Here is a 72,089-nt window from a genome sequence, read left to right on the forward strand (position 1 = left end):
TCCTCATAGTTCTCCTTATTCTGTCTTCTGAAGTATGTGTAGGACTCAAAACAAGAAAATGTTTTAATCTGCTTTGGTATTACTGTCAATGGTATTTTCAAGTCTTGGGAAGAAAAGTGGAAGATTTGCAAATCAATATAATGTTGTGGTTTAACCCCAGCCTGCAACTAAGCCCCACACAAATGCCCACTCATCCCCCCACAGTGGGATGAAGGAGAGAATCAGGTGGTGAGAAGTGAGAAAAGTGAGAAAATTCAATGAATTGACAGTTTAAATGCAAAAACTTTGCCTGGAAGAAAATCAAGGAATTACTTCACCACTTCCCATCAGCAGACAGGTGTTCAGCTATCTCCAGGAAAGCAGGCTCCCTCACATATAACAATGACTTGGGAAGACAAACACCTTCCAATCCCATCTCCTTCTTCCCCCAGCTTTATGTGCTGAGCATGATGCCATATGGAATGGGATGTCTCTCTGGTAGCTGGCATCACCAGTCCTGGCTGTGTCCCCTCCCAAGTCCTTGTGCACCCTCAGCCTCCTCACTGGGAGGGTGGCCTGAGGAGCAGAAAAGGCCTTGACTCTGTTTAGGCACTGCTCAGCAATAACTAAAACATCCCTGTTATTGCCAGTATTTCCAGCACAAATCCAAAACACAGCCCCATGCCAGCTACTCTGAGGAAAATAACTCTAACCCAGCCAAAATAAACACAAATAAGTTTTACTGGTGACTTGAGGAAAATGTGTTTTCATACCCAGCATAACCACAGACATGAATGCAACTTTAGACTAATTATCTATTTTACCCAGTATTTTAGATCATTGTTTGAAAATGTGGATTTATTAACTGCTACTTGGTTAAACAGCAGTTCAATTCTAAAACTGTTTGATACAGATCATAAAATGATACTTGATAAAGATGAAACAGAGACAGTGATAAGTATCAAAGACATTTGTATTTAGAATTTATGGAAAACAATCGTGTGGAAAATCTCTAGCAATCCAACGTACTCCATGTAAATGGATAATAATTCACTTACATTTTTTTCGTTATGATAAGTCTGTCTTCCTCGTTGTTTTAGTGACATGACACTATAAATATCTAAGAAGGTGTGATATCACTATTTATTATTAAGGATTCATTGTCTGAATAGTAACAACCTCAAAGGATGCCAAGTTTTGTGAAACATATTTAACCTGCAGATGGAATTCCCATTACCAAGAGGTGAGAGGGTGAGTAATCTAGACTAAATGCCTAAATTTAGTGTGATAAAATGTAGATGTTACACCTAAAAAACATGGAGTGCCTAAGATTCTTTTTTGTTCAAATTTTTATAGCAATTAGGTTTCTAACTGTATAATAGTCCAAATCATTTGTACAGTTATAATAAAAAGACAATACACTTTAGGTCTCAGTTCTACTGCCTGTCAAAGGGGATCTGGAACGCATATTTAACTTGTAGAGTGTAAACAACTGTATATACATATTTAGGAGGGGAAAAATGCCAAAATACCAAAATTGCTTATCTGATATTTTGCACAATCTCCACAAACATGCGAATGTTGACAAAACATTGCATAATCACCAGATGTTCTTCCCAAAAATACTTGATAAATATAATAAATTTTTAGTATTATAGAATCATCAAAGTTGGAAGAGACCTTTAAGATCACCCAGTCTGGCTGTCTACCCAGCAGTGCCACCGTGACCCCTGAATCACTAAACCTCATCACTCAGCACCAGATCTAGACACCTCTTGAGCACCTCCAGGGATGGGGACTCCGCCATCTCCCTGGGCAACCTCTTCCAATGCCTGACCACCCTAATAGTGAAAATCTTTATGGGGTTGCTCAGAGGATATTGAATAGATAAGAAATTGATAAGTGCTTAGGAACCCTAACTAATATGCATTAAAAATTACCAGCTGAGCAATACAGTTATGAAAGAGTGAATGTCACTATCCTAGCATTTCTGCCAGTTGTTATGTTTTAAATTTAAAAATAAACAAAAATATAAGTTATTAACTTAAACCAAACATATGGAGCTGCAGTACATATAGTAATAGTCCACAATTCTTTAGATATATACTTATTTTCTCTTACTATGTCTGAAAGCTTTAGACCTTGTATATGGACATGTTACACAGAGAGAACTGAGAGGAATATAAAAATTATTCCAACTCATAAGTTGTCTGATGTTTGTTTACTAAAATCAGGAGTCAGAGTAAATTATTACTCATTCCTGAACAGGTTGACAGTTTCAATTAAATACTTGACTTAAGATGAACTTCTAAAATCCATGATGCTGAACTTTATATCTATCATACATAAAAGGGGAAAAGAAAGATCAATTTACCATAGTTTCTTCAAACCTAAGTAGTTTTTGAACTCAGATATGACTTGATTAAAAAAATGAGCATATTTATAAAAAAAACCCCATAATACCAAATACTAGCATTCTCCCTAAAAAAGAATTCCAGTGCATTTTCATTAAAGATATGCTCACTATTATGAACTATTTATTTTTAAAAATTACTACTTCTGTTTATTAAGTATGAAAAAGACCCAAAGAAATTCCATAAACTGCTTGGAATTTAAGTGAAATGTGTGTTTTCAAATATAATCACACGTTTTCAATTTTTAACTAAAAATAACATGTTGGTAAATTTTAAAAAGACTGATTTATATTTTTTGTCAGTCCCATTTATTAAGTTGAATATAATTCTTAGATAATATCCTCTTTCATATGTAACTTTCACATGTAACATATGTTAAGCAAACCTTACTACTGCACGACTTGTATTGTTTTACTTTATGAAAACACACATCTGCACAGAGAAGTATACATCTACCCATCCATCCACACATCTATCTGCCTATGTATTAAAGAAATTAATTTATCAAGCATGTATCCATCAAAAGTGATGAAAATGCTGCACTAAAGTAAGGAAAAATAATAGGTATGTGTTCTCTGCTCTAATTAATCATTATTATTCATTGGAAAAATATAATTCTCAATCTAAACAATACCAATCAAATACAGGAAAGATAACATCTGATGCAAGTTGTCATAGACCCAGTGAGTTCAAAATAATGCCTCTACTTCCCACGTTTAGCTGTAAGACTTGTGAATCTTTACAAGTATTTTAATATATATGAATATTCATTCACTCTATGCACTTTTTATCTGGTCTTGGGATTTGAGTGCTCACAGATTTGTTATTATTTTGAAGGTTCTGAAATCAAATATCTCAATTTCCTCCGTGATATAGTCTATCTAACCTAAAATACAATAGTATCCATTTCTCTTCGAAACTCTTGTAATTTCCATAGAAGACGTAGATTTTCAGGGCCTTTTCTTTTACAAGTGTTTGATACTAGACTTCTGTAAAAGCTTAGTTTTTGCTGCTTTGCTTGAGTTTCTTTTTAGCCCATCTCTCATTCTGCCACTCTTACATACTTAGCTGGATTTTATCACTTTAGATTCAGGTAAACAAAAGTTAATGAATTTCTGGATGTTGGCATAAAATAACCCCTGATCTGAACTTCTGTTTCACTTAAGTTTTATAATTCTAACAGCCAAGAGAATGTTTCTGATTGTCAGAAGATTCTTCTTCAGAAGACTTATTCAACTTCTGTAGATAAAGATAAGGTTATCTTTGTACTTTCCATAGGTAAAACCAGCTGTAAGAAGCTTCTTGAGGATCAGCACAATTTCTTTTCTGTAGATGTACACAGTTACAGCATGATATAACTCTTCATGTAGGAGTTCAATAATCAGGATAAATAAGTGCAGTATCAACAGCATCCAAATAAGTTTCACACAGAAATTTAGTTGCCATAGCATTAGACTTTTCTGGGTCTTCTGCAGTAAGTGTGAGAGCTCATTAAATTTCTTATATTTTTAAAATAAGTAGGAGAATAGCTTTAGAATCTTGAAGACTTCATGTGTATTTTGTTCCCTTTCTTTCTTAATATGAGGTGACTTTGATTACAGAATCATGGAATTATAGAACATTAAGGCAGTAAAAGACCCTTAACATCATCAGGTTCAATCATGCTACTAACACTGCCTACTCTACCACTAAACCGTGTCCCTGAGTGCCATGTCTGTACCTCCAGGGATCATGACTCAAAGCACCTTATCTCACTTGTGTGCATATGGCATGAGCAGTGAGATATGCACTTAGGTTAAATGAGGGTAATATTAATGAACAATTATGAGAATGAAGTACCCAAGTTAGCTGTTACAGCAGTGAAAGGCCATGAAGTTGCCTTGTACATATATAGCTCATTAAATTTTAGGTAAAAATTAACTCATATTCAAAACTGTCTAAGAGAACTCTGAGATGCAAAATGCTATTTTAAAATATCATTAACCTTTAGTACTTACATAGAATAGGGAGGAAAATATTTGTAATTTTTCAGACTTTTTTTTCTCTCAAATTATATTATCCCTGAGATAAAATAAATACCTCACTGTTTTTTAATTGCATTTTTAGTTGATCTGATGGACTTTTTCAAAGTGTCTTGCAAAAAATAACAATTTTTTGTTTGAGCAATAACATTCTATATGTATGTGAAATTGTATGCATAGATGATAGATATATATATAGATTCTCTGTGGAAAAGGTGCTATTAAAGATAAAATTGGTAGTCTTTCATTTATGTTGCTGAGTGTAGATTTCAAAATCCTTACAAGAACTCAGCAGATGCCACTGAGTTTTACAGAAAAGTCTGTAAACATATCAGCATGAACTGCAGTATGTTCTCCAATTCTAAAAACAAGTTTAGTGTGTGGCATTTCAATGCCTTTTTTCTTTTTATATTTTGTTCTTTCTTGTTCTTCTTCTATTTTCATGTAAATGTACAACTTTAAATCTAAACATATTAAAATTAAAATAATGCAGAATTTCCACTATAATGAAGTTTAAAATCATGTTTGGGGGTTTATAAAAAAAGTGGTATGACAAAATGATACAAGAAATGCTGCTCCATGGGAGTCATGGCAGAGCAACAAATAGAGGACAAAGTTTTGCTTGCAAACTGGTTTTCTAAACTCTTGGGTTTGGTAATGCTACTTGTGCTATAGTATAAAAGTACTTTGTATGCTTTTATAAATGACTATTCCCATAACAGAAAAATAGTAGAGCCACGACTTTCTTTGATGTCTTTACTGCTGTGAAGGAGATTTCCTGAACCAACTCAAAGAGCCAGAAGACCAAGTACATAAGTGTTTCATGACTATAAAAGGAGATGGCATAAGGTGTCCTACTTTTTGACTTTGAAAATCTGTTCCCTGTGCAGCTGATGGCATGGTGACTATTCTGCTACATGGTGACTTTTGAGCTTCTGAAATTTGCTTTTGTTCTCTGCTGGAAGGAAAACAGCACTCTTTGTGGAGCACTACATTAGATTGGTATTCAGGGCAAACACAGGACTTTCAGTGTGAGGTGAGTGCTCTTGCTCCCTTGTATCTGAGGGGTTTTGAATTGTTTTGAATTGAGCAGGCTAAGAACTTGAACCTCAGCCTTCATGTGTTTGTATTTTAGGCATCCAACATGAGAGTCTTGTCACTTCTCTTTTTTCCACTGACACTGTACCTTACCTTAGTGAAACCTTTATCATGGAAAAGTGCATCTCTGGGAAATACACTAGAGATGTTAAAGTTGATAATCAACACAACTCTTCTGGTGAATTCTGGTGTTTGCTTTATTAGAGGAAAAGAAACACTTCTGACTACTTTGGGAGACTCTTCTTGGTTTTCAACCCAAATTCAAACAGAGAAACTATATACTGTAGAGAAAAATGGATTAATAATTTCACACATGTGAAATTATTTCTCTTTAATTGTCTTTAATAAAGTACATTACCCGTTTCTTTCTATTATGTGCAGTAGAATTGCACATGGTCTGATTCTGAAATGATAATTTTTTAATTATCATTTTTAATATATAAATTTATATTTTATATATAAATATAGATAATTTTTTAAATTATAATTTTGTTACATACTTTCTTTATATGCTGGATTTCCTTTGTCACATTTCTTCTGTGGAAAAGCAAAACCTTCAAAAGAAGAAGTATCAGTCTTGCCATTCCGAAGAATATCAATATCATTTTCTGGTTTCTTCTGCATACTTAGACTTTGTCAAATGTATAATGTGCACCTGAAAGCCCTTCTGGTGTTCAATTATTGTTTTACTGCAAGCACAATAAAAAAACTATATTATGCTTTTATTTAGGAAATGAAAAATGAGAACTTGGACACTTAATCATAGTGCACTGAAAAATGTGAATGCTGAGGGGGTTTATCAGTATTTCTGGTGGTTTTTTTTTTTTATTTTTTTTTTTTAAGAGAAACATACAATAGAATCAATATGTCTGTTTAAAGGCAAAGGAGGGCTGCTTTCCCCACTGAGTAAAATAATGCCTAATGCAAGGGCTTGTTCACCCCAATTTTGAAATTCCAGAAAATGAAATGCTAACTCTAGAGGATAATAGCAGAATTCTAAAGAAGAAAATACATTTTACCAACCAACGACAAGAGTACTGCTTCAATTAACTTCCACCAATTAGGTTCATTGTGTTAAATACTCAGAGCTGTTTTTTTTCCTCTGTCTCCTTACCCAATTTACTGCCTTTTGAGTTGTAACACCATATGGTTGTGGAAAGCTACTTTGAGGTAAGGAAATTAAAAAAAAATCTGACCTTGTGCTAAACAAATTTAAGTTGTCTTAAGCCAGTATATAAAAGTACTTATATATAATATTTTAATGTTACTACTCTACAAGTCATAAAAAACAGAGATTGTTTATTTTATGTGTACGATGGGAGATGACAGTACTGCTACACAAAATAATAAAAATACGGAGAGGCAAACTGGATATTTATTCTTGCAGAGTAGGAACAAAGGAGTACTCTCAAAGGAAATGAAGAGCAATTAATGTAAAATTTATAAACTAAAACAGGATTTTTACTTGTTTCTTGTTTTTCACAAAATGTCTCATCAGACTTAGGAATCAATTTGATCAAGTAAACTACTACCAATATCAGTGTTTTTTTGGTTTGGTTTGGTTGTGGTGTTTTTTTTTTTTTTTTTTTTTTTTTTTTTTTTTTTTTTTTTTTTTGTTTGGTTTTTTGGGGGGTTTTTTGTTTTTTTTTAAGTGAGTATTTATAACAGTGCTAAAAATTCTTACATAAGATATGATAAGTTTCTGAGCCTACTTTTTAACCTTAAAACATTAAAAAAGTAGCAATTTTGCTTATAATGAAAAATTCCTGGGTTTTTTCCTTCTAATTTTTTAATATATAAACAGACAACTAAATTAGTTGGCTGTTTTTCTTCTCTAGAATATTTTTTCTTATGGTGTTATAAAAAGGTCTTATTTTCCTCCCCTTTTGAACATTCAGTTTCCAGAAAACCACACAAAAGTTTATTGAAACTATTTTAGGATAATCTGAATTAAATGGGAACACAATGAAACAAAATCAAAAATTTTTATTTTCTTCCATTAAATAAAACTGATCTTTACAAATTCCTATGATTTTAGTAGTGGAAGATACATTGGGAAAACAAATACTTTTATATTACTTAGAGAAACAAAACCAACAGACAGAACAGGCCTATTTCAGCATTTTGCTGTAAAAAATTTAATCCAGACTATATCATCAAGGTTTATAATGGTATGCTTTGTTTCAATTTGTAGATTTTGTAGTTGTTCTGAAAGAAAAACTCTGTAATTAATCATAAAATCAAAAGACTGTTCAACAATATGTTTCATAGTCCAAGTATATTTGGCATATTTAGTGTGATTTGGCTTTTTCGTTTTTCACAAATCACATTGATACACAAAAAAAAGTATTACAATCATGGCATGAGTTTTTAAAAATTCAGTCAACAAATTATTTTCTGCAGTACTTTTTATGTTACAAAAATTTCTTAGACATTCAAAGGAATTACTAACATTTTATGTATTTCTAATAAAAGCTGTAAACATGAGGCATGAGTTCCCTTTTCTTTGCCTGAGTCTCACAAAAGGCTACTCATGGATGTCAGCAAATCACAGGTAAGACTAGTTCATAGAAAAATAGGTTTAGAAGGGACTGTAAGTTTCTCTACAGCCCCTCTCCATATCACAATGTGAATAAAAGATAACTTTTCTTATCATACAGTCATAGAAATCTTCATTTGTGGAGTCATGGCCTTTACAGGCAATTTATTCTAGCAGTTTTTGGAGTAGTAAGCTTAGCTAGGCTCACATACACTTTTATGTGTCGAATCTGAAGTGCTACTCTATTGGCTTACCCATGAAATCTCAGACATAACCAACTCTGAGGGCAGCACTGTGGCAGGGAAATACTATTCAGCTGGTTTCTTGGCTTCCATAGCTGTGAAAACCCTCAGAGATGTTTGCACGTCAGTTTGAAAAATAACCATGATCACAGATATATTTTCAGTATCTACTTTCCTAATTTCTATTTTTTGAGTGCAACTTCTGCTTTTAATTGTACAATCAAAGTAAAATCTCTTTGCTTTAGTAAAGTAAAAACTGTTGGTTGCATTTATATTTTTTCTGGCATTGCCAATGCATTGCCCATGCTTTAGAAATCGTGATTTATTTCACTGTATTATTGAAACAAAATAAAGTGGAAGACAAATCCTTTGATAATAACAGATTTGAGTATTTTATTGATCAAGTATTCCACAAAGTTGAAATTTTGATCAGAGGTCGATAGTAACACATGCCAGAAAAATGGAAGAAATATTTTCTTAGTCATTCTCCAAGGCCTGTTTGGAAAAGGGCAAGCAAAGGGGACACAACTCACATATTTTCATCTCATTACCTTTGTTCCAGCCACAATATTTCTCCCTTCATTTCAACAAATGACATTACTAGAAGCTACAAGATACATTCTATCATATATTCTTGTGTCTGGCAGTGGCTTGAAAACGTGTGAAATGATTACAGGAACAATGATAATTTTCACATTGCCCATCAACTTTTAGATCAGGGGGTTTCTGAGCTGGTGTTTCAATGCAAAATTAAATGATAATCTTTAAATGGCTTTTTTTTTTTAAGTTGTTATATGTAATTACAATAAAGTAAGTTTTATATATGTATTTTTATCCTTTATATTTTGTGGGGTTTTTTTGTCAATCAAGTGTGAATAAAGGTCTCTTCTTTTTTTTTTTTTTTTTTTTTTTTTTAAGTGTCCCCGTTCCTCAGGATATGCTTAGAGAATACATAGGTACTCCCTATTCAATTTTTTCTGGTTGTGTCCCCGATGTTATGTTTATCTTTCATAAATACCTTTCAATCATTTTTTTACAGAACAATGCATCCTAATTTATTTAATCAAAACTTAATCAAAATGTTGATAGTCTGTGTAATCTTTCTCTGCATTTCTTGAATTTACTTTTGGGATAGAAAGGACTATATACAAGCTATTGCTATAAAAAGAACTAAGCCAATGTAGTATAGCTTAATGTTTTGGGTTTTTTTCTTTCTCCTAAAACTTAGTATTTTTTGTTTGCTGCCTTAACTGGTATAGATCACAAAGTTGGTGATTTCAGACAACAGTTCAGGTCTTAGGCATAAGGACAGTAGGTTTAGATTAGATATTAGGAAGAAGTTTTTCACTATGAGGTTGGTGAGGCACTGGAACAGTTTGCCCCATCCTTGGAAATTTTCAAGTCTGGGTTGGGTGGCACTCTCAGTAAACTGGTCTAGGGAAAAGTATGCCTGGCCATGGCTGGGAGGTTGGAAATAGATGATTTTTAAGGTCCCTTCCAACCCTAACATCTCTATGATTCTACTAATCTAAGAGGAGAAATATATATATTTTTGAAGGCAGATTAGGTAAAACCTTCATCATCTTAAATAAAACTGCTTGATTTGGCAACAGAGTGAAATTTTACATTTAGTACAACTGAAGCAGGGTCAGCATCCCACCCTTTGATTGCAATTTAGTGCAATGCAAATTTGCTATGCAAATCTGTGTCTAGCATTGTAAGCATTTCTAGTAGAGGCACGTTTAAAATAGGATGGTTGAGTGGCAGTTTAAAAGACAACTCACCTCTCACCTCTGCTTCCCTGTTGCCTTGCACCTGGGATGTATGTTTGGTGATTTAACAGTTGGATTTAGCTACAGCAGGTCAGGAGATTACTGAGATCATGTGCACACTTGGGACTGGGACCAGGATAATATGAAGAGTGAGAAGTGGCCCTTGTATTACAGCTGTAGTGGGACTCACAGGTACTTGGTTCTTTATTTTCTAGTGATGTGAACACTCTGAGGTCATTATCCAGGAGAAGAGGGGAACTGCTGAGCAGATTTCAGATGCCTCAAGAACTGTGGAAGAAACAGCTTCAGCTGATGAGAAGAAAATGATGAAATTTTACCTTAATGATTCAATTTAAATTTCCTAGTCTTAAACAAGCTCAAAGTGATTTTTTGAAGCTAAAATAAAGTAGGCAGCGTACAGAGATTGGGAAGGTCTGCTTAGAGACTTGATTTTACTAGGTCTCAGACCAGAATCCAACAACTTAATGTTTATTTGGTTTATTTGCAATGTATTTGGTCCTATTTTTCATCTGAATTGATTTTTTCTTTTTACAGTTAAAGAAAAAAAAAAATATAAGTCAATGCTGAAAAGTTCTGCTATCTTTACAGCTAACGAAGGAGTAGAGGCTTCCAAACAAAGTACATATGCTACTGTGACACCCACTTACAAGACTGTTGCCCGCAGATTGAAGGAGGTGATCCTTCACCTCTGGTCAGCACTTGTGAGACACATCTGGAGTGCTGTGTCCAATTCTGAACCCACCAGTATAAGGGAGGCATGAAATGAGAGTCCAAGAGAGTAGAACAAATCCAGCAAACCAGAGCTGAAATATCAAAGGGCTGGAGTACCTGACATAGGAGTGTAGAGCTGGGACTATTCGTCTTGGAGAGAAAAGGGTTCAGGGGAACATTATAAATGTTCTACTATACATTTTTTACACATCCAAATGTGTAAAAATAAATGATGGGAGGAATAAAGAAGACAGAGATAAACTCCCCTCATGGGTGTTCAGTGGCTACAAACTGAAATATAGAAATTCTGATTAAACATAAGAAAAAACCTTTTTCCATAACTGTGGATGAACATTGGAACAGGTTCTCCCAAAAGTCTAAAAGGTCACCATCTCTGTACATTCTCAAAACCCAACCAGACATGATCCTGGGCAACCTGCTGTACGTGACCACAACTTGGGCAAAAGACCTGGCTTAGATGCTCCCCAGAGATGCTCTCCACCCTCAGGCATTCAGTGAGTCTCCTTCCCATTGTAGGACAAGCCCTCAGAAATGCTATTTCAGTTGTGTTTGTTCATGCTGTGTTGAAAATGACTGACTGCTTCAATTCTTGTGAACATGCCAAAATCTCTTGACACTCTTAATGTTTTGCAGCAGTGCTGTCATAGTTTGGGGCTATAACACATGGGGGTTTTGAGATTTTTCATGTTAATATATGACATAGGTGTGACAAACTTGACTGACTCTTTAGAAGGATAGTAAACTAAGCTGGTTTAAAATTATGATGAAATACACTGAATTTATCCTGTATATGAGAAGTGTTGAGCGTTTCTACTCTTCCATAGCCCTTCAAGCATGACATTGCTGATAAATGTGCCGGTGAAAATCCTGAAAAATTTTAGGGTGACAGTTTTCCATTTCAGATTTGGATTTCTGTATGGCCTGAACAAAATTGCTAAATAATGAATCTATGCTAAATACAATATTTTATTTTACTTAAAAATATTATCAATTTAGTGAAAATATGAATTTGCAGATGTAGATTATTCTCTTTTCTTTATAAAATAGATTAGAAACATTATTTCAAAGATGAGAATTTTTTCTTTATTTTTTTTCTTTTTTCCTTTTTCGTACTTGACTTTTTTTAATCAGTAAGAGAAAATACCTATTAAAATTTATGAATACTAAGTGGACAGCCTAGGTAGTTCATATTTGGATAAGTTTATTTATGCAGTGTTTCCTGAGAGTGACATTTATAGCCATCAGCACTTGGATTTCACTTTCAAGCCAAACTGAGTGTCAGTAATTGGTGTACCATACTGCCTTGTAGTCATTTGTAAAGCAGAGCTGGCTAAAAAGCAGCATTACAGTTCCCAGATTTTTTTAAGGGTTTTTGTTCTGAATCAGCCCAAAATGAACAAATAAGAAAAAAATCTAGAAATTTCTGTGAGCTGGAACCTTCCCAAATTATGCAGCTGCTCAGAGAAATGAGCTCTGAACTGATACTGGCAAAAATGCAAAACCTGTCAAACTGCATGCACTGATGGTAAGATGCACAGTGTTGAGCCCCTTCTCATAATTGCCTCGTGTATTTCTAATGTTGTGCCTTGGCCTTTCTCCTTTTCCATGACTTCACATGCCAGAGAGTTAGTTGGTGATGTGTTAATGTGGCAACCAGCTGCTCCTTGCACATGGGTCAAGAGATGGACAAGAAACCAGAGCTTTGAACAACAGCTGGGGCAGTACTTTTCAGGGAAACGCTTATGCTGAAAAAGATCCTTGTAGAAGACATATTTTTTGGTTGCCATGTGTCTTTTAAAAACCGCTCTTATCATGTAACCCCATGTGGCTCTCCAGTTTTGCTACATCACCTGCTATATTCTAATTGCTTTCTCAGCACATCACTTGATACAGCATATCCTCACAAGCTAAGGAAAACAAAATTTAACCAGTTGAAAATACATATTTAGCTGAGGACCTGAGGGAGGTCTCAATTTTAAGTTATTCTCATCTATTGTACTAAACTTTGAAATGAAGGTGGGGATAGTTCCTGGGGCTGAGGTATTCTCACTGTGATAAGCAATAAATTAATATTTTCTGGTCAAATTTTGTTTCCTTAGAAAACATATGAATATCTGCACTACTGAAATTTAAATAGATCCAAAGGAAGAAGATGACCAATAGTGTCAGTGATACATGTAGAAAAATGCCAATATGTCCTGAGGAAAAATCAGTATTGTTCAGAGATTTTGGAACTACAGGGAAAAGGCAAGCGGCATTCACAAGACAGCAAAATCTCACATATATGATATGTACACATCTTGATCCTACAATTAAAATTAATTATGTTATTTTAAGGGTTTTTACTGAAAAACTATTTAGAAAGCCATCTTTAGGAGCACTTTTATTGAGAAAATATTCTGGCTAGGGGAACTAAAATTTAGGAACTCTGAGCCACAAAACTAGAGCCATGACCTAAAAACCACAGTGAACTTATTAATGTAAAAGAAATGGAGTAGAAGTCAAGCCTGGCTTCATGGGAAAAGAAGGAGGAGAAAAACACAATGAAACACATCAGACAGCCTGAGGTAGCCTGGTGGGGTGATCTGAATGAAAGGGGAGAAAAAAATGAGCTTGATATAAAGGGCAGAGGAAGCACAGAAGGAACCAAGGGAAAGAAAGAACAACAAAAGGCATGAAAGCACTTTCCTTTATTCTGTTAAACCATGGTTTATAGATTTTCCTAAAAGCTAGTATTGGCTGTGGAGCTGAAAAATACACAGTAGTTAACTGGCAAATTTAAACATGTAAGAGTCAGAAATTTATCTTCTGTACTGCTCAAGTTTTCTTTTCTACTATACACATTTTAACACACGGTGTGTTTAAAATCCAGTGGGAGAAAGAAACCCACTCCAAATATCCCCACACCCCTTTTGATAGTGGAGGAAACACTAGGAGAGATTGTAAGATGGAATCACAATATATGGAAAAAATCACAATAACCACAGCAATATTGATGAAAGAGAGTGTTTACCCTAAAAAGAATATTCACCACTCAGCAAAGGAAAACAATTCTCAAAGACAGCTCCAGGTGTGGTTTTCCCAGACAAAAACAAAATAGTGACTGGCTACAGGCTAAGCCATGTTGTATGTAGGAAAGCAGAGGCAGTAAGCCAGGGAGGCTCATGGTTTAACTTCCCTCCCCCAACCCCCAGCCCAAACATAATGACAAAACTTGGTGGGACCTGACAGGGCTCTGAAACAGGTCAGAGGAACCTTTCCTGGACCTGATTTTACAGGAGTGGGACTGGAGTACTTGACAGTTCCACAGCAGCTTGGGGTCCTCCTGCAGCTCTGCTGTGGTCATCACAGCTGCAGCTTGGGGTGCACAAGATTGGACTGGGCTCTGCCCCTTGCCCCTCTCTCTTTTCTTTTTGCTCAGAGCAATATCTTGGGCTTGCCAGCACTGTCTTTTAGCATCAAAGCTGGAAAGCTGCAGCTCAGATAAAGGGGAAAGGGACTGCCAGTGGCAGAGAGGGCCTAGCTCCGACCCTGAAACCTGCATACCCTGTCCCTTGAGCCCTGTAAGGCAGTGCCCCTTCTGCTTTCATCTCCATCTTCTTCCTGCTTAAACCATGCCCCTGATGTGATATGAGTAGTATGGAATTAAACAGTGCTAGAAACTCCACCTCTTTTCTCTATAACCATGATATTATCCACCCCTTTTTCTACACCATCAAGGTCATGACCAGATCTTATACCTTTCAACTATATACATGTAAGTATATGTATATATATATACAAAGACATATAATTATACACTAGTACTGGTATCGTTTCAATAGTCACAGGCAATCCACCCAAGATGTTTGTTGAATTAATTTAGTCCATGACTGGTGTAACTGGAGCAGTCCATACTCACTGTCCATGGTATTTATGACATACAATGGCAGTGTTATTTAGGAACCAATATCACATATGCAATTAAACGTTTCAGGCTGTGTCAATCAAAAATCAAATTCCCTTGAGTTATGCACCATGTTTCCCTGTCCCTCTGTGTTACCCCTCAAATGCACCCCAGTCTTTTGAATAAAAAGAGTGCCATGGATGGGTTTGCCCTTGCTTGAGCCAGGACTAATCTTAACTGAATTCCTAAACACTCTTCTAATATGCACCATGGGGACTTTATCTCCTTCTGTGGTGCAAAGGGGTTCTCGTTGGGCAGGTCCAGCTCAATTGGTAGAGCCTCTAGTGTTAACTAACCAGGTGGCCTTCACTAAGTGTAGCTCCCAGTGTCTGAAGATCCCCCCATTGCTTTCAATGTGCTTTCTAACAATCCATTGCACCATTCCACTTTCCCAGTGCCTGGTGAATATGATTTGGAATATGACACAACCAGTCAATACTGTGCTCTCTGGACCAGATATCTATGGGTCTATTTTTGAAATTAGTCACATTGTCTGACTCTGGGTTTTTTTTGGGTGATGGATTTGCTTTTCAAGGCCCAGGATGCTGTTAGAGGTAGTGGTGTGGCACACAGGGTACATCACCAGCCATCCCATAGTTGTCTCCACCGTTGTCAGCATGTAACACTTGCCTTGGCAGGTTTGCAGGACTGTGATGTAATCAGTCTGGCAGGTTTCCCCATATTTATGTTTCGACCATTTTCCCCCATATCGAAGGGGCTTCACACACATGCTTGATTGCAACACAAATTTCTCAATTACGAATAATCTGGGAGATGGCGTTCATGGTCAAATCCATCCCTTGATCATGAGCCCATCTGTATATTGCGTCTCTTCCCTGGTGACCTGAGGTGTCATGGGTCCACCGAGCTAGAAATAACTCGCCCTTGTGTTTCCAGTCCAGATCAATCTGAGAGAATTTAATCTTGGCAGCCTGATCCACCTGTCCATTGTTGCAGTCCTCTTCAGGAACCCAACTCTTGGGCACTGTACATGTTCATCTACATGATGTACTTTCAGACTTCTCTATCCAGGCAGGGAAGTCTTGACACAATTCAACAGCCCAGGTGGCTTTTCCTCTGCTGCCAATTGGCCTTTTTCCATCAGTGTAGCCAAACCCAGAGAGCATTTGCTACCATCCACGAGTCTGTGTAGAGGTAGAGCGTTGGCCATTTTTCTCATTCAGCAATATCTAAAGCCAGCTGGATGGCTTTCAGCTCTGTGACCTGACTGGATCCACCTTGTGCCCCAATAGCTTCTGAGACCTGTCACATAGCACTTTTTAATTTTTTATTTGTCCCTATGATACGGCAGGAAGGGTCAGTGAAGAGAGCATGTTGTTTTTCATTTTCAAGTAGCGGATTATATGGTGGGATCTCCTCAGCATGTGTCACTTGCTCCTCATGCTTTTCTGATGGTAGTACAAAATTTTCATCTTCAGGTCACTTCGTGATGATCTCCAAGAGCCCTGGGTGACTGGGAATTCCTACTTGAGCTCACTGTGTGATCAGTGGGATCCACTTTCTCCACATGGCATGATGGCATAATATGTATAAGGGACTTTCCCTTGACAGTCAAGGTGCGGTGAAGCTTTGCTTTCATGCCAATCACTTCTGAAGCAGCTCAAAATCCTTCATAAGGTGATAAGAACTCTTTTTCAGTTGGGGTTTAAAAGGCCTTTTTATCCCAAACTCCATTGGCTGTCCTCAAGTCTCCCTGGGTACTTTTAGGTAGAGTCTTAAGAAGGACCATTTTCCCCCATTCCAGTGTAAAGGGCCTTCCATCACATCATGTTCTCACTGGCCCAAGGGCTACTGGATGGGCAATCTCCTGTTTCATTTGTTCAAAAGGTTGTTGTTTTTTGAGACCCCACTTGAAATAATTTCTCTTCTGTTTCATAAGGTAGAGAAGGTTTGCAATCTGTCTGTTCTCTGGCATATGCATTCTCCAAAATTCCATGGTGCCTAGGAAAGCTGGTATTTCCTTCTTGCGGTTGGTGGGAACACAGCTGCTATGTTGTCAAACACATCCACTGGAATCTGATGACATTCATCTTGCCATTTTGCTGCTAGAGACTTAATTTTCTGGGCAGATCCCTTAACCTTACTTTGTTTTATGACAGAACAGCTTTCAGGAGGATCTGGATTATCTTTTCTCTTTTCTCAAAGCCTTCCTCTGCTGTGTTCCCCCATACAATTATGTCATCTACATAATGAAAGTGTTCCAGAGCCTCACCCTTTTCCAATGCAGTCTGGAACCATGGCAAAGAGTGGGGCTGTATTTCCATCCCTGGGGCAGTCAGTTTCAGGTACACTGCACCCCGCTCCAAGTAAAGTAAAACTGAGCCTTCACTCTGCTGATAGAAGAATGGAGAAGAATGAATGGTCGATATCCAATGTGACACCACTTTGCTGTCTTGAACTCTGCTTCTTACTGAGGCTCTAGCATTTCCAGCACAGCAGCACTCAGTGATGGCGTTACTTCATTCAGGCCACAATAGTCCACAGTCAATCTCCACTCTCCAACGGACTTAAGCTCTGGCCACATCAGACTATTAAAGGGCGAACGAGCCTTGCTGGCCACTTCCGTGCCCTATAACCATGACAAACTTCAGCTATTAAATATTTATTAATACATCTACCTTGAACTTTTCTGTTCTGATATCATATTTTAAAATTATTTGTTATATGCAATAACTAGTCCCATTTCTGATATGCCAGACTGAAACTCTCACCTTTCAAAATGCAATTTTGCACCTTTAACATTCTTAATGCCTCCCTTATTATCCATTCATCACAGTCTTGACAGAAAGTTTTGGATGAAAGTAGTTTGATAGTAGACTGATGAAATAATTCTACTGATTTTTTTTTTTCCTTTCATATCAGATGTGGCCTATGTTTTATAATCTATTGTTAAAATTCAGAAATGTTATTCCAGAAAGATTTATTAGAGTAAACTCTGAAGATTTTTTTTGTGGTAGGTCTGGGATATACCATGGTGCTCTTAAATAGCGCAGAGACAAAACGCATACTCAAAAAATTGGTAATCTTGTCCTGTTGTTCAGTTATCTGACTTGAACATGTTTCTAACAGGAAATATTTTTTTTCTGCTCTAAAATATTCCTAGGAATTAGAAGTTAATAAACTTCTGAGTGCTTTCTTCAAAATCCCTATCATTCCCTGCTTTTTTTTCCCTGAGGCAGCAAAAAATATCCATGAAGTTAGACCACCTAAAGAACAACAACAAGGCATCTGAGAGGCATCCATAATTTCCAAGTCAGTTGTATGCAATTTAGGATTGTCAAATTTACAGCTCAAATCAGTCCAACAGATATTGGATGCCCAGAATAGTCAAACATGAACAAGATACGCTTTTGAAAATTATTTCTGTATCATACAAAGCTGACAATCTGTTTGCATAATCAGAAATAAGATTTTTGCATTGCCTTATGGAGCTTTATTCTGAAATTGAGTCTAAGTCCACTTGTTACAGATTCAGAGCAATATAAATATAGGACCCTAGTTAAAATCGGAGTAATTAGTTTTATCCTCATGCCTATTGTGCCTTGTAGCTTTGATCCTTGTTAGCTGTTTTGATCCTGGACAAAACATAAGTCTTTGGGTTGAAGGTACACTAAAAACTGATGGAATCCATTCACTTGCAGCTCCTTTAGACTTCTGTAGTAATCATAAGGACATTGGCAATCTGTTATCACTATATTTTCTGCATAGCTGTTTTTAATCAGTACTTAAATGTGTCTTTGGTAAATGGGATTAGCTACTAAAGACAGTTAAAATAATCCACATGAAAAACCCAAATAAACAAACAAAACCCAAGACAAAAACCAAACCCCAACAACAACAAACCCTCAACAAGAACAATGGGATTTATTCTCAATAATGCTTATGTCTACATTCTACAACCTTCACCTCTGTTTGGTTCTTCCCATTGCTCCTGTTTTGGGAAGAAATTACTAAAAGTAGCTAGGTTTTTAAAGCTTATTATATTTTCAAAAAATATCAACAAAATCCTGTTTCTTTTTACATAAGAAGAATCAAACATCTGAGACTATTTCTTTGCTCAGACTCCAAGATGTGTTCTTGCCAGCACTTATCCCAAAGGTCTTTTCTCAGGATATTATTCAAATCCACATGTGCTCATCTCCAGCATGTCTAACAATGTGTGTCCTTTTTTCTTATGTCATTATTTTTACAAACAGGAACATCTTCAGCAGATAGCATTCAGCATTTCAAAGCTAACCACCATTTCCATTCCTTTCCCCTCTGGTTTTAGCCTCAGACAGGCAGTCAGTACTCTCACCAGTTTCAATATATATAAAACCCAGTTTCAAGCATCAAAGAAAGAAAATACATTTATATATGCAGGTTTCTTTCTATGAGGAAAATATTAACAAGAATATATGATAAATAGTCATACATTTAGCAGAACAAGAGGGATAATGTCAAAATAAATAACTGCACTCTTTTATTTAGTTTAAGAGATACAGTAAAGGTAATTGCAGTGAGTTGAGAGACAAATTCCAACCATTTCCTGAAAACACAAATTTTCTTGCACAGATAAGAAACTATAAGAAGAGGAAATGCAGAGTTTTCTTTCTGAAAACAGTCCTCAGGAATAGTTGTAATATAAACTCCCTATCAATTTTACTTAGAAAAAAATTATTAAGGTGGAGCATGGCTAGAAACACATTAAAAAAACAGAGATATTTTATGAAGTTCAGTTGGTAAACAGGTATTAGTCATCTGCTCCTACAGGAACAATCTAACCCTGTTTCTCAATTCACTCCAGTGAGGTATTTTTCTGAACAGTGTTAAACAACCTTTCCTAAATCAAGTTCCACACTTTAGTAGCAACAAATAGAGTAGCAAGAAGAGACAGGAATGGAATCATCCTCTCAATAGCATATAAATTCAGAAATATCTGCTCCTTTAATCTGGTGTTATAGATGATGCAACTTTCAAGTGGACTGTTTAATTCTAGTGCCTAGGTCTAACGTATATATATTGAATAAATTCTGAACATAGTATGGCCACCAGCATCTAACAGATGTCTTTGTTGTGTCTGTTCTCTCTTCAGAATCCTTACTTACTGACATACTTAAAATCACAATATATATAAAAAAATTAAAGGAAATAATAATACTACTAAAATAGTAATAATAATAACAACTATATTATTAATAGTAATAGTAATAGTAATAGTAATAGTAATAGTAATAGTAATAGTAATAGTAATATTATCCACCCTAAAGCAACAATAATAACCCCAAACTAAGCCCTTTACCATCAAAAATTACTGATAGTTCAGGTCTCTATCTGATGCTGTATCCTCTTTTATTTTGTTCAACAATGCATGCGTGGTAACACAGTCTGAACGACCGTAAGAACAGTGATGCACTCAAGAAGACCACCATAATCCTAATAGGGTCTGTATAAATTGAACTTGATCCAAAATTGCACTATAAGAAATTGTTCCTCTGGCCTTAACACTACCTAGTGAAGACTGTCCATCAAGGAGCAAGGAACAGGCAGAATCAAGCTCTTAACTGAGGTCTAAAACACTGGAAAACAGAAGTGAAGCTTCAATTTCAAACAATTCTAATTAGGAAAGAAAAAAAATGTTCTTTTCTTGGTAAATTGAAAACAAATTGCTCTTGATATGATGTCTTTGAATTTTCTTTCTGTATACGTATAAATATGTAGGGTGAACAATGCCATATACACCAGGACTTTCTATTAATTGTAGCTTACAATCAGAGGAGAAGTTGGAGAAAGCACTGCCTTGGAGAGGGAGCTAAACAGAACAAATCCATTTTCCTACCTAATTTTCTTTTGAGACTCTCCACTACTACAGCAACATCTCTGTAGGACCCAGAAGATTTTGTGGTCTTTCTGTTTACTTCTCTCCAAAAGAGTGTCTGAAAGTAGCTTCAGTCCTTGTTCTTGCAACAGGTGAACTGTTTCTTTCACTAGTGATGGGAGTCATCTAAAAATGTCATTGTTATACCATAAGTTTTAACTGTAAAGGTCCTTCCTGCAGAAAAAATAAAAAAAAAAGCTTTTGATAAGGAGGAAGAACAAAGAAGGATTAAAATAGTCCTAGAGGCAAACTCAGTGATTCAGAAGTCAAAGAGAAGGCTGTGACTGGAAACAGGTACATTTTGGAATGCATGTGTGTGTGCATATAGGTATGTGAGAATTCACAGATGTTTAAACATACTCATTTCCTTTGCATGTCCAGTAATAGAAAATGACCTTGCGTCATTGAAAGAGAATTTAATAATTTCTACCCTCAGTGACCTATTCTTTGTCCTGCACATGTGCCACACATACGATTCTATTGTTTCATAGTATTCAGTGCTAGGGGAAAATGCATTCATTACTATTAGTTATTATGCTCAGTCTTTTCTGTTCAAATCACAGATATTATTCACACTATTAATTTAATCATTGCAGGTTTTACTTTATTTTGATCCACACTCTTAATCTGATGGCAGTACCTGCTTTTACAATAAAAATGTGGACATGAGATACAGAACACAGAATCGAGGCAGGCAAAGGAAAATAATAGAGGAAAATTAGGAAACTGTGCCAAGATTCTTAAAATTATAACACACAAAGTTAAGAAATGCCTTGAGACATTCTCAACAAATAGCAATCATATTTCATTTTATTTCATGTCAGCAAGGGAAACCAAGCCTGAAAGTGGAACACATACATTTTGTCAGAAAAACACATCTGATATCTTGACTAAGAACATAAACAAATTTTTCACTATTTAGCAGTTGCTGCTAGACATATAGTAGACACAGTTTCTGTGGTTTACAGATTTGTTTTTTCAAATGAATTGTCTTTAAACAGAATTTTTCACTCTTCTCTACTTCTTTCCTTTACAAATAACTCTGTTTGGATTTCTAGGAACCTAGAAGAGGCTATACCATTTTGTATTTTTTGCAGTAGGTGCTAAAAATTTCGCAACAATCTCTTTTGTTATTATCACACTGCATAAAACCCTGAAAAAAATTAATGAGCATCTGCCTGTTATTTCTGTAGAGTCAATGGCAAACTGAACATCTAGAAAAATATCACTTGAACTGAAAGAAAAAAAAAAATCAGTGTGTGAACTGTGATGAGCCATGATCAGGAGGAATTAAGGCAGTCTGTGACTTACCACCATCACAGAAAATGTTAAGATACAAATTCCTCCTTATGATTCATGTGATAATACAAAAAAAGTGTTCAATTTAACACACACATTTTCTACTTTCTAAAATATAAAAGCCCACAGAAATCCTCTAAAGCCAGGAAAATAAAATACAAGTGCAATGAGCTGTGAAAGGGCTTTTGCAGATGGAAGAAAATTATGCTAAAAATGGTGTTTAGAAATCCAGACTTTAATTTATCATTTCCCATCCAAACACAGGGTTTGGACAGATGTGTTGATGCAGCATTAAGTTTGGCATTTGAAGAAGATAAGTATCTTGTTTATAGTAGTAAGAAAAAAGCAGTTAACAGATAAGAAAATTCTCTTACTGTGGAAGGAATGAGATGTCCTAAAATGGCTCTTATAACAATCAAATTATTATTTACCAGGTGAACCTTTGAAATCATAAATGATCATGTGTCTTAGTGATGGTCATTTCCTATAAAACAAAATGAAAACTAAGACCAAAACAGAAATACTGAATTTTTTTGATGCAAGTAACACCTTATGTGAGAAAAAGGTTAATGATATGCATGGGGAGGTTGAATAAGCTGTTATCAGCAGTTGGTCATGGATAACACCTGTATACATGAAATGTTTATCTTAAGCCAGTGGCAGAAATGACTATAATATAAGAAAATGGGGATTTTTATTTCCTTTGAAGTAATCTGTTTAGACATTTGTGAAAAGTTCACAAGAGTATGTGTTTTAAGTTATTTTGTAGTCAGTATGTCTAAAGTTTAATATATAAAGCTGTTCATAGATTTTTCTTCTTAAATGCTCTTTTGCCCGAAGGTGCAGGTTTTCTTCTCGTTTTTAGGCAAATAACAAAACCTGGAACAGTGATATAAAATATGAGTTTAGGATAGTGTTCACAAGCAGGAACTAAACATCTCTCCCCTAATTCTATTAAATATTTCCTTCAGCCTATTTGATTTTCAGAATTTTTTTCTTTTAGCAATGGAAAAATTGAAACGTCCTGTGGAATTTTTGATAGACCTGATTTCTTTAGTCTTCTCTTTGAGTGGATCTTTCTGAACACAATTTAGTAGATTATGATTTTAAATCTCAAAGGCAAGCGTAGGGAACTTCTGCATAAATAAAATTGAACTAAGAATTTTCTCGTTTTCATATGAAGTTGTCTGAAAGTCTCTGAAGCCTTTACAAGAGCTATATTTAATTCAGTCACTAAGTGCTTATTTGAATGTCTAAAAAGAAGTTATAAATAAGTTTAAGTAGTTTAGTGGTGTACATTTTTCTTAGCAAATATATTTTAAAAAGTGTTTTATTGACTTCAGTAAGTGTGAAATGATTGAAGCTATAATGAACAGTTTATGCTTGAGTGTACAAGGACCCTAGGTATTTATAAATGGCAGGTCTACAGAATACCTATGAATGAAAATGACCCCAGGTAACTGAAGAGTGCCTTTGCAGCAGGTATATACGCAGCCAAATAATGAAATGAAACCCACAGAGGACTCTCAAGATACTTGACATGAAGTAATTTATGATTACTGCTGGAGTAAAGAAAGTGACATTCAGATTTCCTACAAATCTGTTACATGCTACAACAAAAATTGTATCTAAAACAAGGCAATAGAATGCTATCTTTAATGTATAACATATAATATGTACATGGTGTTTTAGATTAGGTATATACTGCAATGAGGGTATTAGGCTGTCTACTAGGTTCATAAGTTTATCTGACACAGAGCAAGGTACCAAATAACACAAACCTTTTTTTCTACTATAAATATTCAGACACACTGATAAGTAGTCATGACTCATTCATGTGATCTGACATTCAATGGATTGTTTTTCAGAGACTGTATTATATATATGTGCTCACCCTGTCAGCCTGCTAGGTAGAATCACTACTATGAGAATGATTGCACTTTCTTTTCAATAACTCAGCATTGTAGCATTGTCCAAAGGCAGAAAAAATCCTCTCCCAAAAAGTAGCTCTGAACAGAATATAGGAACTAAAAAGCCTTCCTTTTAGACTTCACCTACCTAGATTTCTCTACTCTTTTCCCATTATGAGAGTTCTTTCATACTTTCTCTTTTTTAGACTGAACGTAATGCTGATTGTCACTCTCATTGAACTCCTTGCTGTGACTGTGCAGCAGCAGAGATTTCAGGCAGTGATCTCAGCTAAATGAGGACTAATGCCCAGATTCAGGCTAAACAACTCAGGTCAATATGCTGGCAGAAGACCTACAAGTTGAAAGTCTTTGAGCCCACAGAGAACTGCAGGGAATTCCCAGAGAATTAAATAGCTGTATACAGCTGGATCAAGGACACAGCCATGATGAGACAATTCAGCCACTGAGTGTTCTACACTTACATACTTAGTTTCTTTTTTTTTTTTTTTTTTTAAATTGTTTTTCTTTTTCTGCCTTTTTCTCCCCCCAAGTGTTTGGGCTGCCAATATCTCGGGTTTTTTTTCCTAAATGTGATATAAGTGCATGATGCAGAATGTGCCATGAACAGAAACATATGGCCTTTCTAATATAAAAACTGTTGCTGCTCCTTTCAGCATCTTGCAGGGAGCTCTGTTTGCTCAGCACTCCAAGCCCAACTGTTCACAGACTGGTCAATGGCAAATGATTCCGGGGTCCTTCTAATCTCTTTCAGGGACGCCGAAGTATTCAGTCACCAGATCACTTCTGTGTTTAGGCAGTATGACAAGTAGAAAATGAAGCAAAACCAGGTGAAGCCAATCCAAGCCCATTCCTGCTGACTGGGCAGCCACCCATTACAGAGCAGACACAGGAGTTCAAGTCATCTGGTGCTCTCCATATATTAGACAGGGTTATTTTTATTGTACCTATTTATTATTAACTTTCCACCTGGCATTTATAGGACATTTATGCTCTCTAAGTGCTTGCACTTGCTAATCAGCTATTACAGCTGCCAGGATGCAGCAAGAGCAGGCTGCTTCTGCCAGGGTAGGTGATGGGGTGGCAGGAAGTGGCAGCAGTGGCAGGAAGGTTTGCAGTGATCGTTTAGTTCAGTCAAGAGTCCAGAACATCAGGTAGGCCCATACCAATGAGGCAAGTCTGACACCAAGCTAAAAAGTTACAACATCACCTGCAAGCTGGGCTCTGGGTCAGAGCCAAAGAGGTACAGAACTGAGATACCAGAGAGATATCAATAGTGAGAGCCCAAGGTTAAAAGCCTCTCCCAGATGTAGTGGGTTAAGTCACTGCTGGGATTTCTCAGAGCCAGAGAGAAGCATCATCAAAGTTTTCCCTGAGCCGAAGCAGCTGAACCCTGGGGTGTGTAGGACAGGCACTCAGGGCCTTGAAAACATCTAATGCTTTCAAGAACTGGATATAAGAGAGCATTAAAGCAGATCAAATATAAGTAGGTCAACCATGCTTGGCTCTTTTTTCTTAGTTGTGCATGTGCCTTGTATTTGGCAGGCCACTGAACTTCAGCTTTCCTCTTTCCTTTTTACTCCACTAGCAGCTAAACCTAAACTTGTTTGCTAGCTTACAGTGGTGTTCTTTACACATACTGCTGTCATTGCTGATAAGTCACTTAAGACTCACATCCACGTGTAAAAGTGTTGTTTTCTTCCTTCCGTGAAAAAATGCAAGTCAGTGTTTCTTCAGAAAACAGGAATAGACAGGTAAGTGAAATGAATGGGTACGTGCATGTGCACATGCGTTTGTGGTTATGTGGGCATGTGCATATCTGTTTCCTGTTACTTTGAACTTCTCAGTGAATTCTTATATGTGAGGAATTGAACTTTCATAAGAGTGTAAACTGTGTCAGTGCCACTAAGTTATTGTGCTGACATCACAGTCTTTATCATATACACAAGTTTTACAAATTATAATTAATGGTAGTACTTATTCTTCATTTTGAAGTTATTTGGTGTATGGTTAAGTCTTTCTGAAGAGCCCTCTCACACCTTTTTTTTTTTTTTTTTTTTTTTTTTTTTTTTTTTTTTTTGGCAGGAAAAAAAAACTGTCTTATACTAGATTTCTGTAAAAGAGTTCTCCGTGGTCCATGGGGTCTTCACCTCCATGGGGCCACCTGTTGCCTATTGCAGTGCAGGAAGGCAGCAAGGGCAATGTCTGATGATATGAGCTCATGGTAGAAGAGGTGTGCGAAACTGGGCACTGAAGATTTGCCTGTTCCCTCTTCAACTTCTGATTACATTCCCATATTTAATTTCTTATCAAGGCTAGACACAAACCCCATGATGGAAAAAGAAAGAAGACTGAGTGTAGACAGGATATATTTCCACATCCACAGATTTGAGCAAAGCATCATGTAGTAACAGTCTAATTGGGTGAAGAAACTGATGTATCTTTTGTTTTTACTTTCCCTTAGCTACCAGATTTAAGAGTTGTACTACTTTCCTTTGTTTGTACCTTGCTTGCTTCTTCATTCAGATTGTATTCTGAAATTTAAATGAAAAAAATACTATCAAAGATGCTAAATGCTTCTTTACAACTCAAGTAAAGGTCATAAACTCTGGACTTTTTTTTGGCTAGGGGCTTTCTTTTTTTTTTTAACCTGTTATGTTTGAATATTTAAAAATAAAGGAATCTTTGTATAAATATTGACATAAAGTATATGGGGGGATGCACAGATAAGTATTGTTTCATAATTAGATTAGAAGTTTACAACATAGCCAAATAGTTTACAACATAGCCAAAGAATATCACAGAGGAAAACCTGAGCAAAATAAATTATTCTATAAGAAGATAGACTCAAATTATCAATGGAAATTGGAAGCATCTCTTTAGATAAGGACGGGATTGGAGAACAGAGGAGAAATTTCAAGTGCATGGATTCGAAAAGATACAAAGGCCTAGAACTATACTGAAGTCTGTGGGCCAATGGAAATAGACATAAGAGAGTAAAAAAAACAAGAATGATTTTTGAGAGTTGCTCATTCAAGATGGTCTTCTAAAACAAATGTTGGGGAGAAGCTGAGAAAAGAAAGGGTGAATCTGAAGATTAAATCTCTTTACATCTGTGTGCAGTAAAGACACAAACAGGGGCTCAGGAAAAAATCCGATCTTCATCAGTGTTGTGGACCTTCCTGAGGACTTAACAATGGTTGTTATTTACAGTCTTTGCTTTGCCAAGGGTTCTATCAGTATGTGACTATCTCAAAATGGCCAATTTGAAAAACGTGTGATACTATTTTATAGGACTCAAGGCAGTGAGATAGGGCGAACTTAAATATTATGAATCAGAAATTCTGCTGGTTCTGCACTTAACATCTCATCTACTCTTAGCAATTACAGAACATTCCATTTTAAAAATACTATGTTTCTCTATTATTATGCTAATTATCCTTTTTTCTTGAAGTACCAGGGATAACATACTTGGCCTTATTTTTGTTCTTTGTATAATCTTGTAAGCTAAAATTCTTAGGAATAAATAAATCTATAACCGTACATGAACCTGACCTTTTTAAAGAGCAAGATCTACTACATAGAGGAGCCACTGGGCTAAAATAAGAGCAGCTTCTGACCATAGAGATCCTGAAATATTACAAACCCTATTAAAAAGGAACTGCAATCTAGTTGACATGCTCTATAATTGAAGTGCAGTTATGTATCAGTGGATAAATGAAGCTTAAAAAATAATCAAGCAAAAAATAAATGAGAAAAAAAAATCCGTTTGCATTGCTTGGAAGAGTAAATCTCTGATGATAATAGCTTGTGTTACAGAAGGTCCAAGGTGTCGGGATGAGGAGAATCTGTTGCCTACTAAACATGCCCAGGGAGAGCTTATTTTCCCAAGATGTCTGTCAGAGTTTGAATCTCTGGAGATTGAAATTTTAAATTAAATATTTACCCTGTGTGGTCCTTTCTTTATTACTGCTGACATTGGATAACATGGTACATTAACAATTCCCATGGCAGCAGCAGGAATTTTTGGATGAAGTGATGAAATCCTATGCACTATTGTCAGGTTCCAAACCTAAAAATGCCTCGCAATAGTGTTTCTTTTTAAGAAGGAATGGTTACGTGTAAAAAAGTGACTGAAAGGGAGTCACTGTTATCCTTCATGGTCCTGGGTACACTACAAATTACATATGTAATATAGTACTACACGCATCTCCCAAGTAAAAAAAAAGTAAAAAAAAAAAAAAAAAAAAAAAAAAAAGAAGAAAAGAAAAAAAAGAAAGAATACTGTGGAGGACTTTACTTGATCTCACAAACACAAACTGTAGCCATCATCTAGGGCACAGGAAAAAACAGTTTGAAAGAAGTTTAGCAGATACAAGAATAGTTTGTTAGGTCACAGGGAATTGGATGTTTAGAGAAGTTGCTCGTTTTCCCAAGAGCTAAAGTACGTTGAGACAAAAAAAAAAACCCTTTCTGTGTCTTTTATGAAGACATTTCATGCAGAGATGCAGTATTTACTTACAAGGAAAATAAACAGAGCTTGTTGCTCGCAGCTATAAGGATACTCAAGTGAAAGCAATCCTTCTTTCCCGTAGCAGCACTAAAAATTCCCTTTGACATTGATTGGACATGGCACCTTGCACAGTAAACAATGCTACAATTACTTATCTTTTCTTGAAAAAACAAACCCAATTCCCTATGGTATTTTTAAGGTAACTTTAGGCCCAGCCTGGTTACACGGTAATAACTATTTTGTGGGGCAGTCTTCACTTATCAATATTTGAAGGCTGCAGCAGAGGAAACAACCTGATCATGACAATGTAGACAATTTGGAAAGAATGGGTTTAAGAAAGGGAGATAATGATTTCTTTCCTGGCTTCCAGAAGATTCCAAAAGAATGAAACAAAAGAATTTCACAACCAGTAGAAGATATATCTTCTATAAGATTTTGACATTTTTTGGACAATGCATTAAAGATTAACCTGTCACTGCTGTATGGAACTTCAGAACAAAAGCACATAATTTCTGCTGCTTTACTTACATTGCCTATTAAACTTAGCCATTTCAGTGCTTACTAAAAGCATCATCTGGTGGTGTGGGGATCTAAGTGTTATTCTGTGTTAAGAGCTTAAGTGATGTATCAGCTTCATCTGCACATAATTTTCTTTGAAGCCAAATCTTAAATCCCTGCTGATAGAATCTGAGAGAGAAGTTTAGTCCTTGAAAATATGCGTGGTGAGAAAGGCACAAAGGTGAAAAAAGACATGGCAGAAAATCACAGCATAAAAGAGAGAGGGTCTGTCACAAAGGATAAGGGTGAGTAGTTGAGAGAAGCAGTCAAGCATTGAGAATAATCAGTGAACAGCTGGAAAGGCCAAGAGAGACCCTGGAAGTCAGGGAGCATTAGAGAGAGTTTAAGTGTGTCAAAGCCCAGGATGCTGCTTCTTGGAATTCACAGAAGAAAAAGGTGTGAGTCAAGATTTTCTCAAATGATTTATAGCTTTAGGGTTGTTTTACTCGCCAACGATCTCAGAAATCCAGAATTCCCACTGGTGCATCCTCTGAATTTTTTTGAATTTGGACCTAAGGCTTGTGCCCATCTGTCCTACAGGAACTATTTCAAAAATGCTTCTGGGCCTGCAGACAAATGATAAGTTTTCTGGGTGAGTATAGAGACAGTCACTGCAATTTCAGGGAGTAACACTTGGAGGGTGCTCATACTGAACACCTGTGCTTGCTTGGTGAATAACCTACAGTGAGAAGCACTCCCCAGCTCCCACAAAACACACCCACAGCAGTAAATTGCACAGCACTTAAGTGGGCTTATGTCTTCATGCTGTATCCCAGCACTGGTGAAATTATGTACCCTGCAGGACATTATTTCTGTGATAAGCAGACACAGCTTTTCAGTTTTCCAGGCTTCAGACCCAGTAGGAGCAGGTCCATGGACTTCCCCGGCAGTGTGCTACCCTTGCCAGAGCAAAATGTACTTTCATCAGGACAGCACTAATAAAGTTCCACTATAACACCCACCCTTTCTCTGTTTCTTAATTTAGAAATATGTTTTACTCCCCCTCAACAAGAATTCAATTTTTGTTGGCAATCAGCACTGCTGTACTGCAGAAGTCCTCTAGGAAGCAAAAGATTCAGTAAAAGATGGCATAGCTACTCATAGCATGACTTTCTACCACCAAGCCTTAGGTTTTGAGGTTCATCATTCATAATGAATGAGTTAAGTGAGTCGCATACACTTTTCTCTCTGGAAAGTGAAACCAGAAGATGCTGATAGAATCAACTCAATTTTAGTGACTAGTGGGGAAACTATTTATAAATGCTCTTCTAAGTTTCTCCTTCATAAAATTTCTGGGAAAAAGCCATATTTGCTATAAATGAATCTTATGTTCTTGCAGCTTATTTTGCAACAAACCATTTCTAGCATCAGTTCTGAAATTATGAATATTGCTAACAAATATTTATTCCAGAAAAAGTTACTTTTTTCAATCAGACAGCCACTTATTGTTTTTAATCTATTAAATGCAGGCTGTGGGAATTTTATATCAGCTCATATACTTGTACTTTTTTTTCCTTCTGTTTCATTCTCCAGTTTATAGGACTGTACACTCCTTGAACGGAATCTCCTTATGCCTTTCTACAATTATCATGACTGAAATGTCTGAGCTTGGTTTTAAAAAATCTGAACAATAACTAAAGAATATTTGCAAAAAGCAAAGAGGGAAATAAACCCAGTCTTGCAACATGCTTTATAATATGTTAATTGGTGGCAAATGAAATTTAGTCTGCCCCACTTATTTTCTGAACAAGTTCCTGCTTGTGTCGTAAAATTGTTCTCCCCTTGTCTATTAGAGAAAATAGAATTGCCCTCTCTGGCCCCAGCCTTGCAGACAGCTATATCTTCCACTAACAGTTCCATTAACTTCATTTAAACTGCCTGAGTGAACTGACTTAGTTGGGTATGCAAGTGACTGGGAAATTGAAACCTTTGTCCTTAGTTTCTGGACGATTTTTCTGTCTAGGTTTTTCTTCTCTCCAAACCATCAGTCATTATTGGATCATGCAGTTATTTAACAAAATGGTTTGCATTGCACATTCTCCAGTCTGTCTAATTTGATGCTGACATTGCTAATAATTTCTCATATTGCTAAACTGACTTTTGCTGATAGCTGCAGCCATTCTAGAAATGCAAATTATTTAAAAGCTAAGCTTTATGTAAAAAGAAATAGGAAATAATTTCTTGGCCTTCTGGATAGAGAAAAATTAAGAAAAACATGAAGATAACTTCATAGTACAGTTAAAAATGTTTCGAAGTTGGTATTATCAATAAGCCACATGTTTTTAGACAATATTGTTACAATAAAATTTTGTCTGGTGGTTTCTTGAAATTTGAAGACTGATGAGAGACCTCTACAGGACCGAGGAGTGGATCCCCATAAACCCCATGAATTCTGATATGGCCAAATGCAAGGTTCTGCCTCTGGGCTGGGGCAAGCCCCAGTATCAATACAAGCTGAGTGCTGAATGGATTGAGTGCATCCCTGCAAAGGACTTGGGATACTGGTGGATGAAAATCTGGCCAATATGTGATGCAGCCCCAGACAGCCAACTGTATCCTGGGCTGCACCAAATGAATTGAGACCATCAGATTCAGGGGGTTGACTCTTCCTCTGAATTCAACTGAGGAATCCTCAGTACAAGAATGACACAGACTTGTGAGAGTGGGTCTAGATGAGGGCCATAAAAATTGCCAGGTTATTGGAGTACATTGCCTGTGAGGAAAGCAGAGGTTGTTCAGCCTCCATAAGAGAAGGTTATGGGGAGACCTTACTGTGATCTTTAAATATATATTGGACAGTCATAAGAAGGAATGAGAGTTTTTTTACCAAGGACTGTTGTGACAGGACAAGTAGCAATATTTTTAAATTGAAGGAGGATATATTTATATATATTTAGACAGGAAGAAATTTTTTATGACAAAGTGAGGAACTGGAACAGGCTGCCCAAAGACGTTGTGGATGCCCCATCACTGTGAGTTTTCATAGCCAGGTTGGATGGGACATTGAAAAACCTGGTCTAGTGTAATATGTTCCTGTCCATGACATAGGGATTGGACTACCCATGACCTTTGAAAGTCGCTTCCAACCCAAACTGTTCTGTGATTCTGTCATGTTGCAATTATTGAAATTATTGTACATAATTTATTATTCTCATTAAGATTTACTCAGAATTTCTAGAAAATTTGCTAAGAAGAAACCTCATAAATAGTTATAGTAAAATATATCAGAATCAATCACTGAAGATTTTTTTGAAACAAAGATAATCTACTTACTTTTTACTATTCTCAAAGATATTTAAAGTTATGAATAAGATAACCATTTTCTTTGGCATCTACTTATGTTCTGTCTTCTGTACTCACAGAGCATGTGACCTGCTTTTGAAGGTCCTGTATCCTCCACATGGAGAGCAGCAGCACATTGTTATGGAAAGTTGCAACCAGGAGCACCTGGGAGAATGACCTGTTGCACCTGGAGAGGAGGGGTGGTCACATATTTTTAAATGATTCCTGGAACTACATATCTAGATGTGTTTGGATCAAGGACATACTTTTCTGAACAAAAGCAGACATTTCCATGTATGAACTAGTCTCACAAAACTCCTATTATTTCAGTGAAGAGAGAGACAGAAGAAAAAAAAAATCGAGAGAAAACTCACATTATTCAAAAGAAAAGATTAAACTATTTTTTCACAATGTTTGTCTGTTTGTTTGGTTTTGGTTTTTTTATTAACTGGGAAAGAATTCTAACATGGCTAATTTTGAAATGTGACCTTACAGTATAAAAATATACAGTTAGATGAGAGAAATTTCCTTCATAATGCCTCTGGAGAGAGAGAAAGAGAGAGAGAGAGAGGGAAACAGTATTAGGAAGGTAGAATATTCATAGGAACTTGAGATCTTGGAATGGCAAATTGCCATTGAACTCTTCTTCAAATACCTGATTTGCATCTCTGGTTGTAAAATGGTTGCGTTCAAGAACTACTTGCCCACTTACTTACTGCTGACTTGACCAGGTGTATTGGGTTTATTTTGTTAATAATTAAGCTAAGGAGAATAAAACTTTCTAATTCCAAAAGAGTGTTTCTACAGATTGCAGTGTTGAGAAAGCTGCTCATCAAAAATGCTGTAAATTCAAGAAAATACAGTAATTATTTCTGGTTGTATAAAATATACTGAAAAAGGTAATTAAAAAAGTTAAAAATCAGTGGAATACCATCAGTTAAACTACCTGCGATTTACTCATGGAATGATTAGTTTGAGTTATTCTAATATTGACTAGAGATTTTTTTTTTCAAAAGAATTTGAAAGATTTGGCATGTGGGAACTTGGAATCTAGCAATGCTACTATTAAAAGTCTCAGCAAGCCAGTACTGTCAATTGCTGCTGGTTGTTTTGAGAATACCATTTGGATAACACAATCATAATTTTGTAAAATCCATAATGAGCCTACTCCCTTGCCAAATTTTCAGTTGTCCAGCATTCCAAAAGTTTTCTTATACAATTCTTTCCTGCCAATATGAAACCTATAGACTAGTGGACTGTAAATGTGAATTATAATAAGCAAACTATAAATATGAAATTATATTATACAAATATAATTAATCGAATGTCAAAAGAAAAGGCTTGGTACTATAGTAGTTGTATCAATCCATTGCACAGCATATTTATTAAAACATAAGACCACTTCTAACCTTCTGCCCTCTTCTTTTTAAAAGAAAACATCTAGCTGGAGGCCTGTCACTAGTGGTGTCTCCCAAGATTCAGTACTGGGCCCAGTATTGTTTCAATTATTTCTCAATTACTTGGATGAAGGAGCAGAGGCCTCCTCAGCAAGTTCACTGAAGACACAAAGCTGGGAGGAGTGGCCAATACCCCAGAGGGCTGTGCAGCCCTTTAGAGGGACCGTGACAGGTTGGAGAGATGGGCAGAGGACTGTCTGAAATTCAACAGAGGAAAGTGCAGGGTCCTGGACATGGGGAGGAATAACCACGTGCACCACCACAGCCTGGTACTCTCTGCAGGAGGACCTGGAGGTCCTAGTCGACAGCAAGCCCTCCATGAACCAGAAGCGCCCTTGTGGCCAAGAAGGCCAATGGTGTCCTGAGGTGCATTAGGAAGATCAGCAGGTCTAGGGATATGATCCTACCCCTCTGCTCAGCCCTGGTGAGGCCACATCTGGAGTGCTTTGTCCAGTTCTGGGCTTCTTATGATGAGAGACATGGAGCTCCTGGACCAGGTCCAGGGGAAGGCAACAAAGATGTTTAAGGGATTGGAGCATCTCTCTTATGCAGGACGATTGAGGCAGCTGGGCCTGGTCAGCCTTGAGAAGAGATGGCTAAAAGGGGACCTCATCACTGTCTATCAGTATCTGAAGGGAGGGTGTCAAGAGGATGTTTCCAGGCTCTTCTTGGTGGTGTCAGCCATTAGGACAAGAGGCAAAGGTCAGAAATTGATGCACAGGAAGTTCCCCCTGAATATGAGGGAGAACTTCTTTATTTTGCAGTGACTGAACAATGGAACAGATTGCCCAGAGAGGCTGTGGAGTCTCTCTCATTAGAGATACTCAAGAACTCTCTGGATACAATCTGGTGCTGTGCTCTCTGGAATGACTCTGCTTGAGCTGCATAGAAAGTTTCAGCTGATTTTCTGTTAAATAAATGGTAGACAGGTTCTGAGAAAAAAATCACAGAAATTCTCTGGGATTTGGGAAAAGTTATAATTTAAATTCAAATAAGGGCAAGAGAATCAAGTAGTATAAGAGCCATTTTGATCAGCTGGGTTTCCCAGTGGTATCAGAATACTCTGCACATGGATATGCTTTTCCACATTATTCCTTAAATTTTGAAATATTTCTAATCACCATATTACTGTTTTGTAGACAACTGCCTCTGAAATACATAGAGACATATTTTACCATGCAGTAGTGTATATTAAGAAAGGAGGACAACTCTACATTTTTTATATTATTTCTATTCTATTGAAAACCCTTTTTGTTTAGGACTGTTTGACTTAAAATGGACAAACAATGAGAAAATGTTCTCTAAGGAATTATCCACTGGGGTTGAGGGCTAGAGTTAATTTAAAATATCTTTTCCATATTTGGATTCTTTCATTAACACTTGAGAATACTATAAGTTTGAAATAATAATTCTTCCTCATTCAGCTTAAGATATGTAATGCAGAAAAGACATTGAAAGTTAAACCCACCTCTTTTAATTTGTTTGCAGTGTGGACACCCTCTCAGGCAAGCTGAAATAGTCAAAAGAAGATTAAGTACTCCCTGTCTCTGAATATGTTATAATCTATTAAAGTAAGAGGTATTATTCTGGGAGGGCATATGAAAAACAAAAAAGTGGAAAAGGTCTTGCAGAGACTACAGCTTTTTTTGTTTATTTGTTTGTTTGTTTGTTTTTTTTTTTTTTAATTAGAAAACGGCATTGATTTGTATTCCTTCTGGATTTGTTCTATTTGAAGAATAAATTGGATCTTGAAACATAGGCCCTGAAGATTCTAGAATGGTACTGTTTCCATCTTGGGGTGCTGAAGTAGCCCAAAAGCATACTTATAGTCTTTTACACTATTTAAGTTATTAATAGAAAAAATTATATTGTCTCTTTCTCATTTAAGACATTTGACTTAGTTAGTGGAATATACCACAATGAAGAGGCCTATTCTCAGATAAAACCCTGCTTTTGGATGTGCGCCATTTGACCGAGCTTGCTTTTAATACACATGACTTTTGCTAATGTTCCCTGTTAAACCTTTATTGTTATTCTATTCTTATAGACATATTTTCACAGAATCACTTTCTATGTGGAAACAAAAAATTTAAAAAATCTTCAATGTTATTAATTATTTTCATTATATTTTTTTTTGATATGTGAGAAAATTCCCTGATATGGAGATATGAATGGGAATGTTTCCTGCATTTATTTTTCAATTCTTAATTCAATGTTTGGTGAACAAAGCTCAGATTTGAAGGAGTTGAAATCGCTACATGACTACATCAGGTATTATAACAGAGTCAAGTTCTCTATTTATGTTTTCTTCTTTAGCTTTTCTTATTGACATTTAGAGTCTTAGTATTATTGCATTGTGTTTACATCTGACTCAACTTTTCATAAAACTAGCAGATTGAGTTTGCTGTTTGGTACAGTCTGTGATGAAGTATTTGAGAGAGTATCAGCTTCCACTGCTTTCATGCCTGTGTGCTTCCTGAAACAACCTCAACTACAACACATGTGGGATCTTTCAGGTCCTTTTACACTTCCTTTGAGATTTATAAAATCATGAGGTTTTTAAGGTTGGAGGGACAATTAGAATATCTAGTTTGATATCCTCTGTACTAAAATCAATAGTTCATTTCTTGCAATATTGTTCTTTATCACAGCATCTGTAACTAGTTTTTACTTATTTGTCATTATTTAATTTGATTATCAAGTTTTAAAAGGGTAACCATCTTTTAACATATGTAAAAAAGCCTGACAGAATAAAAAAGGTTCCAAATAGAATTTAAAATAATTTGCTTCACAATATTTCTTCTGTAATATCCTTACTCTGTAAAGCTTCCTTCTGGGTACAAATTCATATTAGAACATGTAGTTTGTCTTTCTTGCCTAGCTGTTGACATTTTAACAAGATGGTATTTACTGAAACTGCTTGCTTATCACATTAATTTCTAATGTCATCACAATATTTATTTTGAAAACCTTTAACACTTTGGAAAGCCACTGACATTTCATCTGTCTGAGTGGAGTAAGATATTTCTGAACTCAAAATAAACTCTAAACTGACAGTGGTTTCATATCTGAAAGTTTTTCTAGGGTTCAGTTATCATAAAGTGTATTTGGTTACTGATAGGATTATTCCTTCCAAAATAAAAGTGACATTATTAAGTTCAACTTAATGAACACTTGTTATCACCTACTTATCAAAGAATGCTTCTTTTCTGATACATGCATTCCATCTAATTTTAAGAAATATTCCTGACATTGTTATGAGGATAGCTCCTGTATTTTAATTCTGACGAAGTTCACTTGTGAATTTTTATTTGCTTTTTGCCAGTGACTTTGACATGTCAGGAACATGTTCTACTTATAAATAAATCAGTGAAAAAACTCTGGCCTCTCTGTTTGAAGAACAACTTTTATTTGCCTCATGCAAGTATTTTAAAAAGCCAGTTGATGTCCAGCCAATAGGCTGCAACTCTAAAATTTTTTCCTCTAACTATCCTGTTCTCTTTTTTCTTAGACTTAAAACACCACCAGGGATCTGTGTGATTCTTAAGGAATTTATCTTTTTCTCATCACTATGTAAAAGTATTTTATGCTTCTCAAATTCAGCTTGGCCTTCCTGGGTTAGCTTCAAAAGTTGTGGTATGTTGACCCCAGTTAGCAGCTAAGGCCCCAAAGAGGAGTCCATACACCTCTGCCCCAGCAGGATGGAGAATAGAAACAGAAGAACAAAAGTGAGAAAAATCTTGTGTCTTGAAATAACGACAGTTTAAAAGGAAAAGCAAAAGCTGCATGTGCAAGCAAAGCAAAATATAGAATTCATTCACTAGTTGCCCTGAGCAGGTCGGTGTTCAGCCATGTCCAGAAAAGCAGGGCTTCAACATGTATAACAGTTTCTTGGGAAGACAAAAGCTGTCACTCCAAATACCACTCCCTTGCTCCTTTTCCTCCAACTTTTACTGTGGAGCTCGCTATTGTACGAGGTATACCTTTGGTCAGTCGGAGTCAGCTGTCCCATGTGTGTCTCCTCCCAAGTCTGTTAATTCCTCCTCCCCAGTCCACTAGCTCAGGAAGAAGAGTGAGAAAAAGGAAGACAAAGTATACCCTCAGTGGGTTTTATTGGAGGGGTGGGGGCACTGTGAGAAGCAAAAACAGCCTTGATGCTTTGCAGCTGCTCAGCAGTAGCCAAAGAACAGGTGCTTAAACAACTTTTGACCACAGATTGAAACCACAGCACCATAAAGGCTTTCATGAAGAAAATTAACTCCATCCCAGCCAGATTCAGCACAAAAGTCAGTTTCCTTCATGTTTTTACTGGGCCTGATTATTAGAAACTTTGATCCATATCATTCCATCTCCAGTAGAAAAAGTAGAATGTAGCAACTACTATCAGCTGAGTTTTTAAAGAGTTAATGGCATTTGACTTAATTGGCCCAAGAAGATTATGGATTTCAGGTCTCACACTTCTCAGACAAGTATTCTACCACTTAAATGGTGGCCTCCTCTTTCCCTTGTAGAGCTTTTCAGAGTTAGATCAGCCCTTTCATGTTTTTGGACTTTGTTCTTCTTTCTCATTACATCAACACTCTGCATCTGGCAGGCTGAAATGTTTAGGAAGCTAACTTGATTTTTGTGGGGTTTAGGCTGTGGATTCATAAATAGACTTGAGTGTTGCAAGACTGACATGTATGAAGTTTTAACACAATTTCTCACTGATCAGAGTATTTGTCCAAGACCTGATTTCTGTGTTTTTTCCAGCCTCTGTCTTTCCAGGATCAGAAGCTTTGCCTTTTCAAGCTATGAACCATGCTTGGTTGATGAAAGGCTTATGTTCCTCTCTCTTGAACCAATGTGAAACAGTGCAGCAGGAGAAATATGTTGCACATATCAGAATACTGCATGTCAGAAAAGGCAGAGAAAGGAAAGATCCATTATGAGTGAAAATAAGCCTGTTTTGTAGCAAAAAATTATCAGGTGATATTTCATACTACAGCAACTATATTATTTAGCAATTATACTCATGGTCTCTTGTTTTAGAATTCCCAAATTTCCTTGCCCTTCTGTAAAAACAAAAATACAAAACAAACAAACAAAAAGAAAAAATGTCTCATTTGCATCAAAATTAAATTTTGGTAGGATGAACTACCTAATAAGCTGGAATTGGGAGGGCATATTTTTTCTTTAACTACATATTTTTCTTAAAATAATTAATTCTGAAATAAAATTTTTAGTTAGAGTTTCTAGAGTTCCACTGATTTCAGTGTCTTTTTCACAGATTTAAGGGTATCATCAGATTGATTGGTTTCCTTGTAGGTCTGAAAGAACTTTCTTATATTGACATTTTTTAAAATGTATTTTATTATTAAGTAGAAAGGCAGAAAAAGGCTGTGAGATAGAAGCCATCCCATTTTGGGGCTTCATTAGCCCCAATAAATCCTGTTGCATGTAAATGATCTGAGCAACTCAGAGCAATTAGCTTTTCATTTTAACTTGAGTGTTTTACTGCAGATTGGTAGCTAATCAAGCTGGGAGATTTTAATAGAGTATGTAAAAAAATTGTTTATGAGTAATACTGTAAACAAGCATTGCATATAGGTCTGTACCTGCTTTAGTGCTATAATAAAATAAGCAGTGAAATCAGCATTGCATCCATTTAGATGTAATTGTACAAATTGCTAGCTAATCAGAGTGAGAAAATTGAGCCACAACTCGGAAGAACAATGCTCTTTGCTATTAACTTAGTGTTTAACTATGTTTTTAAAGCATTTGGAGATTAAGTCTTTTTTAAAAAATAAACATAGATTTATTTTGTTGTGAAAAGCATTCCTGATTCTAAGTTGGTTTCATTAGTTTAATCAAGAAGAAATTCCACTGACATTTGTGAAGTTAATTCAAACATGAACTGATGTAAGCAGTATGAGAATCAGCACCATTTACTTTATTGTTTTCTCCTGTGTTAAGCCATAGGCATTTCATTAAAAATTCAAAACTGGTCAAATGCATAAAATTCCCAGAAATAAACAGCTCAGTATATCAAGCCACCTGCAGTCAGTGGTTCGATGCATTTTGACATGCACAACACAGCAGGGACTTAACTGGAGCCATGTAAGTCTGGCTCAAAGGCTTCTGGAGTTTTCAACAAGTTCAAAAAAGCTTGAGAATTCATAATATAAGGAAGGGTTGATGATGTTTATTTCCTGTAAATTCTATTTTGCTTAAACTTTTACATGCTCTAATGCTGTGCATTAAGTTGTGATCTAGCCTTCTGAATGCAACCTGATGGTTTTGATTTTTAAGAGCTATGACACAAAGTAAAGCTCACACATATTGATCTGTCAAAAAACATCTAAATACAGCTGTCATTTACCCATTCCACAGCAGTACTTTTGGAAGGTTCTACTGCTCTACTTAAAAATATCTCTGTATGTTGTATCTACTACATAAACAGAAATAATCTAAAAAAATCTTATATTAATATATTCATAATGCTGGAATGAAGTTCAGTAAGTCACCAAATATTTTAAATGTCCCCGACAGGAGCAATGTTCCCTCAGCTATTTCTAACAGATATTAGTTCAGCTCACAAGAATAAAAAGTGATATGATGCCGCAGTCTCACAGGAAGCTTCACTAGTATTACCATGAAACACTTTTTCCATAAATGTAAATTTATACATTTCGGAGACTGAAGCCAATTGTTATTTATACTAGCCCCTGTGGTCAAAAATTGAGTATTTCTTTCTTACCAACAGCAACCTTTCATGTTTTTCAAGACTATCTCCATCCACCTCTGTCTTCTTCTGGCTAAACAATTCCAATTTTTTCAATTTTTTTTCTCATAGGTCATGCTTTCTAGACCTCATTTAGACCAATATTCTAGACCAAGAATTCTCATTGCTCTCCAGTATGCTCTCTGCACCTAATGTTTCTGCCTTGGGGCCTTAGAGGAAATAGAGGGAAAAAATGGTCTACTATAACCTCTAGATGCTTTTATACAGAACTATTAACTAGCCAGATGCCTGTGAAACAAGTTTATGCAAATGATTAATCACTTGGAACTTGCTTGTGTTGAATTTCATACAAATGTATGTTTGAATTTTCAAAATTATTTTTAATTTTCTTTCAATCCAGCAACATACTGGCTATCCATGTTAGCTTAAATTTTGAGGAATGATTAATAAGAGCAGTCTGCATTTACTCTACCAGATTACTGGTGAAAATATTGAATGATATCTCACTCAAGACAAGAGGAATTTATTTTGACAGAGGAAGCAGACATATATATTGGAGCACATAGATTTTCTTATATACACACACACAAAGAAAGATGCTTAAGTGTGTATGTATATTTAATAAAGTTTTTTTCAGGTTTTATATATGAAAATATTAATAGTCAATGCAAGGATAATTAGGAAAGACTAGAAATACAGGCTGACTTGTGCCTAAGTTTCTTTGCTATTTGGATATTTAGTTAAGGTTTAGTAAGTCTGGCCTTAGGTTACTCATTTACCTCCTCACAATTGCCCCTTCCATTTCATTACTGCCATAGTCCAAATTACTTCAACGCCCATTTCAATCTAAGAAATCTGCAGGGAGAAGTGCAGTAACAAGGATCGTGTAACAGTGTTACGCCTACATTATTGTAACAGGCAAAAAGTTGTTGATAAGAACTGGATAATGATTGGCAATGGAATAATACATCCGTAATTGTACAGCCTTGGGGTAAGCTGGAGAGAACAACAACAACAACAACAACAACAACAAAAAGAAAGAGAAGACTGCTGTCAATAATCAGACACCATCACAATTCTTTAATTATGTTGTGGGCACCATTATGAAGCCAGACTATAGACATACCGTATCAGCTTGGCTTTGTAGTAGCCCACCTATATAATCCTAGTGTGTCACTTATTCACAAGAAGTCAGTCTTTAAATCAAAATTGAATCCCTAATATATATACATATATATAATATTTTTATTAAAAACATCAAAGGTTATGTTGCATAAGTAAGGAAGAAAATGGATTGCACAAATGCAATAATAACATTTCTCTCCTATAGCTGAATGGCAATTTAACAGAAATGTAATTCGGTCAGTGAATTCCTGTGAATGGCTTAAAAGAGAAATAAGAAATTGGGTTGCAGGCTTAAAGATTGGAATACAGTATCCATTACTGAAATACTTAGCATAATAAGTCTGTGATATTTTAAGATGATGATTGTCATTTTATAGATCTCCCATTGGACTTGCTTTTTAGGACATTATTTTCCTGCCTTAAGAAATTGTCTTTTTACAGTGACTGAAATAAAACTCAAATCAAATTAAAACAGGATCTTTTGAGGGAATATGGGAATGGCTGGGAAAATGTAAGATACAGGGGTGACAACATAAATAAAAACCTTTTAAGGTAAAAAAAAATTAGAAGCAGAATTTCTGTGAAATCAGATACAACAAGTAGAAGGGGCTGAAGATGAAGATTATTCTTTTCAAACTACGATAGTTCAAAATCATGAAATACAAACCAATATTCATACTATGAATAGAAACGATAAAAATGAGGTTGTAAAACAGGAATCACTTCAAGTAGAATGGTTGAATATAAAATCACCGTAATGGTAACACACAAAAATATATAAGCAAACAATCCCTGCAGGAGGACTTATCCTTCTTTGCAATACACAAGGGAAAAAGGAAACTGATTCAAATTTAAGATTTCATTGTCCACCACATACTTGCACTGACAGATTTTTTTGAAATTATTTTAACTCCAGAAATCAACCCCAGAAAATAAAACTTATTCTACTGCTTTTCTCAGCATCTCCTGAATGAGTAACTACTGCAGCATGAAAGTAGAGTGTAATATGTAGTAAATTTGAATAAAAATAAGCTTGAATGGCCCTCCTACCTACTTCCATACTGATCCTATATCATTTGATAGTCAGAAGGGTATCCTATGGGAGCCATTAATCATCAGTAGGCTGAGGTAGTCTTAGCCAGACTGGAGTGCCAGAGAATGCACTGAGTATTCAAATGGAAAACTACCATGGTATGGTCATGTTGGGAACCTACACCTATTTATCAGTCAAACTGAAGTGGTCTGGACAAAATGTTAAACCAGACCCACCAGGCAATAAAGATACTATCTATGAATGCTGGGCTTCAGAGCCCAGGTTTGTTGTCTGTGTGCATAGCCCAGCTCAAATGCAAGCAGTAATGGCTAGATCATCCAGTGCCACTGTCAGGGTCTGCAAGTATATGTGGGGAATCTGATGGTTCGTTTTAAGGATCTCAGGGCGCAAAAGACACAGCGGGGGCCAACTCAGTTTGCTCAATCAAAAATGCACCTTTATTTAGTGCCAACAAATGCGATAGAGGGAATTTGAAGGGAAATAAAGGATAGCAAGAAAAGAGAAAGAGGGGATGGGTTATAGCTACCAACGGAGAGACGAAATCCTCGTGGTCCAGCCAATAGATCTGTCTTCTTCCGTGGGGAGATCTCAAAGTCTGTGGTTAACTCAGGGGTCCTTATAGTCCTCTCCGAAGTGACAGGCAGTTGGCCAAACAAGTGGGGGAAATCATTACAGTGTGTTCGTTTTGAGAACTCAGAACAAGTCGGTCGTCAGCAGCTACAGTGTCAACCAGTACAAGTCAGCAGGCGCAGTCACTTCACTGTGACTTGCCCATTGTTTCTGCTCAGGTTCTGATGTTCCAATACGCGTGCTAGGTTTTTCCATCAAACACACCTGCAGACAGCACTTGGCCAACATCCCACCTCAGCCAGGCCAGAACTCCTGTGTTGAGATTTAAAGTCCCTTTTAGGGGTTTCAGTCTCTGTCCTTGATGATGGTCATGAGGCAGATGAGGGATCTTCGGACCATCTCTTACAGCCACTTGACATGACTGGCAGCTTATGACCTGAAATTCTAGATATTCTCCTTTCTGCTAAAACTCTTAAATACTATCTATCAACCAACCTCAGTTTCCCTTAACAGTGACAAAGTGCAAAGAGCAACAGAAAATGACCAACAAAGCCTGTGAAAAAAAAGTCACCTTCTCATTTAGAACCCATTAGCACTTATTCTGGCCCCAGTTATTGTAAAGGATAATTGAATTGTTTAAATTGCAGCTGTATTGTTTTAGCAGAATTTTTCCCCTACTGTCATTATTGAGTGATACTTAACTCCCATAAGGGTAATTTAAAATGAAACTCTGCCTTTGCTTTGCATATAACTGAGCCCAGTTGCTTTGTAGTGAGTAAATAAACGATGGAGTGCTTTAATCATTGATGTTTTACACCTGAAAGCTGCTACATAAACTGTGTAAATACTTCTATGCTCTGCTACATGTGTCACTTATATTTTCTATGTAAAGTATTTAATTAGATTGGCATCTGAGAAGCTAACTCAAAAATGTTTATTTTCATTTGGTATGAACTAAACATTGACACTAGATCTCTGTGAATACTAAAAAAACCCTGTGATTATATCCAAGATTAAATTATTACCTTAATGCTGAGCATTATCATTCTTCCTCTTAAACTTCTGACCTCTCTCCTGAACTCCAAAATTAAATCAAGATACTTTTTATACGCATGAGATTAACAAAATAAGACTAATTGTTTTCCAAGGTATGTTACTTAGTGGATAGTATAGACAAGATAGTGAGTAGGATATCCCTATTAGCACTTAATAGGAGGCAATAATGACGAACTATCCATTGATCAGCGAAGGAAAACTTGCAAAATACCATTCTTTGATTACTGGGAAGACTGTTTGCAGCATGTTCCTTCTCACAGCAGTTCTTGCTTTTGCTGGGATCACGTATCTTGTGTAATGATATCATTAATAAAAAAAAAGTACCTCCTACTTCTTTATTTAGTACTGTAATGTCAACCCACAAGCTTAGCCAGGTAAAATGATGAAATAAGGTGGTTGGGGTCCTGGTATGTTGGATGGAAACAATTAGATACTTCTAAGAGCTTAAATGTCCTTCTTGATATGTAAACTTCTTAGGGAAACCAAGACCACTAAGAACAGGGTGTGATTGAATTCAGAGAAACTGGACTCCAGATTCTGAACCCTTGGCTTAAAAGTTACCAGACAGCAATTTTTGTCTATTGAGAAGTCAGCATGGGGGAGGCCTTCTCCTGAAGATGAATCCTTAACTCAGTAAACCCCTATGTCCTTTGTAAAACAAAAAAAAAATTAAGTATTATATACAGCAATTCAGGGGTGAAGTGATTGAGTCTGTGTCTAAAAACATTCTCAGGCTTGGGTATGAAAGACAGGCTGTCATTTTGTTGGAATGTAGAAACCAGATGAGACATAAGGGGTCTATAAGTGAGAAGAAAGAGTTCAAGAGCCTGGTCTCCCATACATACTTTGTACCTGGTTGATCAGATGAGGGAATTTAAATTAACCTGTGGAGGGGAATTTCTGTTGCCTTCAGGGTTACATAGCTTCAGTTCTGTGGGGTTTCTAGTACTTTGTAATTAGGTACATTTAAATGCTTATATTTAGAAGCCTAAATAGATGGTTTGGATTTTTTTCCTAAGCAGCTGCACACTGTTAAGCCATTCCACAGAGTTTTAAATACATGAGGCTGAGAAAAGCTTGGATACAACCAGTGAATACTTAAAAATTAGGTGACATAACTGTCATGCAGTATATGTAGCTCAAAATCCAAGAATAGCAGCTTATTACTCTCTTCTTCAATAGCTACTGACAGTCTCAGTCACAAAAGGGTATGTAAAGTATGAACCCTGGATATGGCACTGAATTGTGGCAGAGGAGTCACGAATGTTCCTTGAAGCCTAGTAATGGGTACAAAGATGACTGTGATGGCTCCTCTGCCTAGTAGGACATAACAGGAGAGGCAGAAGGCAGTTGAAGCTGCTTAATAAAGGTTTAGCAGAACCTAGAGGAGACTGTTGGGGTTTGGATCAAAACTTGATTTTTTGAGGATTTTCTATAGGTGTATGAAATTAGATCAACTTTTTTTGCAAAGCTGACCTGGTCAACACTGAGAAAAAGTCATCAATACATGTAAGAGATCCCCTGCTGGTAAACAGGGGAAGACGCTCCTTTTCCTAAGGGAGCTCATCTAGCTATAAATTTAACAAAACTGCCTGGCCCTATGTTGTTTTCAGTCTCTGATGCTACAGTTATATTAGTTAATAAAACAGCTGTAGCTAAAGCAGACACATGCCACACCTGTAAATGTAGAAGCACACAAAGCTGCTACAGACTTCTAAAGACTTCAATTATATCTTCTTTTGAACACAAAGAGGAGCGCATAAATATAGCATAACTGTGTGAGCATTTTTTTTCACCTAATAATCCAGTAAAAAGATACTACCATTGCTGGGGCATGGGCATTATACTTATTGAGCCTGATGCAAAGAATGAGAAGTTCTTGTTCTGGCCTGTGAGGCTGAATATCAAATTGTTGTGAGAAATGGTTGACATGGACTTGATGCCAGGTGTCTCTCTTGTTATGATGTATAGTTTAAGTGCCTGTTAATAGCAAAGACCTTGAAAATATGAACACTGGTTGAGGGCACCATCCCCAGAGCTATTATCAGGACACCAAGGGATAGTAAGTGCTCATTGAAAAAATGCCACCTACTGAATTGCCAGAATATTTCTTTTGCTCTAGGAAAAGCAGCAGTAGCAGATGAACAGCAGGATAGGGCACCTTCCACAGCCTGGAAAAGTAGTATTCCCCAAGGATCAGGCAGATAGTAGAATGGAGTTGAGGCTGAGGGTTGGGAATTCTTATGAAAGACCCAGAATTTGGTCGGTGTGGAGAAGACATCCACTGAAGATACATCTTACCTTTACCATGGAGACCAAGAATATCCAGGACTGCTGCCATCAGTGCTAATTAGGGGACATCAAGTCCTTGGTATTGCATTTTTGCAGCTGGTGTCGGCTGTGATTGCTAATGTTTGACTACTTTGAGTACATATTGATAATTGTAATGACTGATAATAAGAACTAGCCACTGGCAGGAGGGGTGTTATTAATGACTTCAAGTCCAGGAAAATTTAAAACTGGACTAATTTATCAGTCTCCTAAAAACTCACTTTCTTCAATTTTTTCTTCTGTATATGTTTGGCCATTAAATAGTCTCTGGGACTATTCTGTTGTATAGATTCCCACAAGTGATACCTTGTGTGAAAGATTGTTCTCAACAGCCAGCTCAGATCCACCTTCTTAGTGGAGGTAGACAACAGAGATCACTGTGGGAATAGGCAAAGCATTTGAATTTAGAATTCAAAACTACTTCTAGGCTGGGGAAAAAAAAAGAAAAAAATAAGAGAGAATTTCTTAGACATAATCTAAAGAGTTCTTCATTTTGACAAAGAGGATTCAATTGTTTGTTCCATACTTTATGTATTTATGTACCTGACTAGCACTGGGACTAAAATTTCTCAAAATGTTTTTCGGTATGCAGCAGTCCTGTTGGGTCAAAGGATTAACTTAAAGTAAAAGACCTGAAGTAAAAGACCTGCAGTGATGTGACTGTGTTCCTGTAGAAATATGTCCATGTACCAAGTTTGCTGGGAGTAAAGTATGAGATAAAGCTCCTTTCATGTCCCTGGCTTTTTGGACACGAAACATCTGTTTTTAAGCAATGAGTCTGCATATGGGCCCTGTTGGATTACTGCTTTGGGGGACTTCAGGAATCTTCTACAACTGGAAGCTAAATCCTTCTAGGAGACAGAATAGAGAAATGATTCTGAACATCCGTATTTCTGTTTCTTCTTGAGAAGTAATTATAATCTAGTTTATAAACCAACTTAAAATATGTATGCTATTTCAAGTTTATACTATGAGGTATTACAAACATGGCAAACACTACATAATTTAAGTAAAATTATAAAATACAGTTTATGTGTTATAGTTGTTGCATTGTTGTGTAATGGACTGGTTCCTCTTACACATCCAGTTAACTTGGATCATTAATTCCTTGGGGAGTGAGAAATTTCCTCAGGCACTCTTCTGCAGAGGCAACTCACAACATGAGGCAAGTTGAATGACTGAGATCCCACATCCTTCACAACAAAGTACCTGAGCAAATGTTGCAAAAGATTTCAAAGTGGCTTCAAGAAGGTTTACAGAGTATTTCCCTCAGGCAGTTTCTGCTCTGGCTATACTAATTTCGTCTGCTCAAACATGCTGATTAAAACCCCAGGTGGAGAATCTGGCCCTTCCAGAAGTTCCCTTGGGTTTTTCCTGCTGTAGATTTATCAAAGTTGTACCTAGATATGACACTTTAAAATGGTCAATAGAGACCATTGCAGCAGATGTACAAAGGAGCCTTTTTCATATAGGGAAGAGAGTTAAGAGAGATTTTATGTACAGTTAAGATGGCAAATAATTGGAGCAGCCATGTAGAACCAGGGACGAGCTGGAATTTACAAACTGAGCAGAATAAAAATTTTGGAAGACTTATGTGATCCAGCTGAAGACACTATTGATAGCATGCATGCAACAGAGATTTCTGTTTCCATCTGTAGAGCCACTCACCGCCCTGTTTTTTACTGCCATTCTCCATGCAAAAGTTGCCCCGTGTCCACAACACAAAAAAATATTTTTTTTAACACTCTGTCTCTTTATGTCTGTGCTACATAGTCCAGATCATCCAACAGCTAATTTCCACAAAAATCTGCCACACAAATAACTAAATGTTTCCTAGCAATAAATGAGCCAAGCCTTCCAGCTGCAAAAGAGCAATTATGAATGGCTGAGCCCATCCAGCATCAAGGCCACTTGGACTATGGTACTTTGTTGTGTTATTCTGCAGGTACAGCCTGGGGAGAGCTGCAAAAGGCTAAAGTGTTCATTGCAGAGAGTCCTTTGGCACTGTGGATGTTTTCACCTTTGCTGCCAGACAATTAACAGTGTGAGAAACTGGTGTAGACTAATTATTTTTTTCAAGGGAAAGACTACTGTATCTGAAGGTTTAACAAGCTCACCTAGATAATTATACACTTCCTTATTCTCACAGAAACTACCTGCAACTGCCCCATCTCCACAAGCTGGAGGTATTTCTCTAAGAAAACATGGGTTAAAATATTTATAGTCAGTGATTTCTATTGTTATAAAAGAATAAAGTTCATCCAAAACAATTCAGACTTTTTTGTAATCTACCATACGAAATGTTGTTGGTTGTTGCTCCACAATACAAGACATACATCCAGTAAAGCAGTGACAATCCATACTATACTGTTCAAATAGATAGAAGCATAGACAGTCCAAGGAGTATTATCATATACTCCAGTGGCACTTTCAATGTAGAGGTTAGCTCACATTGTTGGAAAAAGTGTATTACTTTTGTCAAGTATCTGAGACAGTTGAAATACTCTCCTATATTTTGACTCTAATTAAAGCCATAAAGCATTATGAAGGCTTGTCAGAAGAAAATACTTCTAGGGAGCGTATGATTGTCCAGTTGTACTTAAAATATTTCTTCATCTCTGATGACAGGTTAACACTATACTTTATGTTTGTAATAAAAATATGGCATGTAATGATCCATTTTTAGAATTAATCAGCAAAACCAAAAACTTTCCAATTAGTTATTGTATCTAAAGGGATTAAAACCATTCCCTGACTTCATCTTCTCAATCAGAGTTATGACTTTGCTGATGGGATGATGGGCCTTGATAAATCAGGTATCCATCGAGATACTTGCAGGTAACGTGCATGGTTTCATGTGATTTCTTTACTGACTGCAGTGAAGATTAACACATTTTTTGTGGTAGTCAAAACCTAAGTAGCTTTTATGAAGTGGCTTTTTTGTGTCACAGCTTTGTAGTGCTTAAGTCCTCTTTGATTTCAGTGAGGTTCCTGGCAGATCCTCTGATGGCAGGGACAGATTTAAAGTTGTTTCTTATTAAGTGGAGTCTTGAAAAACAAAAAATTCTGTCATATTAGAAGAAACTGGTAAATTTTTGAGGGCTGTACTGGGTGCAGGTTCCCTGGTGCTGGACACAGCCAGTTCCAGGCAGCTCCAACCCACCCGGAGCAGGGCACAGCTGAACTCATAGCCCAGGTGGGGGCATCTTGGCAGAAAGATGTGAAGAAAGGGAAAAATAATGCCATTTGGAAAGTTGTGAGAGAGAGGAGTGAGAATATACAAGAGCAACAACTCTGTAGACACTGAGGTCACTGAAGAAAGTGAGAAGGATGTGCTCCAGGCACTGGAGCAGAGCTTTCCCTGCACCGTGGGAAGAAGACCATAGGCAACAGACATCCCCACTGCAGCCTGTGGAGGACCCCATGCTGGAGCACATAGAGATATGAAGGAGCTGTGGCCCATAAAGAGCCCATGTGAGAGCTGGGAGAAAGTGTGAGAGGGAAGGATCAATGAGAGAAGCAGTCATGATCTGAGCACAACCCCATTCCCTAGCCCCCTGCACTGCTCAGGGGGGGAGAGTTGGTGTGAAGTGAGTGAAATTGGGCTGGGGAGAAGGAATGGGGTGCTAGAGTGTTTTAGTTTTTATTTCTCACCATCCTATGAGCAAAAGTATTATTTCAAATAAGCAACAATACCAGAATAATACTTTGGCTAATGTAGACATTTCCAGTAACTAAGTTATTTAGTTATTGTAATTTACATTCAGTAATATATATTCTCCTAGAACTTTAATATTTCAATACAAATTCATAGTCTTGTCCTTTGTACAGCATGATCTGCATTTCTCACAACCATTTTAAAACCTCAAGAGAGCACCTCTCTGTGGAGCAGGTAACTGTTTTTCAATTATTCAAGGGCCTTTTTCTGTCTCCAGTTAACTTGTTACTTTTCAGTTTTGGAGGAAGCTTTGATATTCCTAGATTTGACTTTCCTTTTGTATCACCAAAAATGGCCAATGGAAAAATTACATCCCTTTTGGAAGAAAACTCTGTGTCTGTTTCTTTTCTAAAGAAATCCTCAAAGGTTAGTCTTTGTACATGTCATATTCCATGTAATATTTTGGATATTTTTATTGTGTTGTCTCCTCACTTCTAAGCTCTGTGCCACTCTAAAAATGAGTCAAGAGTGTGGGTTCAACTGTAGCACTAAAGCTTTCTCTCCTGGAGAAACCTCAAAATCTTTCCACCCCCAAATGCAGGCTGAATGCTCTGCCTTTGTCCTGGTTTCACACAGGAAGAGATTTGAAAGCATCTGCACAGTGTCACTGAGCAAAATGCTGTTCTTTGTGCCACCAGAGTACGTGCAGAAAAAAATCTATTAAAGCAAGAGGAGTTAAAATCAATTCATGCTGGGGAAACAGAAGATGTTGCCTAATAATTGTATGTGTATATTTATACATACATATATATATATATATATATATATATATATATATGTATGTATGTATGTATAAAAATGAGCATTAATTTAAAAGGAAATATGGCAAAAAAATGTAATTTTTTTATTTACTGTAAATACTAAGATATTACAGAAAGAAAAGACAGTCCTTGCATATCTGGTAAGACAGACTTCTAAAGGTCTTCATAATGAGTTAAATGATTAAATATATTTAAGATAAGTGCAATAACCGGACTTGGAACAGGGCTGGTATCAACAGGGCTGAAACATCATTAATTCTCGATTTTTATGCTGAAATTTTTTTTCAGACTTCACCGTTCACACCCTGGGAAAACAAAACAAAACAAAACCAAAAAACAAGCAAACAAACAAAAACAGGTTTAAAGAGAGTCTATGTACTATTAGGAGAGCTAGAGAAATTATTTCAGTCTGAAACTAGATTGTATTCCTTTTCTTTAGTTAGTATCTTTCAAAAGGTATCACATTCTGAATAAAATTAGAATTGGAGTATAGATAGAAAACTGGAGTATAAATGCTAAGTATTTGACAGAGTGTTTTATAGTTAAATGGTTTAGAGTTGGCAAGATAAATGGAGTGTATTAAGAACTGCTTTGTTCCATAGCAGGGGTGAAATACATCCAGTTTCTGTGTACACTGTGGAAAAAAAATATAGTTACATAGTTGTGAAAAAAGTGGAAACATCAAGGAAACAGAAATCCCCTAAACCCTCTGCTCTGTTTTTTGCTTTCAGTGAGAAATTTGGGATTATCTAGCTTATCAAGTCCAGCATTCACTGTCATTAGTCAAGCTGTTTCAAAATCAAAGAAGGGTGAGAAGGATGACAAATATTTACCTAAAGGAATGGTGGGATTGATTTATTTGTGTTAGGATGCCTATAACCTATAAAAACACATTTCAGACAATTGTACAGAATTATTTCAAATTTTAAAATTGGTACATGTATAACAGAATTTATGAGCACAAGAGGTTGTCTGGGCATTGCACACACCTTGTGGGTCATTCAGGTGTTTACATGTGGGTGTCTAATGCCCAGGGCAGCTCAGGTCACTTTCAGCAGCCACTTTTAAAAAGGTATGAGTCATCCACAGCTCCAGTATTGTATCTGTTATTGTACCAATGTGGACACTTTGGACACCTAGGGGCTTCCTTAAAGCTTTTTTCACCTATCTCTTACAAATAAATCCTGTCCTTGCAGAATGTGTGGTCCTGCAGCTTGTATTTTTGTCACAATGGAGTCCAGGAAATTTTGCCATTCTTAGTAGAGCTGTGTGGCTGCAATAGTCACACAGTCTAGCTTCCACAGATAAATTTATATTTCTTCATAGTAATTTTTTTAATAACAATTTTCATGCTTTCCATTCAATTCATCAGCATTATTTGATGTACAGCAGTAAACCAGTGAGAATGTGCTTGCTCTGCTTGGTTTATATTTTCATTCAATGGCAATAGTAGAAATTATTTAGCTATGTATTTTTCTGAAAAATATATGAAGAATATGTATCAACTTATATGTTGTGAGTCCTATTCAGATGTAGAAAATAATGAGAATGCAAGACATTCAGAAGAAATGATTAGGTCAAGCTAACAGTTCTGAAGTTTTCTTCCTTTTACCTAACCCAATTAGTGCAACCTTTCTACATACGGCATTATGCATAGCATAAACTCACACAGAATTATTGCATTGTTACTCTGATAGTATTTAGTGTCACTATGGTTGGTGGAAGTCCAGAAATCTGTTTATCTATGCATTTTAATGATGAAAAGTATATCAGAAGTGATTTTAAATGTTTTAAATTAGTGGAGAAAAATATATAGGTGGGACAATTTACCACTTATTGGTAAAAGACCCAATGATGCTGCCCTGACACATGTGCTAACATGCGCATTCTCATTTCTGATGAAAATGCACAATGAGACAAACTGAAGGATTGATATTTTGTAGGGTGCAGTTAACCTGTCGTCATAAAGAATGAGAAAGAAAAAAAAATTCTGAAGGTCTTTTTGTGTTTCATAGCAATATATAAGAATTCACCTTGACTGTATAATCACATGTAGATTTTTATAATCAAGAATCTCTTCTTTTTTAAACAGAGAAGTATAAATTATATTTTGAAACTGTGACCTACCTATCTCTGCAAAAATCACTTTTCATGACTCTTCGCATGATTCACACATAAATTCAGACTTATCTACTGCATTGCAAATATAAAAATTTTACCAATGTTGCTAGTAAAGACTTTACAAATATGAAAAACAGGACATGTTATAATTCTCAGACTGGCTAGATATACCAGATGGGATTCCACCATATGTTTATGAGAAAAATAAGTTCCTATTTTTGTTTTAGTTGCTGATACAGTGTCTGAAATCTTATATTGTATCCCTATATGAATTCCTTGTCATACTTTGGAAACGGTGCAGTATATTTACAAGTCTTTTATAAATATATTGAAATGCATTCATCATTTATATCTTCTTTTCAGAGACCATTCTTGCATTATTAACAGAACAAAACAATCTGTTAAAAAATTTGAAATTTAATCTGAACCTGCCCCTTTCTGAAGGGTAATTAGAAATTAAAACAAGCCGCAAAGTGAAACTCAGAGGCAATTTTTCAGCTAATAAAGTAATGCATGGGCTGCTTGGAATTTGAGGTCTCGGAGATGGGGGATAATTTGATATTACAGAATGAGAGTCTAAAAAAACTGCCTTGGTTTAGGCTTAGAACTCTTTTCTGGTGTGGAATAATAGGATCTGCTTATTTATTCCCTTCTCAACACATCTGAAGAAGCCCACAGAAAAGAATAAGTTTTAAATCCAACAGGAAATCAACAGGAAATTACATTTAAACAAGCAAATTTTATGACAGCTAAGTATGGGAAACATTGCTTGCATATTATGTAGTATTTACAGTATTGCAATACATTGTTGCATGATCTATCCATTATTTTGATGACAAGACTCTGTAATCATTCACTTCTACAAGGAGACATTCTCTTGGTAGTACTGAGTACAGTCCATTATTTAATTCTGCACATAGCCCATAAAAGAACAGTGCTGTGCCTAAAGTGTTATAGGGAAAAACAGGATTTTGTTGGAAGGTGTTTGACAGCAAAAGTATCAAGATAAAATTTCACTGGTAGTGTTACATTTAAAATAAATCCAGAATCTGGACTGAATGTTCTGAATTTATAATAGATCTGAATCTATAAAAAGATTTCAAGGTACAGTGAATTTGCTGTTGCAGCAACAGAATTTCTTGATGCCGCTGCTTACACTTAGAGTAAGAAAATTGGTCAAGGAAGGAATCAGAAAGTGGCTGCTCTTCAAGTAATCTGTACTCCTCTAATATAACTATGGTTTTACTACTGCTGCAGGATGAGAAAGATCAAAACTGTGATGTACATTTACGTGTGTGTGCCGTGTCTGTTCAGAAGGAAAATTAATGGTTATTATTGCTTCCCACAGAATTGCTCCAGAATCTCTTAAACAAGACTCCTAATATCAGTTTGGGACAATAAAATTGACTTTCACAGCTAAGTTACTGGTAATAAGTTACTGGTACAGGTAGATAATTATTATCTAGACTGATGAAAAGTCAATACTGTATTATTTTGTATAGTTTACTGAAATAATTATGAAACCTTTGCAGCATGAAATATAATGGTAAAATTTTGTTTGGGTTTGCTTTTGAAAAGCATAATTGCACATGGAATATCTACAGCCTGTTAACAAGGTTTATTAAACAGGGATAAAAGTTATAGCATACATCACATAGTAGAAAGTCAAATGCTGGCTTGAGAAGCAATCTGAAAGGAATTAGAAAGAGAAGTATGCAATTCCTGAAAAAAAGATAGCAATTTTTCTCTCACCAGTAAAGTAAATAAAGGTAAAAGAGGACCAGCTAAATTTCAGATGTCCCAGGTTCTGTCAAGTTCTAGCACTAATTACCAACCTCTTGAGCAGTTCCCTGTACTGCCCATTTCAATATTTGCCTGGATTTTCATGCTGCATTGTTCAAGGTAATGTTAATAATAAAATTTAGATATAAAAATGCACTAAACTTCAATACTTTAATAAAAGTTGATCCCATCTTAATGAAAAAACCTTTTAAAACTATCTGTTCCACGGAGTGTTTTCACAAGATATATAGAATAGTTTTGGGCCTTTTCCCACATTTTAATGGGTTTTTCTTAGAAATATGTCATAATTCTGTCCAGAAAAAAATATCCAGTGCATAATGTCTAATTGTTTTCACTACTGTTACTATCCTCTTTGCCTTATTAGAGGGGAAAAAGAGCTTCCAGACTCATTAGCAAATGCACTAATAATACTGATTCTGTATTTCTTAATAAACAGGTTCCTCATGAGGTGGGTCTGTTTATATTCATTTGTGATCTGTGGCAGCACTAGGATTTTTTTTTTTTTTGAATCTTATCATATTACCTGTGAGGTTTATGAATCTAGAAAGGAGCAAAATACCTTTAAAAGAGCTGTATGTGGGTTGCAAAGCCTTTCTAGGAGCCCATAGGGGTCTCTGTGGGACAATCCATATGGCTGTGAGTTCTGTGTTGCAGCAGGCATAAAACAGCATCCCTGCCTTTGAAAAAGACAGAGCAATTGAGATGAACTGACAGAGATGGAAATACTGCTGAAAAAAGGCCCAGTGGGAAAAACTGTGGCTAGAGGAAGAGTGAACTATTACTGTGCACTTTATTATTTATTCAAAAGGTTGATTTTTTTTTTTTTTTTGTTGTTGTTGTTTTTTTGTCACCTCTAGTTTCATTTTGATTTGATTCTTTTCCATGCTGGAGTCTGTAAACATTATCTTTAAATTAATTTAAAAAGACAAATGATGATGATTATTCATGTGTCTTAGAATACAATATAAATTCTCCTGAACAAAGTTTACTACTCTAGGTTTTTGTATCATACTTAGAATATGAGTGAAAATAAGGTTAAATTTTCAAACACAAAATTTACTTGAAATTGAATTTAAATTAAGTCTTTTTTGCTAAAAAAAGTATCATGGTTTTGCCATGATCTCATTGTCCAATGGTCTGTTCTAAAGTGTGGTTCTGTTCTATACGGATGAGACTTCAGTATCAGTCTGGGTACCTATTCTACAGCATTTCACTGACAGCTTTTTAGTAATGACTGGAGTCTAATTTAAATCTCATTTTTCACAGATTTCCCATGGGAAATTGTATACACATAATGCAAAAGGAACCAAAGCAATATTATGGACAATGAAAGCATAATCTTAATTTTCCTCAAGTCCTATACACAGAAGCTGCAGCAACTGCCTCTGTGATGTTCTTGGTTCTGTCTCACCACTTTGCCACCTGGGGAAACATGAGAGAATCAATACTTAGATTCTGGAGGTTGTGCTTTAGAGGTTATTTCTTTTTAACAGATGAATTGTTTTTCACCTTTTCCTCATAAATATAATCAAGGGAAAATATCTAGTGGCAACTGAGGTAGCTAAATACTGCAGCTTTTCTTAGCTACAGATAAAAAGGTTGTAAACCTTGCTTGACAGTGTCCAGTCACAGCATGAAGGACAAATTTTTCATGGACTTTGCGTTAGTGTGATGTATAGTTCTCTTTGCCCCCTCCCCCACAATAAATTAACTTCATCCAGGATAAATGTAAATACAAGAGCAAGCAGTAACATTACTTGATAATTTAATTCTTCTTCACTGTGTCCTTGAAACTTTTCAAAAAGCACTGTAATTTTTAGAGTGACTTAATGCATGAGGTACCAAAGTACTGAGAGATCACAATAGTTTCACAAAATTAGACAGGCATTGATTTTAAACTGGGAGGGGGTTTTTTCACCTTTATTGACATCTTTCTTTGTACACAAAAGGAAATTTGATGGAATATATCTGTCTCTGGCCTTTAAAATTATAATGCCAATTGAGATGCTTATTATTAAATAGGTGGCATTATTACATGTTATAAATTTTAAGATTACAGAGTTATTACATTTTGCCAATAAAATTAAGAATGCATGTACCGATCTATTTTCATTTAAGCCTAAACAAAAATAGTTTTCACTTCTTGATCCTGTGAGAATATGCTACCTAAAGGCCTTCATCTCTAGAAATGTTTACATTTGAAGACACAAATAAACATGTGTGAACATGACTGAGATTTTTATTTTTCTGAATGAATGTGTAATGCTGAATAATTCTTACTTGCATAATTTATGTCTTAGCATATAGTCTTCATTGGAGAGATAAAGCTCTTTGGATTTTCAGAGGTCTGAATACAAAGTAAATCTGCCCTGATGATATAATTTCGTACTAAGTCATATCTTGCATTGTGTCTAGAGACTTAAGAGGCAAGAAACTTGGACTTTTGGCTGCGACCACTGGGGCATCCTTCTCATATTGGTAGAAAATACTGGAGCCTTCATCGTTAAGCAGAAGGAATTAACTCACGGGGATTAGCCCTTCACCTTTGTGCCTTTTCTCCATCTTACCCTATGCTCTCAGCATATATGATCACTGGTGGCCTAAATTAATCAGAGTTTTAACAACATTTTAACAGACCCTTGATGATGCTGACTTCCTCCTCCTTCTGTCAAAGTTATGGGATCTCTCAACTCAACTCAACTCTATTGATAGGGAGATGTCATATCTTTTTTCTACAGCTAATCAAATACAAACCCCAGGAGTTTCACCACTATCCCTTTTGGAGAGTTGAGTTTAAATTCAGAACTTTAACCAAGGAAACTGTCAGACTAAAACAGAAAGTCTTTAAGCTTTGTTAGTATTGGAAAGGTGCAGGGCATGATGATCATGCAGTCCAGTTCACAGCTTGGATGTTATTGGACTGAAGTCTGTGTACTCATTAGGGGGTATTGCTGTGACTTTTGATTTTTATGATTTATAACACAACACATGAAGTTAAAATATATATGAGAAAAGAAGCAGACAGCTGAAAAACTTGGTTAGTACAGATACAGTACTTTTCAGAGACGATTACTATTGAATTGACACTAACTAGTAGAGGAAAAATATCTGAAAGGATTTTTTTTTTTTGAGTCTTGTCATATTACCTGTGAGGTTTATGAATCTAGGTAAGATTCATAGATTCTTATCTATTAATAGATAAGAATCATAGAATATTGCATATATAATGTTTATATATGTATTGGGTATTATAACATTCAATAATAATGTTTCCATTTGGTTTTATTTTTGTCAATACAGTTATTACTGTAATTATTGTGAACAATTAAAAGGGTATTTAAAGCATAGTTACCCCAAATTCTCCTTGCAGGACAACAGTGCTGCAGGAATGGAACATCCATTATTAATTCACAGTTGGTAATCATCCTTGGAAATATCACTGCACATTAGGCTGGGTCTTATCTGATATAAACAGATGTGATTCCACAGATACATTTTATAAGGCTCATGCCCGTAATTTCCACAGGTTCATATTACTCAGAAATATATGTTTCCTTCTTCTAGGTAAAGTGTCTGAGCTGTATCTATAAACATGTAATATGCAGATGTGAAAGACCTGGTGAAAACTAATGCCCATTCACCAATGTTTGGGTTGGCGTTAGACATACCAATAAGAGGCTTCCAAATTTTCCTCAGATTTTTTTTTTTACATTGATTTTAGTGATAATCATCTACACTTGCTCTATGCAGAAAGCTAATGTATACTCCAACAGTATCTGAGGACTATCTGCCATGTGGTTTCTCTATAATAGCCATAATGATAGTTTTGACTCAATTTTCAGTATCTGATTTGTCCAAGATGGAATTTTTACCAGATTTTTAAAATTTAAGATTGTGGGCATATTTTGAATAAATTATATCTAATTTTTAGAAGAACTAGAGAGAGAACAATCAAAATGTTGTCTGTCACACGTCTGGGACAGTAGGAGTAACCTTTGGACAACACTTAGGAAAAGCATCTTGGACTCTTTTGTTCTCCTATCATACATTCATATGTTATTACTTCCATTCTTTGAAAGTTGGGGTCCTTGGTATATTTAATGCCTTTGTGAATTAAACCCGCTTCAGAAAAAAAAAAACAAAAAACAAAACAAAAACAACAAAAAAAAACCCAAACAAAAAACCCCAAAAAACAAAACAAAACAAACAAAAAAAACCAACAAAAAACCCAATGCATTACCTGTCAGATATTGTGAAAAATATTTTGTTTCATATAGGCAGTTTTACATAAGTATACTGTGCCTTGAAAAGAAAAAAAAAAAAAAGCTAAAAAACTGACCTGATAGCAGAGTATCCTTGGCAGTGAGAAAGAAAATTATAAAAGTAGAAGGTATTGCTAAGGTTCTGGTGAGACATAAAAGAACACTGTTAGCCAGCCATACCAGGATATGATTTATTGTAGTCATAGTTTATCATCCAGTGGCCATGAGTATATTAGACCTATCAAAACCAGAAATCTGAATTCATGTTCTTTCCTCTATGGTGCTTGGATAATGCTCTGTAGCAATATGTATTGAAAAGAGAGATAACACTTCAACACTACGTGTTACATAGCTTAAATTATTACAAAGTGTAAGAACAAATTTTGACTATCTTTTTTCATTGTTTCTAGATATTAGTTTATGTGAAACACTCAACTTGGTGATGACAATTATATGTCAATGTCCAAGACAAGAATACAAGTATGAGTTTGACAGTGAAGATTTTTCTTGTAAAATTATATCTGACCATTTTCTTAAAATATAAAGTGTTAGTGACAATATGCAGATTTTGAAGATAAGTCAGCTTATACTATGTAAGAACTTCCCTTCCATTTGGCTATTAAAGCTATATTTCCTTTTACATCATCTATAAGATAAACAGTGACTATGTGACAAGCTTAAGTATACCATAAAGCCTGAAAAAGAAACAAATATCTAGTACCTCCAAAATATATGTGCTAGAAAACTAGATATATCTAAACAGCTCAGCAACAGGTTTCCATATCAATAACTTAGTCATCAGATTTTAATAGCTTCAGTGATCTAGGGAAATAGACTATATCCAACAAAATGCAAGTTTATGGCTCAGTGGATGGAGATTCAGGCTTCCATTATAAATAAATGGCTTTGCATTAAATTGCCCTAGCCTCTTACTGCACAGCACCATCCAACACTAGTAAAATATTACTACATTACCTTGCCCTTTGTACCAGCAGCAGCAGCACAGATTGCCAACAACAACCAATTTGCCCCAGGGAACACTGGGTTCTTTCTAAACTGCAGTACTCCTGAAAAGAGGTGGGTTGATCATCTACTTTCTCCATTAATTTCCAATGCAAGAAGTACTGGCTTTTGTGGCAGAAGGATGGTAATTCAAATGACTGAAAGGTCACCTTATTGAACCATTTTTGCTTCTTTGATATAATCATTCCTGTATGACTGTATTACATAATAGGGGTTGATTTACAGTATGCAGTGTGTACTGAGCATATCATGAATTTTATTTTCTGAATAAAATATGAAAAAGTAGCACTAAAGACTTTAATTTTTTAAAGTAGAGAATCTTAGCCATTGATAAAAAGACATATGCCCCCTAATTTAGTAAATATTTCACAGAAAATTATGAAATAAGATAGAGATTTTCTCTTCACTGGTGGATTGCAGATGGGTAGACATACACATTACACAGGTATTTAGCATCGTGGGCTTTCAGCATTATAAAGTTCCAGTTGGAACAAAACTTGGTAAAATTATAAAGGATGAATTTAAAGTACTCACAGGCACATACTGATAAATGTTCTAACATCAGTGTGTGTTTGAAATATAATTAACATAGAAAGAAACCCCGTTCCTATTATTGCTATGCAATAAATATGTTATTTGACTGGATTGGTTTATTAGTTGCCTTGTTAAAAACCTGTGTATTTATATTGTGATGAGGAAAAATACTGCAGCTCTTCAATCTCTTACAACTTCAGAAAACACTACACAATTATTGCAAAATCTAACCTATGTTATGTCCAACAGTCTTTGTGACTTCACAGGCAATGTGCTTTCAAAACCAATGCCAAGAAACATTTCCTCTGTGAGTTGCTTCTGTCCTATTGGAGTGGGTTTCATATAAACCAAGAACGTTACAAACTGTCTGCCCTTGGGATTGGGACACCTTGTATGTTTCACAGTATTGTGTCTGAACTATAAGAGAAGTTAGGCAAGCACTAGATGACTACATGACCAGTCTGATAAATAAGGTCATTACATACATAGACTAGGAGCTCAGTTCAAAATTTAATTTTTAATGGCATTTCTAACCACAGGATTTTATGATTTCATAATTTAGTTATGATTGAAATTTGAAAAGTGAGGAAATTTTTCTATTTGTGCTCCATTTTTTTTTCCAATGGCATCTGTTACTGGTCACTGCCAGAAAGAAGACGTTGGGTAAACATAGTCTTTGGCATCGAGGAAGTATTTAAATTATCTTTAATCCACTTGAGGAAACTATTGGATTGCTTATTTAATCTTCTAAATATGCTAATTGCCACTGCTCAAAGATTACACAATTTGTCTAAACAGTGAAATAGACTCATGACTGAAAACACTTTTTTATTCCCTGTTCTAACACTTTCCCCTTGCAGTCACTTCATTCTACAGAAACTCTTCTGTTGTTGGACTGCCCTACACTAGAAGTACACTGTAAGATACTAGTGTGTGATACAACTGAAGTAGTCTCTTAATATAGAAAAAATTCTGTCAAGAATCTGCAATTTTTCCTGTAATTGTTAATTTACCGCTTAAAAAAAGAAAACAAAAGAAAAAACCCAAAAAACCCCCCAAAATCCCCAAACCCTCTTTGTGAAGTGAAATTTGGCAATAAGACTTTATCTTTGCTATAAGTTTCCATCATGCACACCCTTATCCTTCTTTAGATCAGCATTGTTGATATGGTTGGGAAAAATAAAACAAAATACTGCAATTCTAAATTTTCGGCATAATTGATGCAATATTCAGAAGGATCTAGAATTGTGGATGCTTTAGCTGACATTTTCTCAGTAAGTTTTTGCTCAGTCATTTAAGGATGCTGTATATGCTGCATGGTTTGAACCCGGTAACCCAACTATCAGAAAAAAAAAAAAAAAAAAGATGTTCATATGGCAAAAATGGTATGCATACCCTTACTGCAGTCATGGCAATAAAATCAGTGTAACGCCAATTTAACAGCACTGAACTGAAGCCACATATCTTGGTGACCTCTAAAAATATGCATACAGCATTAGGGGACTGGGCATGATTTACTCACTATTCAGTCAGGTTTTGCAACCTTTACCGACCTCAGTTTAGTAACAACTGTAGTTATCCTGATATCTATATTGGGTATCCTACTACCTTTCATCTCTGAACTGTAGGTCAAGCAAATATCTTGGTGTCTGGAAACGCCACTTTCAGATCCTAATGTTTGTTCTTCAAGGAAGATATTCTCTTTGTTGCAATTAACTTGGTTTCCTGCTTTATGAGATTCTCTCTGTTGGTGCTCTAAGTCTTAGAGAAAACTCCTCATAAACATGATCAAAACTATTTTATTCATAACTATAGCTTTTCTGCTGAGCTTTCTTGATCATAACTCCCCTTGTTCAGAAAGAAACAGAACTATATTCCCAGAATCACTTCTCTTCTTCTCTTCAGAAGTAATCATATCTATCAGCCTCTTTACTTAGTCACTGAGAAAACTCACCCCTGGCTGTTAGGAACTGTAAACTGAATTGCAATACAGAATATAAAATATAAAGCCTCAGATAACAAAATCTGGCTGCAATTATAATCACACACACAAAAGAAAAGAAAAAAGAATGAAAAATGAAAAACAAAGGAGACTTTTAAAGCTGAGTGCCAGACAAGCAAAATAAAACAAAAAACAAACCAAAGGTAATCTACTCAGAAATAAAACACTCCATATGTCTTCTAACTCATAAATTTCATTATACACATTATGAAATATGTTAATGTGGAAGTCTGTTGTGCATAAATATTGGTTGAAGCAGTGATGATATTATAATTTTGTTTGTAACTTTTTATCATTTTATCTTTCAATTACAAGAAATTTGGGTAACATGGGAGAATATAGGCTTGGTGAAGCATAAATAGATCTTGAGTGCTAATTTTCTACCTGCTACTACCTGTGAAAGTAATTTTTTTAAAGTTCTGCATCAAGTGGGAATTATACATGTATTTTGTGGATTAATGATGGGAAAATTCTGAACATGTAGAGTGTTAGTGAAAATTAAGACTCAGATCCACACAAATGCTTAAGTACTGAACACCTGTCAACACAAAATCAAGTGCCTAGCTCATATTTCGCAATCCTGACCTTTTGTGCTTCTTTGAAACTTTTGTATTTCCTTTAATCAAGCAGTTGTTGCTTGTAGAATGTGTTAGGGAAAAAATTCACATGGTAGCAAGAATTTTTCAAATGTTGCAGTTCATTACAACTATACTTTCAATTTTGTACAATGCATTTTCCATCCTAAGGCCTTATGTAGCTTTCTGCTAACATAAGTAAAAAAATAATAAGAAAATGGAAACCTTTATTCCCAAAGTTGTGTTGCTCTTTTGGTGTACATGTTTAATTGCAATTATTACTCTAGGGAGCACTAAATTTGCAAAGGTTTTGGTTTGGGTGGTTTTGTTGTTGCTTTTGTTATTGTGATGGTTGTTGTGGGTTTGGCTGTGATTTTTTTCCTAAAAAAAAGAATGTAATTCATCTGGTTTTAGTCTACAGAAGTAATTACTAGTGCCAAAGGACTGGGGTCCACTGTGAGTCCTACAACCAGAAGAGATTGCTTTATAACTTCACTGAAGGAAAGAATATGAGACTGTAAGGCTTGGTGAGAGAATGGTTTGATAAACTTCTAAACAGGAGGTTCCTTTCTTCAGCATTTTGTAGATTGCTCAGTTTGCAACCAGACCTTGGGTGCTGTTGCTCCATATCTGTGCAGAGTTTCATTCAGCTGCCAACTGCACAAGCCTTTGTCCCCACTGTCCAGTCTCATGCATGAACTGTTGCTGTATGAACCAAATGTGTGTGTACTAAACTGCTGTGATCAAGGGAACAAGCCGTTAAGTAAAAATTAATTCCCGTATTCTTTCACAGATAAACAAACAGCATGCTGAAGGAATTAATAATGTATTTGATACCTTTAACACTTAAAATAACCTCCAACAATGGCATGATCTCAATTTAGAAGGTAAAATAAAGAAGTTATTTGTTGTTCATCTATTAATTTGCATCTTGAAAGGATTAGTCTGATTCTCACAAGTAACAGGAAAAAATACATAATTAAAAGGCAAGAAATGGAAGAACAGATATGAAAAAGAATCATACAGATAAAAATTGTTGGACTACTGGTTCTCCATTATGCCAATCAATTAAATTTTAGCAAATAAAAAGTGGCTATTGAATTACATATTGATAACTTACTTGAAAGTATCATTATAAAAATAAGACCAGTTATAATTCTTGAAAAAAAAATTCTTCTGTGGAATAAACTAGCTAAATAAATAATGCATTGATTCCAAACTTACAGTCCTGGATTGTTTCTTAAACATGCATATTTGGGATTAAAAGACTTTAAACAATCTTGAAAGTAAGGCAGAGGCTTATACTCAACAAGAATGTAATGAGTATAATGTTTAAGGCTTTTAGTGGCTATGTTGATGTTTTTTACAGAAACCATGTTGTCTATATAACTTGATTTAGTTTGGGTCTAGTCCAACACACAGGGAACAAAAGACTGAGGTATTTTTGCAAAGATTGTGGAGCTTTTCTTTTTGTCAAACTTTTGTAATTGTTAAGTGGAAAAGAATCAGTTTAAAGGCTTTGGCTTAAGACAGCACAAAACCACCAGGGAAATTCATGGAGACTAGAGAAGCCTCTTGATCCACATAATGCAGTCTATAAGGCTGAGACTCCCAAGGGGGGGTCTTAAGGTCCTTGTTTTTAGCTTTGTGCCTGTGATGCCTTTTGGACTAGTGCCATGTGTTTCAGACGCTCCTGAAATCATGAGGGACTTGGCATCACAGAAGAGGATCCTTCATACAAAATTAGTAGAGACTCATTTGAATCCAGTCTCTAAAGCTGATAGTATCTGAGGGCTTCTGATCTCACATATATTTTTAATAGGGACTGAAAAAGAACTGCTTGCAAAACTCTCTTACTATAACTGTTCTGTGGGGTTTTTTTTAAATCAAAAAAAAAAAAGAATGAAATGAAAAATTATTTTTAAAAGTCTGAAACTTGAGAATAATAACAAACCTTTTTTAAGTAAAGCTAAGATATCATGAAGCATCTTAAATGATGTCACAGTTACAAATTTTTTAATTAAGAATCATTCTATTTTTTTACTTGCTCAAACTTTCTGCATTGCAGTGTTGTGCACGTTTGTAATTTAGCATTGGTAAATCTTTCCAAATTATAACTTTGTCATTCAAACAGAGATATGCATTTCAGTTTAAAAATGTAATGATCATAAAACCCAGGAGGATTTTATTTAGATGAAACAGCAGAGTAGAAGTCAGGAACAATTATTTTCATAATCAACTAGAATTCATTATTTTTGTGTGTTTGTTTACCCACTGAACAGTTCTGACAACATAGCAACCATGTACAGATACCTGATTTCAGTACAGCAGTCTACTTATGGATCTACTGTTTTCAACTCTACTAGTGGAGCTTCTGTAGAGTGTAACAGAAATGTTGTTACAGGTTCAAAGTCATGCAGTCAGGGAACAAAACCAAGACAGTTAAGACTCGCGGTTATGGTCTGTGAAGGAGGTTTCTCTTTCAGAGGTGTGTTCAAACTTACACTTCTGACAAAATGTAGTTCATGATGTGTCACAAAATATATCTAGGATGACTCAAACATGTCCATGAGCAGAGAAAGGGTTACTATTGCCCTCTGAAGTAATTTCAGGAGTGCTTGGCACAGGATGTTCAGAGTGTTTCCAAGTCACAGATTTGCTATGTAGTCTGCAGTTTTTTTGCCATGTCTTAGTGCTAGAAAGGGGGTCTTTGTTTCCAGACCGGTATTTTTCACTCTAAGATAGCCTGTCACAGTTATAGTTAAATGAAACTTGAAAGGTATTTAAAATGTAGACCTTACAGTCTCATTAGATGTCTCATCCCCAATATTCTCCATTTTCAAAGCAATTTATCTGAATCAAGGGCTCTCCTCAGATCATAGGATGGCTACAGGGATTGTCCTGGGGAGCATTTTGCAAGTGCTACGACTAATTTCTTTTGCTTAATCTGTATTTTAATTGTCAGTGTTTCTTTACATTAAAACTATCCATTTGGCAAGTAATTTTACGCCCCTTTTGATTTGTTTCAGTGCCCCAACAAGAACTTCTGTACAAAATATCCTTTTTGTTATGGTTTATGCTTACAACCCTACAATGCCTGTAAAGAGAAATGCTGGGTTTTTCCCTTTTAAATAACTTTTTTTTTTTCCAGTAAATAGAGGCAATTTTTTAGGAAGACTGTTTCTTTTTTCAAAGAGGAGGTGTTTTCTGTATTATCTATAATATTATGTATTATCTTATTATCTATAAGTGCCTTAATTAGTGCAATGCAGTACATAAAAAGCTTTCTCTCTTACCAATGAAATAGATAAATACTTAAAAATTTAATGTAGCCTAAAAGTGTGTTTATATTTTTACTAATGTCTGGTAAGGATAATATTCTTGTAAGAAATTAGCATTATGAAATTAAAAATTATATGCAATTGTTCAACATACTCTTATGTCCTCTTAAGTGTTAGAACACTAAATCTGCATTTGACAAGTAGGTAGGACACAGTAATTGAACTTTTCTTTAGTAAAAGAAAGAGGAGATTATTAAAGATTTAACTAATACCTTTAAGTACAAGCATTTATCAAAGCAATTTAAGTAGGAGAGGTCTTTTGTTTCTAATCCAGACCAGATTTAGTCTCTGTTCTCCCTTTCCTAATAGGGTAATTTACATTTTACCAGATGTTGAGAGAACATACTATTTAAATATAGATTACTAATAAGAAAAGGCGGTCACAATAGATCAGCTTGTGTAGGGGGTGATATTCAAGAGATAATTTTCTTCAGGCACAGTGATTGAATAACAGAACCTTTAGAGTTGTAGAATCTGATTTCTGTGATAGACCTTGATCCATCAAGAAACCTCACCTTGCTAAAGCAGTTTTAGTTATCATACTGTAGTTACATGGGGACAAGCAAGGTGCAGAAGGGAGGCTTCACAACATTCTTTAGTTAATTAACATGAGTAATTTTACATGGAAATGATGGAATTGCATTACAAACGCTTAATGCAACAATCTCAAACTTCTCTGCTGAGACCACCTTGAAATGTTTGGCACTGCATATTTTTTCACAGAACATCCCAATGAAATAACTTGAAAAATAATCCTGCTTCAATTTATGTATCATGATGGAACAACCTGCTATTGCTTGATACTTCAAGGTAGTTACTAAGTTAAATTTAGATTAAAGGTGGATTTATTTAAAATTTCAAATTACTTCAGTTTGAATTCTGGTTTCCTTAGAGGTAAGAAATCTCTGAATGCAGGAGTCTGCAATGCCTTATACAAAACTGAAAATACAAGCCTGGCTGTCACACCATTAAGCTTCTGAATGCTTGACTTATCAGTAGGTAATTTTACAGGAAGCACAAGGAAAGTGTCCTAGATAGCAAATCTGAGTGACCAATTACAAGTAAAGTGCAGACTGAGAGCATTGTAAATGCAAGTAAATTACACAGTTAGGAGTTCTAACTTTGTTACCTTCCCAGCTTCCATGTCTCTAATATTAATCTAAATTATATTATTTTAAATACAATAATTTAAATACAAATCAATAAATCTGTTTCACTGGATTATTTCTATGTGCCCAGATATTAATATAGTAAGTTTCTAATCCACTGGTTGTTTTGTGGGTATTTTCCTCTCTTAGCCTAGCCTTTGATATCAGTAGGCTGACAATCTTTGTCCACAATGAATTACGTTGTTCAGAGGTGTTGATCATTCTAGAAAAGTGTAAAAGGGATTTTGCTGGCTTATTGATGCTGGTTTCCCTATTAACCTCTTTTTGAATTAATGAGTTGGGACAGCTCTCTTGACAAAAGATTTTCAGGTGCATAGAGTAGCTATGAACCAGATATGCCTGACTTCTGATTCTTTATTTGTATTTCATATCATATACAATTTCATAAGGCATTCATAAGGGGAATATAATGGAATAATTAATAAATCCAAAGAAGCTGTGATCTGAAGATATACTGCATAGATGGAAAAGTGACTACATGTATCAAGCTAAATATTTGATTTATTTGATTTATTCCTTCAGCTGAAATCTGTGTATTAACAATTTTCTGTTTTTGAAAGTAGTGCTGCTGACTTACGATTCCTAATGAGCACATTAGGAAGCAAGTTTTATCATTTAAATTGCATATATAAAGTTGTGTACCTGCTTTGAACTTTCGAAAGTTTACATTCAAATATTTCTGAGCAATTAAAACAAATAAATTATTCCTTGTGGCCATTGAGTCAATGTCATTTTTTTTGTCTGTACTGCAGTTTTGATTGCTTTGCTCGGCTTTCTGGTTGCTTTTTTTGCTTTTAATACTCTCAGATATAATCAGAGAGAACCGCATGGCTTACAGTCAGAACCCTGCTTTGTGCCAGTTTGCCTTAATCATGTGTTGTGTGGGGTGTTAGCCCTTCCAGTCCACAAAAAAGGGACATGGCAGGGAGAGCTGAACCCAGCTGACCAAAGGAATATTCCACACCATATGGAGTCATGCTCAGAAGAGTGAGGAACCCTTGGAGTGGTGTCATTTGTCTACCAAATTTGTGGTTGCATGTGATGGAGCCCTGCTTTCCTGGATATGGCTGTGCATCTATCTGCCTGTCCATGGGACGTGGTGAATGAATTCCTTGTTTCGCTTTGCTTGGGCGTACAGCTTCTACTTTCCCTATCAAGTGTCTTTATCTCAACCCCTGAGTTTCCTCATTTTACCCTTCTCATTCTCTTCCCCATCATTCTGTAGGAGAGTGAACAAGCAGCTGGGTGGTGTTTAGCTGCCAAATGGATTAAACCATGACAACAAGCAAAATATTTTTACCTCATGAATAGTGTAAGTTTATTGCTCTTTAGAATCGCAATGAATTCCTTTCACTCCTAAATTCTCCTTATGTCACAACTCATGACTGGTGAAGACATCATGGCTTCACCTGATAAACTCCTGCTATTGATATGACTGTTAGTAAGCAAATTCAGGCCATTTTGTGAAACAATACATTTGGCTGCAAAAGATGCTAATTGCTGTTTTATGAGGCAAATTTAAAATATACAGACATTAGTGCAGTCTGTTAGTTACACAAGATACTGCTACATTCTTCTATGGATATATTTTTCTGTATACATTATTATATAATGTATAAATATAATATATAATATATATTTTAAATATATATATATATATATATACTTGTCAAGAAAAATTATTGGTCATTTTATAAACTTGAAATAGTTGAATGTATGGAGAAATCATTACCCGAGAACTCCCTTGCATCAAACACTGTTACTTATCAAAGTTTGGGTTTAATATTACATTGTAATTTTTTTTTTTTTTTTCTATTTTCCTAATGCTATTATGGTGATTCTGTGAGATGTGACAGATCTTACAATTGCACTTTTTTCTAAAGAAAAGATCCTGTCTTTGGGAAGCTTCTATTCTCTTTAGGCCATTGAAGCAAATCTATGTTTACTGATTCCCTAGATGAATCAGGATGAATTACAAATAGGAGAGCAAAGAAAATACTCTATAAATACACTGAATTCCTTTGGGTACTTCAGTCCATTCTCTTCAGTTTAGCACATTGTCTGCAAACATCAAAGAGGTGCTGTAAGTTTCCAAGTCTGCTGGATGATTAGGGATTTGTAACTTTACAGTTTTGCTTGCATGTCGGCCTTCAGTATTATTGAATGAAAAAGCTACTGTAGATTTTCAGAAGTTTTCCTTGGTACAGGTTGGATGCAGACAGTCTCTAAGCTTTTGGAAGGTGATAGAAGGGAAGTCTGATACAGATACTAATCATTGTGGATATCATGGTGGTGGGCCACAAATAGTTTAAAGAGGGAGAACAGGACCAGAGAAGACTTCTTTGTTATAGAGCTCTTTTATTCACTTTAGACAACCTCATCTACCATTGTTCTTGCTGGTTTTCCTCTTAGGGCTGAGCAAACAGTAGGTACAGGAGGACAAAAATAAGCTGTCATCCCTCTGCCAAAAAAAAAAGTAATATATGAGAGATTAGACAGAGCACCTTTGACAGTCTGGCTACTAATGGCCAGAGTTCTTACTCATTCCAATCAGCAACACACAATAATCTCACTGAAAAATATTTTAATATCTTCTGTTCCCAAATGAAGAACATAAAAATAGAATTGAGGGAAAAAAAAAATCTCAAGTAACTGAAAAAAAAAAAAAGGGAAGAGAGTGAGTGTTGTACTACTGGAGATGGTGGATGTAGGAAAGCTAAAGTGCAGCACCAAAGAGACCATTCCTAGTGTGACAATTTGTATCAGCCAGTGCATACGACAGTGCCAAGAAGGGTCTTTGTTTTGACACAGTATGGCTGTTCTAGTTTGAGTTTCCCTCTGGATAATGAAACTTGACTCTGGAACACAAACACTTTTCGGTAACTAGCCACCATCCTCTGAAAGTCCATTGATAGAACTAGGTGTCTGCCAAGTCTAAAACAAAGTTTGAATATAGGTCAATTGAGAAAGGAACGTTCACAATCTGAAACAGATAAATTGCATCTGGGTGCCAGAAGTTTTCTTTTCTTTTCTTTTCTTTTCTTTTCTTTTCTTTTCTTTTCTTTTCTTTTCTTTTCTTTTCTTTTCTTTTCTTTTCTTTTCTTTTCTTTTCTTTTCTTTTCTTTTCTTTTCTTTTCTTTTCTTTTCTTTTCTTTTCTTTTCTTTTCTTTTCTTTTCTCTTTTCTTTTCTTTTCTTTTCTTTTCTTTTCTTTTCTTTTCTTTTCTTTTCTTTTCTTTTCTTTTCTTTTCTTTTCTCTTCTCTTCTTTTCTTTTCTTTTCTTTTCTTTTCTTTTCTTTTCTTTTCTTTTCTTTTCTTTTCTTTTCTTTTCTTTTCTTTTCTTTTCTTTTCTTTTCTTTTCTTTTCTTTTCTTTTCTTTTCTTTTCTTTTCTTTTCTTTTTCTTTTCTTTTCTTTTCTTTTCTTTTCTTTTCTCTTTCCTTTCCTCTTTCCTTTCCTCTTTCCTTTCCTTTCCTCTTTCCTTTCCTCTTTCCTTTCCTCTTTCCTTTCCTTTCCTCTTTCCTTTCCTTTCCTCTTTCCTTTCCTCTTTCCTTTCCTCCTCTTTCCTCTTTCCTTTCCTTTCCTTTCTTTTCCTTTCCTCTTTCCTCTTTCCTCCTTTCCTTTCCTTTCCTTTCCTTTCCTTTTCCTTTCCTTTCCTTTCCTTTCCTTTCCTTTCCTTTCCTTTCCTTTCCTTTCCTTTCCTTTCCTTTCCTTTCCTTTCCTTTCCTTTCCTTTCCTTTTCCTTTCCTTTCCTTTCCTTTCCTTTCCTTTTCCTTTCCTTTCCTTTCCTTTCCTTTCCTTTCCTTTCCTTTCCTTTCCTTTCCTTTCCTTTCCTTTCCTTTCCTTTCCTTTTCTCATCCAAACCAAGAGTCCAAATTTTTTAAAATGGGAGAAAAAGAAAGCCATGAAGAATCCTTAGAATTTTGTACATATTAAAGTGTGGAATATTGAAATATTCCTCATCTTGTCATCTTTGTCTTATCAGCTGAAATTATACCATCACCAACTAACCTTTGATTAATTTCCTCCTTTAACTCTAACCGTTTCATTGCACTTCTGGCTGCAAATGTAAGCCTATTTAAAAATGCATTGTTTTTTTCTTTCGTATTTTACTCTGTACCCCATACCACGCTTCTTCTGAACGCCCTTGTGCTAAAGCCAGAGTATTGAATAAGCTATTATTTATATATTCAAGTCTGTACATGAAAATGACCCCAGAAATTGAGAATCCACCTGAATTTTTGT

The 72,089-nt window shown here is 35.7% G+C and overlaps 1 long non-coding RNA gene across 1 annotated transcript; it reads right to left on the bottom strand.

Moving 5' to 3' along the window:
• Window positions 1-21,446: 21,446 nt before the first annotated feature.
• Window positions 21,447-37,746, bottom strand: LOC136287816 (uncharacterized). Its single transcript, XR_010720356.1, has 4 exons — window positions 37,663-37,746; window positions 35,148-35,189; window positions 32,301-32,409; window positions 21,447-22,820 (listed from the first exon to the last, which is right to left on the bottom strand). It is a non-coding gene; the product is annotated as an uncharacterized lncRNA (long non-coding RNA).
• Between the last annotated feature and the right edge of the window lie 34,343 nt (window positions 37,747-72,089).

Source organism: Chamaea fasciata, unplaced genomic scaffold (genome assembly GCF_029207755.1).
Source record: "Chamaea fasciata isolate MVZ Bird 193981 ecotype frontalis unplaced genomic scaffold, bChaFas1.0.hap1 SCAF_3, whole genome shotgun sequence".
Taxonomy (NCBI): domain Eukaryota; kingdom Metazoa; phylum Chordata; class Aves; order Passeriformes; family Sylviidae; genus Chamaea; species Chamaea fasciata.